This window comes from Amblyomma maculatum, chromosome 7 (assembly GCF_055883805.1).
Source record: "Amblyomma maculatum isolate TAMU_Amacu chromosome 7, ASM5588380v1, whole genome shotgun sequence".
Classification (NCBI taxonomy): Eukaryota; Metazoa; Arthropoda; class Arachnida; order Ixodida; family Ixodidae; genus Amblyomma; species Amblyomma maculatum.
The window spans coordinates 123,653,467-123,725,555 of NC_139350.1; the positions used below are offsets into that span (position 1 = coordinate 123,653,467).

General features: G+C 47.1%; 2 protein-coding genes and 2 pseudogenes across 2 annotated transcripts; 3 read left to right on the forward strand and 1 right to left on the reverse strand.

Annotated features, from left to right (window-relative positions):
• Positions 1-14,889: 14,889 nt before the first annotated feature.
• On the forward strand, positions 14,890-16,141 carry LOC146184618 (uncharacterized; annotated as a pseudogene).
• Positions 16,142-29,554: 13,413 nt separating this feature from the next.
• LOC146184619 (kelch domain-containing protein 3-like) lies at positions 29,555-30,622 on the forward strand. Its single transcript, XM_084608592.1, has one exon. The coding sequence runs from the start codon at positions 29,555-29,557 to the stop codon at positions 30,620-30,622; it is 1,068 nt and encodes a 355-aa protein (XP_084464718.1).
• Positions 30,623-45,437: 14,815 nt separating this feature from the next.
• Positions 45,438-53,532, reverse strand: LOC146184620 (O-acyltransferase like protein-like). The gene is made up of 4 exons (XM_084608821.1): positions 53,412-53,532; positions 50,426-50,615; positions 47,271-47,413; positions 45,438-45,666 (listed from the first exon to the last, which is right to left on the reverse strand). The coding sequence occupies exons 1-4, from the start codon at positions 53,499-53,501 to the stop codon at positions 45,550-45,552; spliced, it is 540 nt and encodes a 179-aa protein (XP_084464947.1). The 5' UTR covers positions 53,502-53,532; the 3' UTR covers positions 45,438-45,549.
• Positions 53,533-71,535: 18,003 nt separating this feature from the next.
• The window catches only part of LOC146184621 (uncharacterized), a 4,489-nt pseudogene continuing 3,935 nt past the window's right edge, over positions 71,536-72,089 (forward strand).

Consider the following 72,089-nt stretch of genomic DNA (forward strand, 5'->3'; position numbering starts at 1 on the left):
AAAAGAGATAGGGTACAAAAAATCCTCAGAATGCAAAGGCAATTCTTGGCGACGTTAAATAAGAAATTCTGGTCGTGTAATTGATCAATTAAATGTTTGAATTAATTGATAAATGAAACATTTTAAGAAGTTGGTTCGAAATCTTCATTTCCTCAGAATGGAAAGGGGATGTTTGCTGACGCTATCAGTGCATAAAATGCAAAAGCATTTTAAAAAGAGGAGGTAAGAAATAAAATTTTCAAAAACGAAAAACAATTTTGTTTTTGTGCGTGATACGCTATCGCCTCATACCCTTAACTTCAAAGCGTAAGTGCCCCCCTAATTATCAACGTTTATTGGAAGTTCTGGGGAATGGGGCATACTGGTGCGTTTGATTGTGGCCTTTACGCTATTCATGTTTCGCTCTATTACTTTCTCCAGCTTGTTGTTTCATTGGTTTTCGAAAGTAATCAACCCTTTCTCCATATTTTAAATCTTTCAAATATTTCAGGTTAATAATCGGTTAGGTAGTATAAATTTACTGAACATTTTCATGCATAGGATTTTCAATCTTAGTAATATGCAAGACCTAAACCCCTTTATCCAATTTTTCATTTTTTTTTCAATTATTCCAATTATGAACGATCAAACGCACACTCTAAATTTTCGTAATTAGCGTCATCAAGCACTGCCTTCCCATTCTGAGTATTTTGACAACCCTAAACCCCGTTTTTCTTTTATCTGTTTTAGTTTTCCCATTCCTTTAATTCATCAAATATTAAATTAGAATGATTTTATTAACCTTTAATCGCCTATCACGCACCTGTAAATCATCAATCCCTAGAACTGCAGGGGTGCAATTTTGTTACGCAGCCCCCGATTATTTCCGATATGCGGGGCTACTATTACTATTACTACTATTACTGCTAGGAACGAACTGTATCTGTCGCTTAAAACGGACGCCACGCCAACTTCCAGGTGCAGCTCTCACGTACTCACCTCTGATGGAACCGCTCTCACATTCTCACTGCTGATGAACAAGCATGGTTGCATGGTGTTATGCAACATAGAACCATGCATGTACAACCAACGTTTGAAAGAGCTATACAAACGTTTTTTGCCGGAAAAATCACGGCACTGCGCGCGAAACGGCGTGCGGCGGCCCGGCAATTTTCAAGGCGAATGCCTTTAATCGCTCATACTCCGCTGCCATAAGTCCTGTATTTATCCTTTCTTGTGTTCGTCTTGTTTGAGCCATAGTTCTTTCGTAACAACATAACCGTCTCCGTCCGGCCACGAGAAGTGTCACACTTCTTCCGGGGATTCCGCGTGATAGCGCAAGATGGTGACGTCATAACCGGGTGATGTCATCGGCCAGCCTTCCGTGCCGACAGTTCCGTTCAGTTGTTCAGTCGTGTCCGACTCTTCGTGACCTTATGGACCATATCACGCCGCGCGTTCCGGTCTCTCACTATCTTCCTAACATCACATAACTTCATCTGCAGCGCCTCGAGGATGCCATCTAACCATCGCGTTCGCTGCCTACCCCTTCTCCGGTAACCCTCAACGTTTCCCAACATCAAATCTTTCTCCAGCGACTCCTCTCTTCACATCAGATGACCAAAGTAGCTGAGCTTTAACTTCAGAATTTGACCCTCCAATGAGCAGTCGGTTTATAGCCGACAATATCGACTGATTTGATCTTCCAAAGATTTGCAGTCCAAAGAACTCTCAAGAGTGTCTGCCAGCACCAGAATTCAGACGCGTCAATTCTTTGGCGGTCAGCCTTCACAATCCAACTCTCGCATCCATACATCACAACTGGAAAGACCATAGCACCTCGACAACAGGCCTCCATTTTTCCGGCTATTGTCACGTGAGGATGACAAGGTGAACGACACAAATGAAGAGCCTTGAAGTGCAGTGCAGAAACTCTTTATTAAGCTGACTTGCGCCCGCAAAGCAACAAAGCAAACTAAGCAACTCGACGACGGCGATAGCAACAAACATGCTCGTCGATCGTCAAACTAAGAATGCCTGTCGCACAAATCAACGCTCAATTTAAAAGTGGCTCAGAACCATCTAGATAACGTCGCAAACTGTCACTAGTACAACTTGGAACATTGTAGAAAGATACGAGAGTGGCCGGAATTTTCTAGAGAGATCTCGGTGAATATTGCGGGACAAAGGAACTGATAAAAGTGCGTCTAGTGACATCGAGCATAAAAAAACAAATAATACAGAATTGATACGCGTGCCAAAATCAGAGTGATAACGCCGCATGCCGGCGACTGCTAAGAACAACAAATACAGTTTTAAAGGTTTCGAGGCATAACTCCACCCTTAAAAAAACATCGCATCGATGTTCCAAAATAAACAAAGCAACATAAACATAAACATTGCAAAGTTTAGGCACCACGGATTCTTTAACGCACGTAATAAGGCTTCAGACGAACAACATGAACGATTTCTGCTGGCGCGCGTCGCCGTTGTGATGCTGTCTTACCGTCGGGAATGACTTCATAGTCGAGTTGTCCGACGCGGCAAAGGATTTTGTATGGCACAAAGTATCGACGCAGTAACGTTTCACTTAGTCCACGGCGGCAAATTGGAGTCGAAACCCACACTTGGTCTACTGGATTGTACTCTGCAGGGCGTCGTCGAAAGTTGTATTGTCAGGTGCCGGTGCGCTCTTGGTCTTTAATACGCAGCCGTGCGAGTCTTCGGGCTTCCTCGGCACGCTGCAGGTAGGCGGCGACGTCACAGCTGTCTTAATTGGTTACGTGCGGTAGCATTGCGTCGAGCGTCGTCGTGGGCTCCCTGTCGTACAAAAGCTAGCACGGGGTCGCAATGGTAGTCTCCTGAACTGCCGTGGTATACGCGAAGATCATGTACGCCAAGATGGCCTCCCAGGTCTTGTGTTCACCGTCGACGTACATGGCGATCATGTCTGCGATCGTTTTATTCAGGCGCTCCGTGAGTCCATTGGTCTGGGGATGGTACGCAGTTGTTCGTGAATTGCTTGTATGACTGTATTCCAGGATGGCTTGTGTCAACTCTGCCATAAACGCCGTTCCCCTGTACGCGATGAGCACTGCTGGGGCGCTATGTCGCAACAGAATATGTTCGACAAAAACGTGGCGACTTCTACCGCGGTACCGTTTGGTAGTGCTTTTGCTTCGTCGTAACGGGTAAGGTAGTCAGTAGCCACAATTATCCACTTGCTACCCATAGATGAAGATGGAAAGGGGCCGAGGACATCGATCCTAATTTGTTGGAAGAGCAGGGTTGGGAGTGGAATGGGGTTCAGTAGTCCCGCTTGTCTGATCGGCGGCGTCTTGCGTCGTTGACACTCACGACACGTCTCACGTAATGGGCAACTTCGGCAGGCAATTGCGGTCAGTAGTACTTCTCCTGGATTCGACGTAACGTGCGCGCAAACCCGAGATGGCCTGCTGTGGGCTGATCGTGCAACGCCCGCAGAATTTCCTGTCGTAGGCTTTTAGGCACAGTGAGAAGCGGCGCGGTCCTGTTGGGTGCAAAGTTCTTCTTCACGAGCAGGTCATAAATGACGCCTGAACACAGCAGGAGGGGAAGCAGTCTTTTCTTCTCAGTAATCGGCCAGCACTTTCAGCTCAGAGTCTGATCGCTGTTGTTCGGCGAAACTGCTTACGCTTACCGGTCGCGTATTGCCAAACCATATCCCGTAGGCGCACTGGAGCAAACGATGCTCTCAGCGAGCAAAACGGCGATTGTTGCTGGAAAGTTTCTCTGAACGCCACCTAAAGGTAGTTATATACACTCACTGTAAACGCCGATTGTTGCTGAAAGATGTCTCTGAACGCAACATAAAGGTAACATGCATAGCCACCACAAACATGCACACATTGAAGGCAGGAAATAATTACGGTGAAGTAATTGCTAAGTGTAATCATTGTCATATTGATTGTTACTGAAAGGTAACATATACTCATTGAAGGCTGAAAATAATTACGGCGAAGGCAACTGAAAGAAAAAAAGTTAGAAAAAAAAATAACACCACAGGAGTCGAATCGATGTTTCAGTGGCATAAGTCCAGAGGTGGGTGGTGTTAATCCATTGCGCCACAACAACTTTTTTTTTCTTTATTGCCGGTCATCAACAACACAAAACAAAACCAACAAAAACGCGCTACAAACAGAATGCTCACAGCAGAGCGGTTACCACAAGCATGACACTGTTAATACAGAAGCCGGCAGGCTCATACTTGTTGCCTTTGTCAAGTTAAAATTCCTTCAGCTCGCATAGTGGTTCGACTCTTGAAATCCTGTCTGGCACGGTGCTCTTCAATTTGTGCATTTCAACCAACGTGTGCGTACTCTCGCGAAAGTAGAGCCTTGCAGGGTGGGCGTCAGGATCACAGTGAAAACCCGCCATTCTGGACCGCCATAGACTGTGCAGGCCTATTAGCATAACCGTATCAAATGGAATCCCATCATTATTTTCAGTTGGCAGGAATCTAATCCCGTATGAGTCTAATGGTAATTCTTTTTCAAAAGTTCGTTGCAGCACATCCCAAAAATAGACGCCCTCCCAACAGTGCAGAAATACATGGCCTCTGGCTGTTTACATTAAACAAAGTGAACCCAATGGCAGATAAAAGCCCTTGCTTTCAAAAAACGTTTGTACCGATTATGTTCCTGTATGTAACTTAAAGAAAAACGTCTTTACCCCAGGAGAAACTGGCATTCTTTTGACACGCTTCAGTACGTCTTGACCTAGACGGCCGCTATACAAGGCTCTGTACACAGGAACAGAGAAGCTTTATACAGCTTTATACAAACAGCTTTATACAGGTTCTTCTTGTTAGCTGCAGTTTTTAACGAAGGATATGAACTTGGTGCACTCCCTCCTTCGTTCGCATCCTCACACACAGTGATAATTCCTAAGTCAAACCAAACAGAGAAACTAAAATTTGTGACGTCATACAGGCCTATTTCTTTAACAAATGTGGATTACAAAATACTGATGAAAGTTCTGGCAGCCAGGCTACAGACAGTGAAAAAACATATCGTTGGCTCCCACCAGACGTGTGGTATAAAGGGCCGGTCCATTACAACAAATATTTATAAGGCGAGGTGCGTGTTGGAATGTTGTGACGTTGCTTGCGCGAGAGTAGCGCTCCTTCAGCTCGACCTAGAAAAGGCGTTTGACTGTGTTCCACATGATGCATTGTTTGCAATATGTTGGTTCCATTATCAGGGAGGGCGTAGCCCTGGCGTACCGAAACTGCACGACGCGATTGATTGTTAATAAAGTACTAGGGGAACCCATAAATGTGCGGCGTTCGGTACGTCAGGGTTGTCCCCTCAGCCCTCTTCTATTCTGCATTTATATAAAAACTTTATGCCTCTCTAATATGCAAAATCCATCTGTTCAGGGCTTTCAACTGTACATGTCTGAGGTCAAACGTTTGGCGTACGCTGATGATGTAGCAATGTTTTGTGCGAACAAAGAAAGTATTCGCGCCGCAGTTGAAGTTGTGAAAGATTTTAGTGCGACCACAGGAAGTCCAGTAAACTGGGGAAAGTGTCTTGGCTTCTGTCACGGGGCGTGGACATCAACGCCTGACTTTTTTGCCAACGTTACATGGGTTACAACACCTTTGGGCGTACCTCTAAAATTCTATGAAGAGAGCAAGCCATTTTAGCGCGCCCAAGTTCAGGAAATACGGGAGAAGGCTGGCAAGTGGAAAGGAGTGCCGCTGTCTATCTTTGCACGAGCCACTGTGCGTAATCTATTTTTTGTTGCCAAGGTGTGGTAGGTCATGCAAGCACTTCATTGTTCTAGGTTGAGTGTTCAAAAGCTACACCGAATCTTTGCTGTGTTTGTATGGGCATCAAGCTGGGAAAGATGTAGTCGGGATAACCTTTGCCGGCCAATCAAAGACGGAGGTCTCGGGCTTGCTCACTTATTCGTGCGCCAGCTTGTAAACAGATTTATTTTCTTTCGCGACGTTACCGGCCCCTTTTTGCGCACTGTGTGCCAAGTGAGGCTCGCGCGGGCGTTTCCCAATTTCGTTGTTGCCACAGAAAGCATGCCAGGGCGTATTTTTCTAGTTTGTTCAAAGAGGTTGTCAGCAGTGTTCGAATTCTGTCAGCTCGCTTCTCGACAGAATACTTAAGTTTGTTGCGCCACAACAACGACGGGAACAGTGGCCTTTAAATGCATTAATATTCGTTTAGACATAATATCCACAATTAGTCGCCAGGTGGCGTTGCTCAAGGGAATCGCGTCGTCTGCTCGAGTGCTCCTACGGGATATGGTTTGGTAATAAGCTTACCGGTCCCAAAAAGGCGTCTTCGTCGTCCTCTTTCGCCAGCGGCATCAACGGGGGCTCGTGACAAGCAGTCTGCATCGGAGAGCTTGCGACCTGACTTGTAGACGACTGTGATGTCGAATATTTGAAGACGTAAGCTCCATCGGGCAAGGCGGCCGGAAGGGTCCTTCAAATTTACCAGCCAGCACAGCGCGAGGTGATCGCGTATCACCTTGAATGGTCGGCCGTATAAGTACGGGCGGAACTTTGAAGTGGCCCAGATAATCGCGAGGCACTCCTTCTCGGTCGTCCAGTATTGGCTTCGGCTTTCGAGAGGGATCTACTAGCGTAGGCAATTAGTTTCTCCTGCCCGGAATTCTGAATGAGAACGGCGCCTAGGCCCAGACTGCTCGCGTCGGTATGCATCTCAGTCTCGGCGTTCTCATCAAAGTCGCCTAGCACAGGAGGGGACTGGAGGCGGCGGTTTAGCTCCTTGAAGGCTTCCGCTTGCGGTGCTTCCCATTGAAATGACACGTCTGCCTTTGTACGCTGCGTCAAAGGTTTGGCGAGGCGCGAAAAGTTATTGACAAATCGTCGGTAATGCGCGCACAGTCCGAGGAATCGGCGCACAGCTTTCGTGTCGCCCGGCTGTGCAAACTTTTTGATCGCAGCTGTTTTCTGTGGTGTCGGGACGAACTCTCTCCTTGCTGACAATATGACCCAGAAACAACATCTCTTCGTAGGCGAAGTGACACTTCTCTGCTCTCAACATTAAACCTGAGCACTTGATTGCGTCAGGTACTGTTCGAAGCCTTCTCAGATGGTCTTCAAAGTTCGATGAGAAGACGACAACGTCGTCTAAGCACACTAGACAAATTAGCCACTTCAAGCCAGTCAACACGGTATCAATTGCACATTGCAACATGGCTGGTGCAGAGCAGAGGCCGAATGGCATTACCTTGAACTCGAAAAGGCTGTATGGCGTGATAAACATGGTCTTCTCGCGGTCTCTTTCGTCGACCACAATTTGCCAGTACCCGCTCTTCAGTTCCATCGACGAGAAGTACTTAGCGTTACAGAGCCGGCCTCGTGTGTCGTCGATGCGAGGAAGCGGGTAGGCATCTTTCTTTGTTATGCTATTCAAACAGCACTAATCAACACAGAAATGAAGTTTGCCGTCTTTCTTTTTCGCCAGAATGACTGGTGCCGCCCAGGGGCTGTTCGATGGCTGGATCACGTCATCGCGCAGCATTTTGTCAACTTGATCGCGCATGGCCTGGCGTTCTCGCGGCGATACACGGTAGGAGCTTTGACGTAGCGGTCGAGTGTGTTCGTCCGTGATGATGCGATGCTTTGCCAACGGGGTTTGCCCTACCTTCGACGCTGAATAAAAGCCCTCGCTGTAGCTTTCAAGAAGAGTGATAATCCGGTCTTGTCTGTCTCGGGGGAGCGCTGGGTTGATGTCGAAATTGGGCTGCTTGGCTCGGTTGGGTGCATTGTCTTCAAGTTGGCTGGGGAGGGCGAAAACCTCTCGGGTGTCCGCTAGCTCGTCAAGGAAAGCAGTCGTCATGCCCTTGTTCATGTGCCGGTATTCTTCAGTGAAGCACTTGAGCGTGTCCCTGACGGAAACGGGCGATGCCTCTGTGACTCCTAGCCCGCACTCCGGAAGTAACTGGGTGTTTCCTTCGATGACACCTTCGGCAGTTTCGATGTCGCTGGCAACCACGGAGACGACGATGCTTGACCGGGACGGTATACTCACTACTTCGTCGAGACAATTTAGACCGAAGTGTTGCGTAGAAGTCGTCGTGGAAGGTATTGCCTTGTCCGTGGAGAACTTGATGAGCTTTGAGCAGAGATTGATGATTGCCCGATGCTCATTCAGCAACCCCATACCCAAAATCACGTTACGGGAGCACTGCTCCAAGACCGCGAAGCTCGTAGGGTAAATGCGTCCATTCACTGTCACTCTTCCGGTGCATCGCCCGGACGGCGTAATGAGGTTACCACCAGCGGTGGGGATTAGCGGTTCATCCCAAGCGGTCGTTACTTTCCAAAGCTGGAAGGCAAACGGTCCACTGATGACTGAATAGTCAGCTCCGGTGTTTACTAGGGCAGTGACTGTGAGACCGTCGACAGCAACCTCAAGATCGCTCGTTCGCGTTCTCGTATTGCACGTTAGCTTGTGTGTTTGATCTCTGCTTCGTCTCGTGCTTAGGTCGCAGCTGGGGCATACCGACGTCACTTCGCGGGGCAGCGATGTCAATTTGAAGTGCAATCGTGATCTCGTTGACATTGTCTTGTGGAGCGGCGGTTTAGTGGCTGCGTCATCGTCACTCGTCATCGTCGACGGAGGATCTTCGTGTTTTTGCTGTTTACCAACTTCACATCCAAATGTTGCAGCGTTTCATTTTCCCTACGGGGGCTTGGGGACCGTCCGCGCACACTGTCATCGTAGTTACTGACTGGCGACGCAAAGCGGGCCCTGTATGGTGAGGGGGACCTGAACCGACTGCTTGGTTGTGCAATTTCACAGCTACGCAGATAGTTGCCGATTTCTTGCGGTCGTTTGCCTGGGCGTGGTCGGGGAGCGTCGAGTGCAAATCCGCGGAGACCGATTAGTCGGTACGGGCAGGGGCGTAGAATGTGGCCGGCCTCACCGCAGAGGAAGAATAATAGCCGATTGTTCGTTGTCCTCCTGGCGTCGCACTTCCTGGGGCTTGGAGCTCGTAGGTCGGCTTAGTAGGCGGGGGCCAAGGGGTGGAACAGGACGGTAGCGGCGAGGGCTTGGAAAGTCATCACGTCGGGGCGCAGGGGAAGTATAATGCAGCTGCGTAGTTCATCGCTGTTGACTCTTGTGCTGGAACTGTCGCAGCCGTCGCTTGAGGAACACCTAGCGTTTGCTGGACTACTTCACGGACGACGTCCGCGAGCGTCGCACTTGGGGTGTTCGCGATGATGGCAGCAATTGGCGGAGCTCCTCTAGCATGTGGTCCCGAAGGTTCTCTCTGCTTGTTGATGCGCTGGGGTAGTGGTTTGAGTAGTCCGGCTGAAGTTGTCGCTCGTAGTGGCGCATTCGTGCGGGCAACATCTTCTCGATGGTAGACGCTTCTGTTTCAAATTCCACCACAGGTTTTGGAAGATTTCAGACAAGGCCTGCAAAAGGCGAGTCTTGACGCATCGCATTAAAAATTTTACCCTCTCACCTTCGGTCATGTTAGGGTCGGCGCGGCGAAAGAGGCGCTTCATCTCCTTAACGTACGCCAGGGCAGCCTCGTTAGAGAGCTGAAGACTTGATTGTAAGATGTCCTGGGTTCTTTCCTTTCGGACGACGCTTGAAAAGGTAAAAACTATTTTTGAAAACCTCCCAATACTTCAAAGCTGCTTTATGATTTTCGAACCATATTCGGGCAGATCCTTCAAGAGAAAAGTGGACTTGCCTGAGTTTCGTTTCATCGTTCCAGGCGTTGAAAGTTGCGACGCGTTCGAACAGGTCGAGCCAGTCTTCCGCATCCTCGTCCGGTCGTCCATGGAAGACGGGCGGCTCACGGGGTTGGACGAAAACAACCGGTGCTGTAAGCTTGGCAACTGTCAGCGTTGATGCCTTCCGAGAGAGAGCGGGGTCCGGCAGCAGACTGTGTTCCTGTTGGAGCCCTTGAAGACGGCGGCTGGTTCGCTGGCCGGCTGGCTCATCCCCCAGAGTGACAGGAACAGGGCTGGTCTCTTGGTTTGAAGGGGTAAACCGGGCCTCGAAGGACAGCACCTCCACCAGATGTCACGTGGTGGTGACAAGGTCGATGACACAAATGAAGAGTCTTGGAGTGCAGTGCAGAAACTCTTTAAAGGCTGACTTGCGCCCGCAAAAGAACTAAGCAAAATACGCAACTCGGCGGCGGCGCTAGCAACAAACGTGCTCGTCGATCGTTGAACTAAGAATTCCTGTCGCACACATCAACGCTCAATTTAAAGGCGACGCAGAACCGTCTAGATAATGTCTCGAACTTTCACTAATACAACCTGGAACATTGTAGAAAGATGCGCAAGTGGCCGGAATCTTCGAGACAGATCTCGGTGCTTCTTGCGCGAAAAGGAGGTGGTAAAAGTGCGTCTCGCGAGATCGAGAGTTAACAAAGAATACAGAATTGATAGGCGTGCCAGCATCAGAGTGATAACGCTGCATGCTGGCGGCTGCTAAAAACAACAAATAGAGTGCTGGAAGCCATCAAGTCATCGGGACTAACGCTAACAGCAGAGAAGTGTCACTACACCTACGAAGAACTGCGGTTACTAGGTCACTACGTTAGCAAGGATGGTATTCGCCCAGATCCGGAGAAAACAGCTGCAAGCGCACAATTCCCACCGCCTGCCGACAAGAAAGCTGTGCGCCAATTCCTTGGGCTGTGCGCTTATTATCGACGATTTGTCAGAAACCTTTCGCACATCGCCGAACCGTTGACGCAGCTTATAGGCTGACGTACCTTTAAATGGGAAGTTCCGCAAGGAGATGCCTTTGACGAACTCAAGCGCAGCCTTCGGTGCCTTCCTGTACTCGGTCACTTTGATGAAAACGCCGAGACCGAAATTCACACCGACGCAAGAAGTTTGGGCCTAGAAGCCGTTCTCGTCCAGAAGAGTGCCGGACTGGAGAAGGCAATCGCCTACGCTCGCAGGTCCCTCACTAAAGCCGACGTCAATTACTCGACGACCGAGAAGGAGTGCCTCGTGATCATCTGGGCCACTTCTAAGTTTCGTCCATACCTATACGGCCGACCATTCAAGTTGGTAAGCGACCATCACGCGCTCTGCTGGCTGGCTGATTTGAAAGATCTCTCCAGCCGCCTTGCCAGATGGAGTTTACGACTTCAAGAACTTGACTTGACTGTAGACTATATATAAGTCGTGTCGGAAGCATTCCGACGCTGACTGCTTATCACGCGCTCCCGTCGACGCTCCCCCGAAGGACGATGACGACGACGCCTCTTTGCGACCGGTAAGCATCAGCAGTTTCGCAGAACAGCGATCAGACCCTGAGCTGAAAGCGCTAGCCGATTACTTACAAGGAAAGACCACTTTCCCTCCTGGAGTGTTCTGGCGACATTTATCTTCGTTCACGTTAAGTAATGGTCTCCTCGTGAAGAACTTCGCACCAAACAGGACTGCACAACTTCTTGTAGTAGCTAAAAACCTCCGGCAGGAAATTCTGCAGGTGTAGCATGTTGAGCCCACAGCAGGCCATTTCGGATTTTCACGCACGTTGCGTCAAATCCAGGAGAAGTACTACTAACCGCGACTACCTGCCGAAGTTGCCCACTACGTGGGGACATGTCGACGCAAGACGCCGCCTATCAGACCAGCAGGACTACTAAACCCAATTCCGCCCCAAGACCTGCCCTTTCAACAAATTGGGATGGATCTCCTCGGCCCCTTTCCATCTTCGTCTATGGGTAACAAGTGGATCATCGTGGCCATTGACTACCTTACCCGTTACGAAGAAGCAAAAGCACTACCAAACGGTACCGCGGAAGAAATTGCCAAATGTTTTGTCGAACAAATTCTCTTGCGACACGGTGCCCCAGAAGTTCTCATCACGGACAGGGGAACGGCGTTTACGGTAGAGTTGACGCAAGCCATCCTGGAATACAGTCATACAAGCCATCGACGAACAACTGCGTACCATCCCCAGACCAAAGGCCTTACGGAGCACCTGAACAAAACGATCGCGGACATGATCGCCATGTACGTCGACGCTGAACACAAGACCTGGGACGCCATCTAGCCGTAGGTGATGTTTGCGTATAACACGGCAGTCCAGGAGACGACCAGAGCTACTCCGCTCAAACTTGTGTACGGTAGGGAGCCCACTACGATGCTTGACGCAATGCTGCCGCACACAACAAACGAGGACAACCTTGACGTCGCCGCCTACCTGCAGCGTGCAGAGGAAGCCCGACGACTAGCACGGTTGCGTATTAAAGACCAGCAGCGCACCGACAGCCGACGATACAGCTTACGACGACGCCACGCAGAGTACAACCCAGGAGGCCAAGTGTGGGTTTGGACACCAATTCGCCGTCGCGGAATAAGTGAAAAGTTGTTGCGTCGATACTTTGGGCCGTACAAAATCATTCGCCGCGTCAGACCACTGGACTATGAAGTCATTCCCGACGTAACGTCAGCATCACAACGGCGACGCGCACGCCCAGCAATTCTACATGTGGTACGACTGAAGCCATATTACGCGCGTTAAGGAATCTGTGCTGTTTAAACTTTGTATTGTTTATATTTACATTGCTTTGTTTTAGAACACCAAGGCGATGTTTTTTTAAGGGGGGAGTAATGCTGCCAAACCTTCAAAACTGTATTTGTTGTTTTTTAACAGCCGTCGGCATGCGGCGTTATCACCCCGATTCTGGAACACGTGTCAGTCCTGTATTCTTTGTTTGTTAATGCGCGATGTTGCGGGACGCACCTTTAACAGCTTCGTTGTAACGCAAGATGCACCGAGATCTGTCTCGAAGATACCGGCTACTCGTGTGTCTGTCTACAATGTTCCAGCTTGTGCTTGTAGCAGTTGCGACGTTATCTAGATTGTTCTGCGCAGCCTTTAAATTGAGCGTTGACGAGTGCGACGGCACTCCTTATTCGACGATCGACGAGCACGTTTGTTGCTATCGCCGCCGCCGAGTTGCTTAGTGCTTTTGCGGACGCAAGTCAGCCCAATAAAGAGTTATTTCAGTACCATCAAGCCTGTGTCTTCTTTTGGTGTGTACGGCCTTGTCACCACTACGTGACAATATATCATCAACGCTTGAAAGCTCTCGACTCTACAAAGACGTTGTTTTGCGCGATAAACGGAGTGGTTGTGCTTTTTCCTTATTGCGCACCACAAGATGGCGTCATGTGGCTTTGCTTCCACCGTATCGTCTCTACTTCAGCAGTATTTGTATATCCTCCTAGGTGCCCACTGACTACCTCCACAATCCCCTGATCTGATCTCCGACTATATCAGAACTCCCGATTCGCTGATCTTCCAGTTATATCTGAGGCATCGAAAGACCTTCAGACTATGTTATTGCCTGATCATGCATAATCAGCGATTGAGTGTCCCTCTAATTTTTCGCTTTTTTTTCCTTGCTCTTTCTTTCACCTCTTCTCTCAGCATCGCGATTGAGGCGTCCACAATGTTTTTGACAGTTAGCGTCCCTCTATTTTCTTTACAGACGACTTTTTTCGAAACGTGCATTTGGAACTCCTGCGGAGGCAAACTGAAGAAGAATGCAAAAAGGAACAAAGAAAAAAAAAATTGGACTGGTTTACGCATGGTTAAAACAATGCTTGCGCGGAAGCGGCACGACGATCCCGTTGAGCAGCGGGTTATGACACTTTTGATTGCGGTCAGCCTCCAGTCTCGCAGCCTGCTCTTCTGGCGTTTCAGCAGCTGCCAGCTTCCACAAACTTCAGCCTCTCTAATTTTCTCTGCAGTTCTCACCGCTTGGTCACATCTTCAATGGTCTAGAATCCACTTCAGGGTTTTGCTTAGTGGTTCAGCCCTGAGAGTCTGGCACAGAGTTTAGCAAAGTATGAAGCGTCTATATTACACGGCATTCGTTTGAGGTACATATGCCGTTCGTCATAGTTTTGACATGAGACAGAGGATATACGGGGCCACACGAGAACACGTCCACGCAAGCATACATTCACCTAGAATATATACAAACACTATTGGAGAATTATCTTTACGCAGTCTATTCAGAACGACACTGTTCAGTTTTGACAGTACACACACCTGTTCGACAGCCTCACATACGTAACCACCTGCCGCTGATCATAAGTGATGAATCACAGTTGTAGATGGGATGCGATATCTGGTTGCCTATTATTGGGTAGGGTTATTCATGCTCCCGTGTAGATCAGATTCATACACCTCGGCTTTTCTCGCGCGGCCAAGCGAAAGGAAAGCCATCTATCAGAGCTTACATATTTCAGCGAACCATCGGTATATATACATCAACTCCAGGTGAGGCAATCATGTATAGGACGATTAGTTATGTTGTGGTCTTTTAGCCGCCTCATCGTCACCATCACAAGGTAACGGTGTTATGACCGTGCATGGTCCGCACTTGCGCGCACTATTGTTCGCCTGTGGGCATGGATATGTGCTGTGGATATGTGCTGTTGGTGCAAGGGCTCTAAGTGAGCCTGTTTCCATGAATCTTTTTGTGTGAGTCTGTTTTGCTTTGTCGAGACCCTGCAAATGCCAAATTGGCCCTGTCAAGGGAACGTCAAGAAAAATACAAAGAAACGTCGCCCTGTGAGAAATAGCCGGATGTGCTTTTGTTCAATTGTTCACCCTTCCCGTCGAGAGGCGCTATTGTCAAGTGAGGAATGCCTATTGTCCAAAGGAGACGACAGAGTGGTTCACTTGAGAATTATATAAAGGAGGCGCATCCACCACTTTTAAGACTTTTGGTTCACGCTGTAATACTTCCGGAGCTATCAAACATGGTCTGCTTCCTGCACGTAATGTATGTAGTTGGTAATAGCGACAGTGAACTGGTGGTCAACTTTAGATCAAACCCTTGGTTCTCTTTTTGAGACAGTCTCTGGTGGATGGGACCATCAGCTTCGCTACGGACTGCCATGTCACCCTTGTTGGTGATATACCTGGCGTGCTCCCCTGGGCACCTGACGGCTTCCCACGTGCATGTCTACACCGTCCAATCACCATCGGCCCTTGGTCTACGTCAGCTCTTCCTCAGACTATAAATCGGACCGCACCGGCGTACCGCTTCAGTGGGCAGGACGGCAGCAGCCTTTACAAGATGCCTAATCGTTGCATGTTCTTCGTGCAGGTATGTTACCTAAAGAACGCTCACTGCGTTCGATCTGATGATCGTTGTTTGCTGCTGTTTTCCTGCCCACACAGTTTTGTTACCTTCTGTTCAAATGCTGTATTTTGCTTTTCTCGCCTTCTACAAAGCGGGGACGTTGAACAAAACCCAGGCCCCCCTAAACGATCAGTCTCAGCTAACTCGTCTAAACATCTTAGTGGGAAGCGGGCAACGCGTTCCAATACTGACTTGTCCTCCACTCCGGGGGTCGCAGACGTCCTTTCTCAGCTCTCGCAACTGATTGCTGGTCAAGAACGAATCGCTAGTGACATTACAGATATTAAGAAAACTTTTTCCGCTCGTCTTGATGTCCTCGAAGCTCGTGTTTCATCACTGGAATCATCTGCAACTCCTTCAGCCTCTGAGTCATTGAGCGCTAACCTCGGTTCGGACATTACCTCATTAAAAAAAAAAAACAATATCCAACTTGCTTGTAAAGAATGAAGACTTAGAAAACCGGTCAAGGCGGAACAATCTTGTTGTGCACGGTCTACATGAGAGTCCTGATGAAGATGGCGCCAGTTTATTGTCCAAAATCCGCAAAATATTTACTGAAAATCTTCGCATAGAATGTCCGCGCATTGAGCGTTGTCATCGCATCGGCAGACCCAGTGATGGACGTACACGACCTGTCATTCTAAGGATCCTCGACTTCAGTGAGAAGATTATTGTCATGAAAAACGTATCGAAACTCAAAGGGGAAGATTTTTACATCACTGAGGATTTCTCTGCGAGCGTCCGTGCCCTTCGTAAGAAAATATGGAATGCATCTTCCTCGCTTCGTGACGGTGGTTCAAAAGTGAAGCTTCGGTACAATCACGCTTTCATTGATGGTGTCAGGTACACATGGGATGAAGCTTCGAGTAGCTTGAAACGGGACCCCCATCACGATGCGACCGAATCTTCTGAGCTTCATTCGTTACCCTGTCGTGAAGCTACCGAATCTAGTGAGCTTCCTCCGTTACCCCGTTGACGTTCACCTAGCTCGCCACCAAGTCTCGTTGTCTTAAATCTTAATGCTAGAAGTATCTCTAACAAACTCCCTGATCTTCTCGCGCTTGTGTCCTCCCATGACCCTCACATTATTGGCATCACTGAAACCTGGCTTCACCCTGACATATATGACTCTGAATTTACCCCACCTGGTTACCTTGCTATCCGTGCTGACAGGCATGAGGGCAAAGGAGGTGGTGTTGCTTTACTTCTGCGTTCTTATCTTAGATTTTCTATTCTTCCTGCTCCTTGAAACACCGAGTCAATTTGGTGCAAGCTTTATTTAGAAAAACAGACTGTTATTATTGGCGTTTTTTACCGACCCCCCGGAACCTCTGCTGATGTTTTGCACTCTGTTGGTCAGTTCATACATAGCCTTTCAGTATCAAACATCATCTTCATGGGTGATTTCAACGTGCCTGGTATTCACTGGCCATCGATGTGTTATTCTCGCCATGACGCTTCTTTAGCAAAAGAGTTGATGGATCTCTCACTCTCTCTTGGAGTCACTCAAATAGTTACGCTTCCCACCAGGCTGAATTCATTGCTAGACTTAATCTTTCTAAGCCCCAACCTAATAGACACCGGGTTTCAGTGTACGGTTGTCGATGGTATTTCTGACCATGAAGCAGTTCTCCTTACCCTGTCCCGCTTCTCTAGTAACCCACAGTACTCCTTCACGTCATTTCCGGATTTCCATCACGCAGACGACAACTCCGTAATCGACAAACTAGCCGAGTGCTTCGACGCCTTCTGCGCGCTCAGCCGTGACGGCGACGTTGATGACCTTGTTGAATATTTCGAAAAAATTGTTAGACTGTGCATTAAACAGTTTGTTCCCGTCAAAACAAAGAAAAGAAATCCTACTCTTCCTTGCATTAATCGCGATGTTTTACAGATGTCACGTCGTGTAGCCCGGCTGAGACGCATGGCACGTAACAATAACCCTGATGTTGTTGCTCGATTTCAAGCTGCAAAAAATGAACTTCGAATTAAAATGCACTCTGCTAAAGATTTCTATTTCCGCGTTGAGCTCCAAGGGCTGCTAAGAGATAACCCTCGTAAATTTTGGCGCTCTTTCTACCCTCAAACACTTCCTCCACCTCATTTGTTATTAATGAAGAAATTGTGACTGACCCTGTTCAAATATCTGATGCATTTAATGCCTACTTTTATTCCGTCTTTGCACGTGATAATAACATGATTCCACCTTTCAGTCTTCCTAATCATGATCATTCTATCTCAGATATCATGGTTAGCACTCCGGGGATTTTAAATCTTATCTTGTGCCTTGACACAAAAAATTGCGCTGGACCGGACTGTATCCCAAACACCTTCCTAGCACGTTATTCCCTCTGGTCATCTCGATATCTCTCAATTATATTTCAAAAATCTCTTTCCACTGGCATTGTCCCTTCCTCATGAAAACTCGCCAATGTACTCCCTCTCTATAAATCCGGCAACAAACAACTGCTTTCTAACTATAGGCCGATCTCTTTAACTGCACATTCATGTAAGATCCTAGAGCACATTATTTATAAACACATTATGGAATTTCTTGAAGCAAATAATCGTCTGTCCAGAGCTCAACACGGGTTTCGTAAGGGGTTTAGTACAGTGACTCAGTTAACCGAATTTGCACATGACATTCTTCTCAGCATAGACGCCGGTAACCAAATCGATGCTATATTCATCGATTTCTCAAAAGCTTTCGACACGGTCCTTCACTCTAAATTGTTATGCAAACTAAAAGTAATTCTCAATAACTTTCAACTCGCTGATTGGATTGCCGATTTCCTGTCACACCGCTCCCAGTCTGTTCGCTTCAACTCCGTCGATTCTTCTTTAGCCGATGTTACCTCAGGTGTCCCCCAAGGCTCTGTCCTTGGCCCTTTGCTATTTTTGCTCTATATTAATGATTTACCTGACAGTATAACCTCTAAGATCCGTCTATACGCCGATGATTGCGTACTGTACCACACTATCAACTCTGTTAATGATCACCTCCTTCTGAATGAGTCTTTTGGTATGTTCTGTGACTGGTGCAATACGTGGCAGATGAACATCAATTTCAGCAAAACAGTTGTCATGTCTTTCACCAACCGCCTATCACCTTCTATTTACGACTATGCATCACTGCAAAGGGTTCATGAATATAAATATCTTGGCGTCGTTTTTTCTCACAATATGCAATGGTCAAAACACACCGATTACATCACAGCTAAAGCTCTTAAAAAGGTAGGTTACTTACGAGGCGCAGTACGGGATGCTCCTAAAGAAGCAAAATTGCTCATGTACATAACTCTAATTCGCCCTATTCTTGAATACGCTTCTAATGTCTGGAATCCATACAAGCAATGTGAAATCGATCAAATAGATCTGTGCAACGTAAAGCTGTAAGATTTATTTTTCGCCGCTACGACTTTCATTTTTCACCCTCATCTGCGATGTCTTCCCTAAACATAAGCCCGCTTGCATCCCGCCGAAAAACTGAGTCCTTAAAACTTCTTCACTCCATAGTTCATTCTGCTAATTGCCTTTCAGAGGGTAAGCATATCTCGTTTTCAAAACCATCTGCAACCAGGAGCCATCACGATCTTAATATCCAACCTTTTTTTGCCCGCACTAACGTTTTCAAATACAGTTTTTTTCCGCGCACTGTGGAGTGTTGGAATTCTTTGGATGGCAACATTCGTGCACTATCAATCTCTGATTTTGCGTCGGCAATTGAGTCGTAGCATTGTATGTTGTTTTTCTAGCGTTTATATTTGTAATGCTTGTATGTACTTTTGTATGCGTGGAATTGTTCCACATTTTTGTACCCACTCCTGCTATAGCCCCTTGAGGGGCTGCAGTATTTTCAAATAAAATAAAAGGGACCGGGAGCAGCCGTCTTGATCTTTCAAGCAAGCAACACCAGTCACTAGCTCTTCAGTATCTGTTCACTGGCTTACACCATGAGGAAATGAAAACGAAAAACAGATCTGTTCCGGCATCCAACAATGAACACGAAGCGTGGAAGCAACAAGAAGGGCGTTTATTCGAGATTGTTACTGGTATATATATATATATATATATATATATATATATATATAGTCTACAAGCGGCTGCATGATAACGACCAGAGCACATGCGCGACTCATACAATACACGATCTGCAGGTAGTTCTGCCGTGAATCGCCCGGCCATTTAGACAGAAAAAGTTAGGCAAAGCGCTTGAGATGTCACCGAAAGCCTACCGTGAAATATATTCCTACGTGGTAGATTCGAATCATATTGTATTCATCTCACGTGCAAGCTAAAGCACGGGTTTAAACGAGGATCGTACATTACAGATCGGACCTTTTTCCAGTAGCGCACCCCTCTTGAGGCCGCCCGGCGAAGAGCGTTTGAAGAGACGGGCTACTGAGAAATGCGTATTTTTCAAACAGCAGTGTAGTGCAGGGCTGGTTTCTTCTAGCCTGGACACGGACGCGTGAGTTGTCTCTGGACACACTGGGACACTCCCCCCACCCCCTCCCGTTTACCCATGACGACAGGAGGCTGGCGAACTCTGGCCCTGTGTTCTCGCTGGAGGTGAGCTAGGCGAGGCGGGGACAATACAGTGCTTGCAATCCGAAGACCTAGAAGATGCTAGCATTGCACGCAGTTATTGTGCAGCAGTTCGTGGCACCCATGAAGCGAGGGACTTCGTTGGATAGAAAAGGACGCACAGCGAACTCTTCTCCCCATTTTCGCATGGCATCCCGGCAAAAATGGTGGCCGAGATGGCTTTTCGCACGCGCAACAGCGGTACTTGAGATAAATTCATTGTATATAATATAGTTACGTATATATATATATATATATATATATATATATATATATATATATATATATATATATATATATATATATATTTACACCGCATGGCTTACTATTTGTAATTTACTTTCCTGGCGACGAAAGACGCGCGCACGAACACCAGGCAGGGAAAAATAGCGCGATGTTCTAGAAAATGTGCAGCGTTAAGTAGATTATATGAAAACAGTCTATGATTTTTCTGCCTATTTACTGCATTTTTCAGGTCTGTAGAGTTACTTCAATTAGGTGGGAATATATTCCCTAGGAGCTCGCAAGAGTTAAAATTAGATATACGCATATTTATGTCGAAAAGTTGGATCCCACAACGCAAATTTTTAAAATGGCGTTGCTTGCCTTTATAATGTAGCAAACGCGGAAGTCGTTTGTCTATTTTATACTCTAGAAGCAGTTATTTTGATTTACGCGGCATTACTACGCATAAAGACTCCGTTTTAAGTGCGTGCATCGCGAGAAAACAACTTTACGAGATGAAAAATGCATATTTCTGACGCTAAATATATCGAAATGTACTGCCCATGGAGAAAATTTTCAAAGTGGACTAAAATCCTGTGTTGACGGCCTGCAATTTCATAATACAATGTTGTACCTTCAAATCAAAAGTCAAAAAGTTAATTACCTGATTTTAGTTAATTAATCGTTTCACCACTGAGGTTGCAAAGTACAAAATGTCCGCCCTTGCTGTACAATCCATCTGCAGAGATCACACCGACGTATCCCTCGCAGGTATCGAAATAACGATCTACAAACAGTGAAAGAAAACACTCGGCATACCTTGCTGCCGTCGGCGTAGGTTCGTTGTGCAGAAAAGCGTACGTTATGTACGCTATAGAGTGTAATGATTAGATGTTTAATTAGCTAGCATTAACTAAGCAAGCTTGTTGTGTAAATAATAAAGGGCAATTTCAAACTCGGATATTGAAAACAGTGTACAGATATGGGTCGCCCGAGAAAAATAAATACTATGGTCCAGAAACGCCTATTTTGAACAGCTTCGCAGGGAAGGTGGTGCTCGCAAAATGAGCTGTGCGAATGATTTCGTTGCCATCGAGCCATCGAGCAACAGCGAGATAGCGGCGGCTTGCGATCCAATCCCGTGATCGAGCAGCCCCGAATGATATAGATTTGTGTTACTAGATCGTAGATGAAGTGACAGAGCTTCCTTCAGCTCCTGCAATCGCTGTTTAGTGCTTTGATCTCGTGCGAATTTAACCATATAAACGTGGAAGGTAATCGCAGAGTCCCGGGCTGACATTCACGCTTTCTGTTTGACACGACTTCTAGTAGGGACCACGCAAGCTGCGCTCTGGTTCTGGTCAGTGCATTGCCCAGTTACGATTGGCAATACTTAATAGGCGCCGTTTAATACATTGCAGCCTGCGTATTCCGAGCAACGTATCGGGATTGTTTGTGATAGCAGTGCACTTTACTGGGGGATCACTGATTTGCAGCGGTGCTAGGTTCGCCACCTGATGCTGGCCCCTTCACCAAGAAACGGGGCCAACTGTGCTGTCAGTGGCCGCATCAACTAGCGCTGCCAGCATGGCCGCCGTTAGCTGCCTTGATCCCGCCTGGGGGCGCCACCACGCCTCCTTAGCTGCCGCAGCGCTCGGCTGGGGTGCGCTCTCGTTTCCCGCCACTGCAATCGGTGCCACCGGCGCTGGGCGGCCACTTCGAGTTGCTCCCGGTAGGCACAGCTGTTTACCTTCATGCATGCATCTGCACATGAAGATCAAAGCGTGCGAGCGCACGCACGCACGCACGCACGCACGCACACACACACACACACACACACACATACATATATATATATATATATATATATATATATATATATATATCGGTCCTATAGCGCATAGCCTTATCTGGCAATTATAACGTGTGTCCTTAGCGGTACTATATAGCGCGTAGCTTTAACTATGCCCGAAAACACTTGCATTGCTGTCAGCAACACAGTGAGATTGAAGAAAGAAAAACTCCAACCATCCTCGATGATTACATAATCAGTATTTGTCAGGTCCTCTACATGTGCAGTTTGACGGAGCACTATTGTCAACGTATAAGTTACGTTCACTTTGGTTTGTACCGTTCATATAAGTCATGTGTAAACGAATTAACGCGTACTCGGCCCCTAAATAAGATATATATGCTTGCAGAAACGAAACGAAGATGGACGTTTAAAGTAGCCGTATACCAGAGATACCGTAAAGTACGCAGCCAACCATTAAAAAAACGCGGATTTGTATATTCAGTTGTATATTCTTCACCTTTCTATGTAATGTTTTTCGGACTTGAGCCCTGTTCACCAAAAACGTGTTCCATTCGGGGCAGTTTATCTGTCTGCACAAAATTTGAGTTTTGACATTTGAGAAAAGGAGAATTCTTATTCAAACAGGTAATTCCTAAATTTCTCTTTTTGCAAATTTACAAAGTTTTCAACTTCTGCGGGGAAAAGAAGGTGTATATACAAATGAAGAAGTTTCCGTTAAGTACATGGAGCGTCCCTTTACTGCATCTACATTTGTAAAAGTTGCAGTATGCACACATATTGATATTGGTCGTCCACATATTGTACAAAGAGGCTGAATGTTCATATTTGAACGTTTAATACACTGTTATTTGGTCTTCTGGGTGCAACTTCAATTTCGTTTGCGTTGGGGAGGTGGGAAACGTGTCTCACGAAGAGGAGTTCATATTTTTTTTATGCGTGAATGGCTTAATTTCGCTCTTGTTTGCTTCCTGTGGTGTGGAGCTTAAAAGCAAGTACTTCGCCAAACTGCGTCACGCTGCTTTATTCGGTCATCTGTATTTATTTATTTATTTATTTATTTATTTATTTATTTATTTATTTATTTATTTATTTATTTATTTATTTATTTATTTATTTATTTATTTATTTATTTATTTATTTATTTATTTATCATTCCTTCATAGCCCACGCAGAGTGCATCTGAGAGGGAGTGGGCGGCACAGATTTGTGCGCGGCTTAACAATGCACAAAAGGTCATTTAAGCCAATATAATAAATAACGAGAGTAAGAAAAATACTCTGCAACGTCATTGTAAAATATTAGCAGGCGTAAAAAAATGCAGAGTTCATGATGCTAAGAGACAGCAAGGACACAACAAACTAAGAGAAGAAGAAAGGCAGGGTTACCAAGCTGTGGTCGAAAAGAGTACAACTGAAAATCGCAAGAGCAGCTGTTATATCAATTAGAGAAACATCAAGGACATTGTAAAAGTAGTTTTAGCAATAGAAAAGTGCACAGAGGAAATCGGCGTCAGGAATGCGCAGCATCAGAAATGAAGAAAAATAAAAGATGGCTAATCTACTGCGAAGTGTTCCCGTAACCGCTTTTTGAGTTCTACAGTATTGCTAGTGGTGAGGAAAGCGGCTGGCAGGGGGTTCTGCGCCGATGACGTCCGGGGGATAAACTAAGCAAGCACTAGTGCGGCAAAGTGGGATGCCGAGTTTGTGCGGATGATCAATGCTGGATTAGATGTAGATGGGTGGAATGAACAGGGCTTTTTTCAGGTAATCATTTGTAAGATAAAGTTTGAAGAAAAGGCTTAGTCGTGACACCTTTCTGCGCACATGAAGGGGGTTAGTGATAATGCAGTCTCCATGAGCGTTACACTTTCTGTCCGATTATAGCTACAACAAATAAAATGGGCTGCAAAATTTTGCACCGCTTCAGTATAGGCTATTAGGGATTTAGTTTGGGAGTCCCAAATTAATCAGGCATTATCAAGTTTACTACGCACCAAATATTTAGGTAGCATTAGTTTAACAGAAGAAGAAGCTATAGAAAACCTTCGCTTTAAATGTCCAAGCATGCGATTAGGTTTGGCGATAATGTGGCTGACATGATCATTCCAAGTGAGATTCGGAGTTAGAAGAACGCCAAGATATTTGGTGGACAGGGATGGTTCTAAGATCGTTTTGTTAATATAATAGATTGAAAGATTTGTGGTTTTACGACGTGAGAAGCGCATTACTTAGCATTTAGGTGCATTTAGTGTCATTCGCCATTTAGTACGCCAGCTAGGCAATCTATGCCAGTACGTTAAGGTCAATATTAAGGTTTCGGAGGTTATACGGGATCAGGTTGTTGGGCATTTTGTCAAAAGCTTTAAAAAATCTAAGAAGACGCATTCCACTTCGGAACCATCACTAGAACAGAATTGATGTCGTTATAGTCATACAGAGAAGCTATATTTCACAAGAAAAAACTTTCTAAAGTCATGCGGCATGGGGTGGAAAATGAGTTGCTATTCAAGAAACTTTACCGGATGAAAATATATGACATGTTCCGCGATTTTGCAGCAAATACTAGTTAAAGATAGTGGACGAAATTGGCTGGCAAGTGCTTGTCGAAAGACTTATGGAGATGGACCACCTTAGCCATAATCCATTCCAGGCCAATTAAATACACATTCTAGTTCTAATTCAGCTATTGTGAACGGCAAAATCAGCAATTTAAAGAATGTGATTGTGCTGAAGTGCGTTTTAGCGACAGTGATCTAATAGCAATGGATGTTTGGATCACAATACTGGCTTGCTCTAAGCGAGAGCGGCCTCTGCTGACCATTGCTTAACGCGGCGTATAGCGCTGGTCCGCGCAGAGGTAGAGGATATATCAGATCATTAACGTAATCCAAATATCACAAACGATTTTTTAAAGGAAAGCGGTTGAAAATCAACAGCTGGTGACAACACAACATTTAAAATTCGAAATCGACAGGAAAAGCTGGCCTTAGGTCAAACTGAGCTAAGAGCCATTTCCAACCCAAGAAAACGATAGTACACGTTGGCGTCTTTGATCGTACAACACAATAACAGACAACTTTATCGTACCGTGTGCCATATTACCGTTTGCACTACCGGAGTACCCTGAGCCCGCCGGCCGCCAATTGGCGCAGCGTCGATTTGTATTGACAAGCGCCAGCTCGCCCTAAAGACGCGGTTATACTCAGACGTTTCTTGTGACTAAGCGCGTGCCGGATGAAAATGTACCACGGCAACCTCATGAAGCGCTATTGACAAAGGGAGGTGGTCGTCCAGCTAGCCCTGAATGCACCCGAAGAGGTAGAGACCGATTTGCATTTCCCGGTAGGGGTACAATCTCTTTCACTGGAGTTCTCGAGAGGATGCATGGCGATTCAGATCTCGGCGAGCGACAAAAGGATGACCTCCAGCGGCTACTTTCAGACTTCGAGGACATTTTCACGGATACGCCGGGTAAAACACCCTTAGTAGAGCTTGACATTCAGCTTACTTCTGAGGAGCCTATCCGCTCCAGACCGTATCGCGTCTCGCCGAGGCAGAAAGAAAATCTTAATAACGAGATTAAACGCATGCTTGATCTCGGTGTTATTGTACCGGCGGAAAACGAATACACCTCCCCCATCATGCTAGTAGAAGCGCCCGGAAAAGAGCCACGGCCCTGCATTGACTTCCGAAGGATAAATGCCGTCACTCGAGACCAGCTTTACCCCATTCCTCACCTGGAGTAGCAGGTGGAAACGGTCAGCAGGGCCCAGTAAGTATCGATTCTCGACTTGACCTGTGGCTATTGGGAGGTCCCCTTAAAGGGCCACTGTCCAGGGAAGGCCCTTTTAAGCAAAGGAGCCCAGTGTTTCGATCAGGTACCGGGGATAGTCTGTGCAAAATGCTACAGTGACACGCGCGCCGCAAAGCATCGAAAATACAATTCAAAGCTATCTCATGCTCTCCTCCGGGAAGCCAGATTCCCCGTTTCCTGCGCTGGCTCGACGGCCACGATAATGACGTACGTACCGGGAACGACGTCAATTGATCCGTCTCGCTGACTGACGGGAGAAGGATGGGTGTCTACCGCTCGCAGCGCGCTTTTCCCTCGCCACGGCCAGGCTGAATCCAGCGGCGCGCGCTCCCTCGACCGTTTCTTTTTTTTTTTTTTTTTCGCGCTCGCGGAGAGCCACGCCCCACCTCCCGCCAAACGCGGAGGAGGAAGGGGAATTTGTATTGCGGAGGCTAGACGACCTCGGCAGGAGAGTGAAAAACCTTTGCGCGGGAATGGAAGGAGAGAGGCATGACAGAATCGAGTGATTGCGGTGGCTGTAACTGCGTTATTAGTTACTCTTTTCAAAAACATTTTGCGGCCTTACGTTCTAGGGGCGAAGTCTCACAGTCACCGTGGAAGAAAATATTTTCGACCGGAGGGTGGACAGTGGGCTTTAACGGAAAGGGCAAATCGGTACGCGGCCTTTATCTCACCTGTCGGCACTTTACGACCGCTCGTAACGAGTTTCGGGCTCAAAATACGCGCCGCTTTGCTTCTCGCGGCTGTTGGATAGAGTGTTGTCAGCAACGGAATCATACGCGCTACCGTACGTCGACAGCATTGCCGTATTTTCCGATAGCTGGGAGGATCTCCTGCGTCACTTGCGTGATATTTTAACCCGGATACGAGAGACAGGGTTGACCATCCGTTCAGAGAAGTGTCAGAGGGGAAAGACCGAGGTTTAGTATCTTGGTCACGTTATCGGGAGGGGCTACCGCATAGGCCGCTGGACGCGAAGATCGCTGCCATACACGATTATCCCAGGCCCGCAACAAAGACCTACATGGAGTGGTAAATTGCAGTGGTAAATGTTTGCCTCTTTTCGTCTACCGGGCATCTTTACCGCATAGTTGGTTTCCGAAATTTTATCCACAACCTCTGCTGGTCCCTCTCATGGCACATCAAGCTTGTTTGCTCTGGATGCGGCCAGCAGCATTACCTTGTCTCCTGCCGAAAACGAACGCCGCCACGCGCCTCGGTCGTAGTAGAGTTTAGCTTTCTGCTGGGCCAATCACATGTCATCTTCGACAAGCTCTCTGCATGGCTGAAGCCGTTCTAGCAGCTGAAGTACATATTCGAGAACGGTGGGGCCGTCGCCCTGGCCTTCCAAGGTCTCGCGCAGCATGCGAAGGGGTGACCTGAGCGATCGGCCGTATACCATTTCAACTGAACTAAACCCGGTGACTTCATGAGGTACGGAGCGCAGTGCAAACATGGCAGCCGGCAAACACGCTCCCCAGACTCGGCGATGTTCGTAGCACAATGCCCTGAGGACCCTTTTGAGCACCGAATACCACGCCTCTACGCTGCTACTCTGAGGATGTCTTACAGAGCTGTGCTTGACGCCTGGTGCTTGCAAGGTCAGCCATGTGAATCGGCCTTAAAAGGACGCGTTATCGCTATCTTCATTGGGCATGAAAAGACCCCGGCCACAATTGCTGATTGCGCCCCACCCATCTAAGCGCGCCGGTCGCTTGAGAGGGGGCTTACCATACGCAACACAATTCCAGGACACTTCGCAAAGTATACTCGCGTTCGTCGAGACCATTAGCAGCAGAGCAGCCGATCGCCACACTAATAATTTGTGAATTGATAAGCTCCCTGGCGAGAGCGAGGGCGAAGTCTGTCAGGGCTCTCTCGCAGATAGCCCGCGGCACGAGATAACAGCGACGCGATGCAGCCTCGCAGCCGCTACTGCCGTCAAAGCCCCAGTCTCTCTACCTTTGCTCACGATTGTACACCCAGACATGTAAAGAATCCCCGTACGGAAGGGCCGCAAGAACCTCTGCAAAGTTTATATATGCGCCGTGTTAAGCAGAGGAAATGTTCAAATGGTTATAATATTGGTTTATTGCCATTTCCGGGGCTAGTTCCCCTAAGGTACACTGTTGTTACGCTAATTATAATGGAAGCTAGTTTTCCTGCGTGGTAGTACATTCTTTATGCATAAGGTAGCAGGAAAGGAAATGTATCTTTATATGTGTTGAAACAGCAAGCTTCAAGGGACAAAAAAATGACTTGGGACACTTAGAATTTAAGGGTATGACACGATAGCGTAGGTTACCAGCCCACATATAAAGCTCCACTTTAACAAAACCGCATTAACGCACCTGCGTGGCCTATAGGCGTAGCGTGCCTGACTCCGCATACATGAGCACTGGAAGGACGATTCTTATTCCACTTTCCAACGTTGAAAGGAGCAACCCGAGTAAGCGATTCCTCCCAACTTTCTGTTATCATGTGGTCTCACTAAGTAGGACAAACCACCGAAGAATCGATTAATAATTTCGTGCGGACTAATCAGTGGTTTATTGTGGTGTAGGCCGAAGACCTCAGGGGCGAAGGACGAGACAGCTGACACGGATCTAGGCCAGAACAGAACAGCCGCGGCTTCACGGCCACCTCCAGCTGCCGTCTTTTTTTCTTCCAGCGGCCGTGCATTGGCCGCTCTTTTGGCGCAGCCAGAGGAAGGTGCTGGAAGATGGTTTGGTTTATAGAGTTTAACATCCTAAAACGACTGAGGCTATAGACGCAGTAGTGGAGGGTTCCGGAAATTGCGGTCACCTGGAGTTCTTTAACGTGCACTGGCATCCCACAGCACACGGGCGTCTTACTTTTCACCTCAATCGAAAACCCGCCGCCGATGCCGGGATTCGATACCGTATCATTGGGCACAGTCGAGCGCCCTATCCACTGAGCCACCCCGGCGGGGCCGCTACAAAAGAAAGTGTCCTGTAGTCTATTTGCCTTCTCTTGTGTCCCCCGTTTCGTTTGCGCTGCCACTTTCTACAGTGAATATTCCGAAGAATCAGTGCTCAAGCATGTGAGCTGCCAGCTACCACCGGCCATTCCCATGCCCGTGCTTCTACGCTCACAGCGGCGACAACGACGCCGGAATTTCGGCATATCGTCCCATTTAACGCTGTCGTATTAAAACGGGCAGTCCGAAATGTTTTCCGCTAGCCACAGAATTGAAAGGAGCTGTGTTAGAATGGCGTGATTCCAGCTCGAAAATATTTTAGGTGCCCCGGGTGTTCTGGAACTTATATGCGAGAAACCTAAATGGAGGTATCATATTCCTGTCATTCAACTACCACTTTCTCTATCGAGGGGAGCTGAAACTAACCGTTTTCTGCTCTTGATGTGAATGGGCTGAAGCTCTAGCTCTGATAAACTGCACGGAACAACTGTTATACGAAGAGACCGCAGTGAATCCCGAAGGAAACTATGTAAATGTATTTTCTTCTGAATACGTCCTTCATAGATTATTGCAGTTATAACCTTCACATGCTTTTTAAGGCTCCCTAAAATTTAGCCTCCATATTATATCAATTCACTTTAACGAATAACATGAACAGATTTCGAACAGAAAAAAAAAAAGTTATGAGGCTCGTGGCGTTACGAAAGCCTCGGTTGATAAACAGATAGGCAAAAGATAAAGCACCCTATTTACAGCTTCTATGCCTGGGTTACGAATTTTTGACCTTGTCATGGGTGACAGCAGTTATAGATTTCTTTTTCCCGCTATTCCGCATCATAAATTAAAACATTTTCAGATATCTGCCGCACGTGATTATCCTTCTGTATCAGTTGGGTCTGCATGCGTGGCGGAGTCTGAGCACGGCTTTGCTCCTTCAGAATGAGACTGAGTGACGCCACCACACTAGCTTGAACGAGCGAGCCTCGAGAAGTGGCTGCCTATGCGACATGTGGGCAACGCGGCTGACCGGCGTTCCAGAGCGGGTTCATCACAATTCTGTCTGCATCAACGGCATGGTGTACTCCTTTCACTGCTACAACGCCCCCCTGGCTCCTTTTTCAAGCAATTTCGTCGAGGTAATCTTCTTCGATCCCGTCTCATGCCGCTGGAATGCGATCCGGACGACGCTGTCCCCGTGTGGTGGGCCGGAAAGCATTTTTCGTCGCACCATTGTCGGACACGGCCGCTTCGCGTACGTGTGGGGCGGCCCGCACGGGTGGCCATCGCAAGCCACCCTTTATCGCTTCGACAGCGACGCCATGGAATGGAGCCGTCCGCGAGTGTTCGGTCAGGCGCCGACATCGCTTAACGGCAACTCGGCTTGCGTGGTGGGTCCCCGCTTGCATATATTTGGTGTCTTCAATGGTCCGCAAGATGTTCACGTCTTAGACATGGAAACAATGCACTGGCATCTGCTCGCCACTAGTGGAGAGGCCCCGGTTAAGCGCTCCTTCCACACCGTGTCTGTAATCGGAACCCGAGCGTACCTGTGGGGTGGTTGCCGAGCAGATCCTTCTTTCCGTTATCGTTTCGTCTGCGACAACTCATTATACTACCTGGAAACGACCACCTCGACCTGGGTGCGCCCTCAAGTACAAGGCGTACCTCCGGAGGCTCGACAAGGGCATTCAGCCTTCGTGTACAAAGGAGAGCTTTACATTTTTGGAGGGTACAACCCACTGCGCGACGCTTACTTCGCAGACATGCACAAGTACAACCCCGAAGTTTCGCGCTGGACCGAAGTGAGACCACATGGCTCGGGCCCGTCTGCCAGGCACTCGCATGGCTGCTTCAACGTAGGTGAAAGAGTGTTTATCTTCGGTGGCTTAGGTCGGGCAGACAACCTCGACGACGAGGAGGAAGTACTGACGGATATGAACGTGCTGCGTTTCTTGGTGCCTACACTTCAGAACTTGTGTTTACTTGCAGTGATCGATGCACAGCAGGAAGCAAGACACCCATTGCCGCACCTCGTTACAAAGATGATCAGCGATATCACCTCACCCTATCCGTAGCCAATGGACAGATTCTTTCTACCCCTTTACCGAATGAAGCACTTTTAGCGAATACAGATTAAAATGCGGTGATTACAATTTGCACTTCACCACTTACCTAGGCAATAAAGTATTCTGTTCCTCGTTGGGAAACAGTTTCTAAAGTTAAATGTTCCAAAAAAGTAGATGTCGCTAGTGTTTTATTTGTGTTCAGGATAGCAACGAGAACTAATTACAACGAGAATGAACTCTTTCCTTGGGGTTTCTTCAAATCCTTCTATCTGCTCGATCGCAGTCGATTACATCTCTTCGTTGCACAATCTAGTCATCCTTTCTACAGCAAATCGGCACGCGACTTCCCCGATTTGACGGTTGAGTATTTAGCTCTAGGCCGGGACGAATGTTTCTTCATTCAATTTTACTTGCTTTGGCATAATCGACTAAAGGTTGACACCAGTGGAAGCATTCCATCATTTCGTAACCAGACTGCCATACTGAAACCAAACCAATAATTATCCAGGACCGGAGCTTAACTGCACCCGCGTTCTTTACGGCATCTTGCTACAGAACCATAACTCATAATAACCAAAATAAACTCCGGACCAGGTTTAACACATTTTAAGATATAGAATTTTATTGTTTTTTCCCACAAAATGAAATGTTCGGTTTCGTTTGTTTTGTGGGGTGTAACGTCCCAGAGCGGCTCAGGGAACACTAGTCAAGCGCCCTAACCACTGCCCCACCCCGGCGGTACAGAAGATTTACTACCCCGGTATATTTACCCGCCGAACTGATCTAGACAATGCAAATAACTCTGGTTTATATAGAAAACATGTGCCTAGGTAAGGAACTGAGTCGATCGTTCTGTATTAGGCTTTTGGCAGTTTCAAATCATTCTTTCATCATATTCACCGCATTTGACTCAACACGCACGCACGCACACGCACACGACGGAAAGAAAAGAATACACAAAGTTTTCTGTTCTTTCCTCTTATGCGTGTTCGAGTTAAATGAAGATAAGGGCTGAAGACCAACTAGCCCATCGGTAACTCTTTTAAAGCATTCTACGTCTGGTCAAAGTAGAAACGTTGCCATAGAGTCTCTCCTGTTTATATATGTGCACAAAATGTTTTGTGCATCGTTAGCACTACTAGGACTCACCAAGCGCCGATTAAGAAATGATTTCCCGTCTCTGTGTTACGCATCAGTGACATGTGTGAAACGAGTGCAATGATCTAGCCACGTTGTGCAAGTTAACTTCCGAAGGGATTCGTTTTTCCAGAGGTCAGCTGTAAAAAAAAAATACCTGCCTGAATAGGTAATTGCCTGTGGCGATTGACTGCATGCTCACTCAAAGTTCACGAGAAATCACCGCCGTTCGAGATGGCCGCCGCGGTCACAGTTCGATGGTGGCAAAATCGAAAATAAAAATTTCTCGATAAAAATTTAGCTCCTACTTTAAGTAAATTACGCTACAGCATTAATTCATTTGCTTTATTTATTCATTTCACGCGCTTTCTGAGGCCGAAGGCATTAAAGAAAAGAGTAGTAAAAAAAAGCAATGTATAGTCATACCATATGTTTAAAATATGGCGGAAAATACAGTTGTCTTGAATGTTTCACAATTATAGAATTGCAGTGATGGAAGGGTGAAGGTCGTTCCAGTCAACGCTGCTTTTCAGGAATGAAATAATCGTGACACATTTCTTTCTGTAGAATATTTAACGGAAACTTTATATATGTAATCAAAACGGGTTATAATGTGTGAAGGGCTGAAAAAGAAAGATGATTCTTTATTTGAGGGGTATTGTGATGCAGTGTGTGGAAAGGACATAGCTGAAAACGCCTTAGGCGAAAAGAAAGGCGCGGCGATTGCAAGTGTGTTTATGGCAGTAATGCAGGCGTAACGCAAGCTGTTTGATAAGATGAAACGCTCTGCGCAATTTTGAGTGGATTGTAGTGTGTTTATCAGTGTGATTTGCTTAGGATTTGATACTGCGCATACATGTTCTAGCTGGCCGGGCTAAGGCACCTCGGCTTTATCGGCAGAGGTGCAGCAGAAAAGTTACCATTCGCCTATCGAAGAACCCGAATAATGTTGTCAGACACGTGATCGACGTGCCTATGCTGTGATAAATTACGTGAGATATGACCACGAAGGATTCAAGGGAAATGTGAAGAAGCAAATAAGCTTGTTGTCAGTGGTGCTAGTGCGACTTCATACATGGCAACCGTCTTCGGTTCCAGTCGGCGATCCTCTTCTTTGTACAAGCGCCTTGCCACTCGTTTATTGGTTTGGTTTGGTTTCTGGAGTTTAATGTCCCAAAGCGACTCAGGCTATGAGAGACGCCGTAGTGGAGGACTCCGGAAATTTCGACCGTCTGAGGTTTTTTTACATGCTCTGACATCACACAGTACACGGGCGCCTTGCTTTTCGCCTCCATCGAAAAGCAGCCGCCGAGGACGGGATTCGATCCTACACCCTTAGGAACAGTAGCCGAACGCCGTATCCACTGCGCCACTCCGGCGGGGCACTCGCTTATTGATTAAAGACAATGAAGTTGTGAAGAGCGACAAAGAGGACGAAGCTCGAGCTGTCGCTGTGAACGCTGGCCTTGGTAGCTGTTACCTAACATACATATATTATTGTGCGAACCTTGGTGGAGGAGTCGCCTGTTCCCAATCTGGAGCTCCGCAGTCGCACCTTGCCCGGCTCTACCATCATGACAGATGCCACGACCCAGTTTGGCCCGCTTGTTCCCAGCGCTATCATCTGTTCGGGACCAGCGCGGCAGCACGACCCACCTATCTTCACCGACACGGACGACCGCGACGTAAAGGACTGGCTGACTACATACGAGCGTGTGAGTGCTTACAATAAGTGGGATGACCACGTTAAGCTCACCAACGTCATCATCTATTTATGTGATGTCGCCAGCTTGTGGTTCCGAAACCACGAAGCTGATATTTCAACCTGGGCAGCACTCAGAACTGGCCTCACAGAGGTTTTCGGCCGCTTCGCTGTTCGGAAACTTCGCGTCGAACAACGGTTGGGTTCTCACATTCAACAGCCAGGTGACAATTTCACAAGCTATATTGAGGATATTGTCGGCCTGTGTAAACGTCTTGATCTATCTATGACTGAAGCACAGAAGATCAATCATGTCCTCAAAGGAATTGAATTGGACGCATTCACCATGCTCGTCGCCAAAACTCCCCAAACAGTTTCTGACGTCATTTCTTTGTGCCAGAGTTATGACGAGCTCCGCAAAACAGCGTCTCATGACGTGCAGTAACATTTCCTCGTATGAAGCACTATCGACACTGGATCTTCCCGGTGCTCCTCAGGATCACCCAACGCTTCTCCAGCAAATAAAACAGTTTGTGCGGGAAGAGGTGGCTCAACAGTTGTCCTTGGTCACCTGGCGGCCTGATTCTTCGTCTCTGTCGCCTCCTCTACAGCGTGTCATCCAGGAGCAGGTTGCCGAGATCCTGCCAAGTACCAACCCACCCCCTATGGTGGCCGCTCCGCTGACCTACGCCGAAATCACAAGCCGCCCACCGCTTTCCCCCGAACCGCCGACGTACTCGCCCCCAAACCACGTATTCAATCGCCGGCCGCCCGTGCCTCAAGTGCCACCTACGCAGGCTGGACGGCCTCGCGCCGGTTCCCGCAATCCGAATCCATGGCTTACACAAGATTACCGTCCGATATGCTTCGTCTGCGGTGTAGCTGGCCATGTGGCACGGTGGCGCCGTGCACGCGGATCCAGTTTGTATGAGTACTGGCACGCTCCAGCGTACGGCGTACCTTTTTCCGAACCTGAGCCCGGTCGTCCGACTTCGCATCACTCTCCGACACGTTCCGATTCATATGCCCACCGGTCGCCATCTCTCCGCCGTCGGTCTCGCTCTCCTATGGCCCGCCGATCACCACCCCTTCAGCCGGAAAACTAGGCGCCGCAGTTCCGCAGGCAAGAACTGCGCCCTTAGTAACTGTGTCAAGCCCTGTAAACATTATTTGAGGTTTTCGTCGAAGGCGTTGCGGTTGATGCGCTTGTTTACACTGGTGCTGTGGTGTCCGTGATTAGTTCCAACCTGTGCCGCAAACTTAGAAAAGTGACGACGCCGATCTCCGATATTTCACTACGAACCGCGAGTGCCGAAAGATTCGACCTCTGACTGCATGCATCTCACGGTTCATCATACAAAGCATCTCCTACGTTATGGAGTTGATCGTTCTCGCTGACTCTTCTCATGAAATCAATCTCGGATGGGACTTTTTGTTCAAACATCATACCATCATCGACTGCGCACGTGCTCACATTGATTTGTTGCCGCTTTGTGACACTCTCGCAGACGCAACCCCTGCTTCAGAGGCGCCCATCTTCGCTGCCGACCACATTACTGTCCCTGCTTCCTATTCTGTTCTTGTGCCTGTGAAATGTGACGCCATCAATGACGCTACAGTAATGTACACACCGTCCGTCCGTTGGGCTCATCGCTGATATGTGCTGCTCCCGCATGCCGTGCTAACAATTTCTGCTGATATTAGCGCTCTGTAAGTCGCCAACCCGTTGCCTTTTCCAACGACTTTACTTCGAGGAGAATCACTTGGCACTGTCGATATCATTGATCCCGCCGACGCCTCTAGTGTAGTTGCAGACCCTATAATGCATCACATTACCGCCCTCACTCCTCCCACTGGACTCATCGACTCTACCACATTTGACATTTTCGAACTTTCTGTCGACGGCTCTTTACCGCCTACCCAACGCGAGAAGCTTGTCGCCTTGCTTCAACGATTCAGCGCCTTCTTCGACTCTTACTAAACTTCGTTGGGACGTGCAACTGCGGTTCGCCATCATTACGACACCGGTCTCCACGCACCACTGCGCCAGCGCTCCTACCCAGTCTCAGCCGCAGAACGCCACGTCATCGATGACCAAGTGCGTGACATGCTCTAGCGCGAAGTGATCCAGCCTTCTCACAGACCGTGGGCTTCACCCGTCGTGCATGTAAAGAAAAAGGATGGCTCCATTCGGTTCTGTGTCGACTACCGTCGGCTCTTCAAGATTATTCGGAAGGACGTTTATCCCCTCCCACGCATCGACGACGCCCTTGACTGTTTGCAGGGAGCTGAATAATTTTCTTCGCTGGACCTCCGCTCTGGCTATTGGCAGGTGCATGCCAATAGCTGAAGCCGACTGCCAGAAAACTGCATTCATAACACCAGACGGTCTATATCAATTTAGTGTCATGCCTTTCGGTTTGTGCACCGTTCCAGCCACATTTGAGCGCATGATGGACAACATCATCCGCTGGCTGAAATGGCAGATATATATTTGCTACCTAGATAATGTTGTCATCTTCTCGAAGGACTTTCCATCTCATCTTCTTCGCCTCGAGAGTGTTTTTCGTTGTCTGAGCGACGCAGGCTTGCAGCTAAACTTGAAGAAGTGGCGGTTTGGTGCTCGATAGCTGGTGATACTCGGCCATGTCGTGTCCATGGACGGAGTCCAACTTGACCCTGCCAAACTTCGTGCAGTGGCGGAATTTCCCAAGCCCACCTCACTGAAAGAACTGCGCAGCTTTATAGGGCTTTGCTTGTATTTCCGCCGCTTCGTCAAACATTTCGCCGAAATTATTGCCCCCTTGACCCAGCTTCTTGCGGAAAGCGCCAACTTGTCGGCATGGTCACCTGAATATGATGCAGCTTTTGCTACGCTCCTCTGACTTCTGACGTCCGCACCGCTACTACGTCACTTCGACCCGTGCGCTCCTGCCCAGCTCCGCACGGACGCCAGTGGCACCGGTATCAGTGCTGTCCTCGCTCCTGGTTTCCCTGAATACGTCGTAGCTTACGCCAGTCGTACCCTGGCCAAAGCAGAGACCAACTACACAGTAACAAAAAAAAGAATGTCTGGCGATTGTTTGGGCCGTCACTAAATTTCGTCCTTACTTTTTGGTCGGCCATTCGATGTCATCACCGATCACCATGCTGTGTAGTGGCTGTCGTCTCTCAAAGATCTTTCCAGCGGCCTCGCCCACTGGGCTCCCCGTTTACAAGACTATGATATTCGTGTCCTTTATCACTCGGGTCGCAAGCACTCCGACGCAGACGCCCTTTCACGCTCTCCTGTGACCTCTGACCCTGAACCACACGTTGTCGCCGGCCTCACGCCTTTCTCCCTTGAAACCATGGATATGGCATCCGAGCAGCGCAAAGATCCCCGGATTGTTTTACTCATGAACGTTCTGGCCAACCAATCACAGTGCCACCCTTCTAGAGCTCTCCGATGTCAATCCCATCACTTTACTATCAGTGACAACCTCCTTTACCGCAGAAACTACCTCACTGATGGCCGAAAATGGCTGCTTGTTATTTCCCGACATCTTCGATGAGTCAATTGCGCAAGATTTCACGATGACCCACAGTGCGCCCATGCTGGTTTCCTGAAAACATATACCTGCCTACGTCATCGCTACTACTGGCTCTTGTATAAACTGTCAGCGTCGCAAGAACCCACAACATCCTTCAGCTCCCCTGCAGCCTCTACCGTGTCCACTTCAGCCATTTGCACGTGTTGGAATCGATCTTTACGAACCTCTTTCCTGCTCTTCAGCCGGCAACAGGTGGATCACTGTTGCTATCGACCACCTGATCAGATATGCTGAAACTGCTGCTCTACCAGCTGCAACTGCTCGTGGCGTAGCTGGTTTCATCCTTGAGAACGTTATCCTGCGTCACGGTGCGCCACAGGAATTACTCAGTGACCGTGTTGCGTGTTTTTGTCTGATTATCGTAGAAGCCCTTCTTTAGGCGTGCAGTGTTGTTTATCGTACGACGTCTGCATACCATCCCCAGAGAAATGGAATTTTCGAGCGATTTAATCGGACCCTCGGAGACATGATGGGTATGTTTCATCTAGCCACTCATATTGTGACCGTGTGTTACCATTCATAACCTACGCCTACAATTCTGCTACGCAAGCGACCACCGGTTTCTCGCCTTACTTCCTTATGTACGGCCGGGAACCTTCTTGCACAATGGACACAATCCTACCCTACCGTCCCGACGTCTCTGAATTGACGCCCATTTCTCAAGCCGCTGCCTATGCCGAAGAGTGCTGTCAGATCGCACGTCAAATCACAGCTCGAAACCAGTTCCACCAGAAAAACAACCACGCCGGTTCCTGATGTCTACCGCCTGCTTATCGTCCAGACTCATTGGTGTGGCTATGGGTGCCTTCTACTTCAGGCCGGTGGCCCAAGTTTCAGAGTCGATACCAGGGACCCTATCGTGTGCTTAAGCAAACGTCCCCGGTTAATTACCTTATCGATCCCCTCACACCGTTAAAAGACCACCGCCGACGAGTACGTGAAATTGTCCACCTTGACCGCCTTAAACCGTACTATGATCCTGGCATCGTGGCCTCCGCTTAATCCGCCAGGATGGCGTCCTTTCACAGGGGGAGTGTTTTAAGAAGGGTGCCTGACCAGCGAAAAAGCAGAAAGAGGAGGAAAACGGAGACGTCGCGCGCCGAAGACAATGAAGTTGTGAAGACGACAAAGAGGACGAAGCTCGAGCTATCGCTACGAACGCTGGCCTTCGTAGCTGGGTCCCTGGCCACTGTGGTATTACATATAATGAAAGAGCAGATTTTTGAGCAAAATCCGCTCTTAGTGGACCTCTTGTTATATTCATACCTAATACCGTTTACTTAACTTTAGCACAATTTCAAAATTTCCAACGTCTCATTCACCTCAGTAACGAGCCTCTCCTTTCTGCACCAGATTACCAACACCTCAGACGGCCTTGGCGTGGCCTCATGTGTGTTTCAAGGCTATGTGAAGTGTCTATGACTCTCTTGCGCTGCAGATTATCGAAACTAAATCGGTATTTATGTCGTTCGGGGCTATCCGCTACTAACCTCTGTAAGTCTTGCCGAGAAATTGAATACATAGATCCTTTTTTTTTCTATTCTGCTGGAGGTTCGCATCTCTCCACAAAATTTACTTAGCAACTCTCCTTTCCAGATTAGGCCTTCCACTAACCATTCCAGTTCTCCTCTCCTTCGGGGCAAGCGTCAAGGGATATGCCTTAAACCAGTGTACGATTCTATTCATAATTAGATAATTTCAACAGGCAGATTCCTATGCTAGGTACGATTTCATTACCTTTTCTTTTCATTTTTATTTTTGCCAAATTCTAGGTAAACATCCATATATATTTGAATACTCCAGTCCTTGAGCATCTATATTTACAATCTACAATGCACCCTGGCCAATCCCCCGCCGTGGGTATGTGCCATTTTGTCTGAGGTCATCATCATCCATATCATCGTAGCTGCTACGTAAGATAAATATATTGCTGTGCGAACCATCTAAACCGCTTCATTACAATTTATTTATTTATTTGTTCTCTTGTTGTGTCCAATGCTTGGCCGTAGTTCACCTTATATACAGAGAAAGCCCATGACATGCTTTGTAGAGCCTCATATTTTGATGTGTCAAGCCATCTAAGTGCGGAGAGGGCCCCGAAGCCAGCACATGTACTAGTGGGAGTGAGGGAGGCTCGTACCTCTTAAATTCCCCTAGACCGTGTGAACGTACCCAGTGATCTTGTGGTTTACGCGGTAAATGCTTCTGAACTGTTATGAATAGCACGGAGGTAACTACAATCATGGAGAATTAACAGTGCAGTGTTGTCTTCCTTGTCCCTGTCTTGTGTACGTGCGCTGTTAATTTTCCAAGATGCTTAACGAACTAGCTCGATAGCAAGTTTTACTACAGGTAACTACAATCTCGGAATCTAGGATAAGAGTACATCCCTCTTTCAGAGCAAGCGCATTACCACCTGCCGAAGTAATTGATAATCTGAAATCTATGCTGGGCGTAAACTCGCAGGCGATAAATACTATCATGCGCAGCTTAAAATACCCTTTAGCTTTCTAAATTTTCTGAAGGACTTATCTTTCTAAGGTCCATAAAGGGTTTATCTCTCCTTGGCGTTTTGCCTGCCGAGAATAGGTGCTAATGATTTCACCCTGTTTACGCGCAACAGACAGCAAAGTGCAACGGATTCTCCACTTATGATAGGCCGCTTTCGTTTTACTGAGATAGCTTCTTCGACAGGCCTCTGCGACTCAGTGCTTCCGGTGCCAGGGACCAGGAGTGACAGATGTACGAGTATTTACTGCAGAGCGACAACCTCAAGCACAAAATGTCAGTCGTCAGGAGGAGTCATTGGCAAAAGGCGACCTAAGAAAGTTTTACGGGCACTCGTTTGGACCGAAAGCTATATACCTGCTTGACTGCAAGGCAAGTTGCTTCGGAACTTATAGGAAATAGCGTCCGTGGGTGCTGATCCATATAACCAGGCGTTCGACAATCTCGCACTAATTAGGCGGCACAGCATGCCCAAGTGATCTACCCAAAACAGCATTTTGCGAAGCCAGTCCTTTTTCCGTAACTAGAGAGACAACAGTATCGTTGTCGAGGAATTTCGTACAATGACGCACCCCGACCCTTGTTCTAGCTTGTTCGAGCGGCTGTCGTCTTACTTCTCCGTGGACCGGTGAGCGTGAACCCATAGGCGACGAGGTGTACGCCATGACGGAGACACCATACATGTGAAGTGTTCCCTCGAAGCGGTGGAGGTGGAGAACCTCAAGGAATTGGTGGCCGTGCAAACCGCAACAGGACACGTGGTCCCGGCCGACGGCGCCGCGTACAACTTTGTACGCAGATGGAGGCGTCCCCAGCGTTCATCTTGATCACACGGAATCCTCTTGGCACTGATGGTGGTGCGAGCTCTGCGGACTACGTGGCAGTTCTGAACAACATACCGCTGCATTCCCGAGTAGTGGCGCCTTGAGTTTACAGCTTCGCTTTGACAGAAATTGGTGATGGTGCTGGAAGAGCCTTAGCTTCTCTGCGTACTGTCAATGCTTAAGGCCAAAAGTTTCGACTGTTAGACTTACATGGACGACTGTTAGACGTACATGGACGCCCTTAAATTTGATTTAAAAAAAGTTTGTTTTTAATCTCAAAATCAAAAAGTGGCGACTATTCATCCTGGAGTGACCGAAAGCGCTGCCTTTTTCACATTCAATAACATTAGAGAATACGAAATTGTAGTAGACCTCAAATGTACTGACGGTCACAGCATTATATAGACAAACGTCAAGCTGTGACGTAACTGGAGATGCGGAGGCGCTGGCGACCGCGGTGACTTTTGGGGGTGTAGGCAAAAGTCCGCGCTGTCTGCATTGGATGCGCGGCGCTTGCTGTGTTTTCGAGCATACTTCCCGATATTCCTGCAAGCTGTGGTGCAGTTGGTCGCACCACAAGGCACGAAAAAGAAAATAGCGCCTGTATTGACATGTTTCTTGCGGTCGGATAATAATGAGAGCGATGGGCAGCGGCCTTGAGCGCAACAAGTAGACCCTTCGTCGACGGATTGCCTTCGCGGCTAACGTGCGTTGCACTTCTGCACTGATCTTGATCACTTTGTTTGCAACTGTTAATTGTCGTGACTGCTTTTCGGCCGCACTACGAATAGCGCAATAACGCCTGCAGCTCGTGCATGTTCTGTTGTATATGCTATATCAAGCCGTAACAAGAAGCCTCGCTGTGAGTTCCGTTCACCTGTGCCCGTGCGTATGTTCATGCAGAAAAGGACACAAAAGCTGCTGCGAAAGTAACTGCTATTACTTATAGCGGTCACTCCAGCGCGATATTGCCGAAACAGGTTTGAACTTGTAAAGTAGCCTTTCATTATCACTTTCGCGAGTTTCAACGAGTGACTCTTCATCACCGACCCAAGAAAGTTAGTAAACATCGTTAGGATCCGGGCAAAGCCACGCCGCGTCATTTCTCAGATTATTAAACTTTCGTTTTGAAGGTTATTAAGATTTTGACGAACGAATTAAGTATCCATGTACGCGTAGCTCTAATCAAGCAGGATATATATAGGTATGGTATATATGCATGGTACATGGAGTTTAATGTCCCAAAGTGGAATTCGCTATGAGGGGAGCAAAATACGCAGAATAAGATGATGCGCTTTTGAATAAAAAGTTTCCAAGTGTATTAAGAAAGCTTAGCAGATCGCGCGAATTTCGCTGCAAGCGATCATGGAGGACGTTGCATTTGCGCTCATGCACTTCTCTTAAATAGTAAAAATAACAAAATGAAGGCATTCTTACGGGCCTTCATGTAAATATATACAGCTGTGACTGACCTTGTCTACGTATGTACGATGAAACAGACGTCAAACGTCTCTTTATCGAGCAGGATAGGACAAGTTCGCAGCGCGCTCTAGGCAAATATGCTTCAAAGAACTTAGAAGATTGAGTTCTTATTCAGTGAAATTCTGACTTAGGTTGCCTGTACACTGAGCTAGGATTATGATTTCTAGTTTACTTATTTAGCAGTAATATTGTTCTTCAGAGAGAAAGTGCTCGGAACAGCAGAAAAGTCGTGATATGAAAAACACACTTTCAGTAATTTATTCGTCCACCTCCTTGTATGCGCTACCAATAGGCTCGGTAATTTAACAATGTTGGCTATTAGTTTTTCATGAACATTGCGCTTTCTCATTTTCATTTAGCTTAATCAGTCATACAGCCGCCCATTGTATACCCGCGCGCTGTTGAGGGCACGACGAAGGAAGCCAGCGCAGCTCTTCGCCGGGTAATTCCAGCAAAAGTGCTGAACTACTCTACAGGCATAACTCAAACAATTTCTACGCACAAGCGAAGCATACACTTCAGAATATTCGCACACGCGAACTGATTTCGAAGGCAGCGTCGCTTGGCGCTGTGTAGGCACGCTGCGTTTTTGCCTATGCCCCATGTCGCTGCCGATCACAGCGCCAGCTTTGTTCACAAACATGACGCTTGTTTATAGGCTTTCTACTTGCCATGAAAAAAACCTTCCCCGCCCCCCCCCCCCCTTCTCGGGCGAGAGCGCTACTTGCGCCGTTTTGTGCAACGCTTTTGAACCTGGGGCCTAATGAGCGCATCTCTGAGTGGCCACAGCGCTTGGCAAAGAAAACGCTGCGCAGTTGAATTGAGACGGTAAACATACCAGTTCGTGTGCTTGAATGGCTCCCATCCGAAATACTTCGTCTCACAAGGTATCTGCAGCAATGGGAAAGGCAAAGGAGCCCTTGCAATTGCGCTCATAAGTGCCTCTCTCATCTACGCACTATAATAGAGAATTGTGCTCCTACTGTCACCCCCTCGAATTTGGGAGGTGAGATGCGGTTAGGAGCACAATTGCCTATTGTAGTGCGCGTGATCCTGATTATACCGGGGTGCTTCTACCTTTCCCAGTGCTGCAAACATCTTGTGAGACGAAGAATAGTGTTCGTATCCCGTCCCGGGGCCGATGAAGAAGACGAAGGGGTCATCCTCATTTGGAGTTGGAGTTGGCGTTTATTTCTTTCTTTCTTTCTTTCTAAAAGAAAGGGAAAGCTAAGGCAAAAGGCGGCAAGCCCGACTGGGCCTTGGCTCCAAAAATTCGACAACAGCAGACAGCTGCACAGACCTCTTGTGTGCATGGCATATAAAGCAAGCATAATTAAACACTTACATAAAATATGCAGAAATGTGGCGCAACAAGCACAATCACATGAGAAGAAAACACAACATAGGCGCACATTACCAACTGTAACATGGAAGTGAATACACACTTCCTCTTCCCCACTCAGCTACAGCTACCTCTTCTACGCCCAAAAACATCTTCACATTCATCTTCTTTGCCACGCAGATTAGCACACTCATCCCAGCAGAATACAAACATTGTCCAAGCATGACAGTACCACTCCACACACCTCTTCTTTGCCAAGAGACACTGGAAGATGTCTTAATGATAGAATAAGGGAACATGGGAAGTCCATAGATAATGGGAAGGGGTCAAATTTACTCCTGCAGTGTCAGAAGTGCATGTGTGAGCCATTGTTTAGAAGGCTCACCAACACTACGCAAAGTGAGGAAGGACTTGGTAGGAAGAACAGTGAGGCAGAACCAGGAAAAGAAAAGTGACAACCATGTCCATTCCCAAAATCCAAGATATTCAGCAATTCAGGGGCATTTATCGTGGTAGATATCGTGCTGGTTGAAGATGCGTTCATGGCTGGTAACCGAGGCAATGAGCCACTTCACATTGGCAACCTGTTCTGTACCCGCGCTGCATGCACTCTTACAATATCTGCGTGGTGCCCAGATAAACATTCTCATTTAGATTTGCTTGTTGTTGCCTATAGAGCAGAGTGCCTAACTGACTATAGGCTTTCCAAAAACCTTGTTAAGGCGTTTAATTCGGAAATTATGATACAACAGTAGGCTAGGGCTGCCATGAAGACGAGTAATTGAATGCAGACATTGGAGCGCTCGAAAATATAGCGATAAAAGTTTGACACTCCATCTCGGCAACTGCTGGCGTCTGCGGGTGACCGCAATGAGACAACCCGTCTAGTGAGAAGGTCGCTGGTGCAGAACAATACAGCGAAGCATCGCTTCGCCGTATCTAAAGATGTTAGAGCTTTGTGTAGCAAAAGGCATACTACTTCAACCTAATTTAGGTCAGTGTTAGCCCAAATAGACGAAGCTATAAGCAGTATGCCGCAAAAGGGTGTGAGAATCTCGGTGCACGCTGCGGAAAGAATGGTGCTTCCTAACCTCGGATACTCCACACCTCGCGAGGCCGTGCCTGCTGTTGCTGCTCCCCTCGCTGCATCGTGAATCAGCATGTATTAGCCTCCCTGCGATAACGGGCACTTAAGCGCATGTGAACTGCTGCAAAAGTGTTCTACAAGTTGCACACATCAGCGCTTCCAGTAAAGACATGACGTCCTTCATTGTAAGGAGAGCTCTTTGTGTCATGGGAGGTGAATTGTTGCCTGTGGAACACGCGAAAGTATTGATTATTACTTTATTTTATGCCATGATATGCTCTTTTAGGACATATTACGCTTAATAAGGGCATTGAAATCACAGCATACAGATTCTGACATTGGCTAGCGCTCAAGGAAAGAAGGTATAGGGTACAGGACACACGTGTGTCCTATCCCCTATACCTTATTTGTGCGTCTTCCTTGAGCGCTAGCCACAATGTCTGAATCTGTACACCACGGAGAAGGAAGAGGAAGATGAGGAGGAAAGGCAGGGAGGTTAACCCGCAAAAGAAACCGGTTTGCTACCCTGCACTGCGGAAAGGGGTGAGTGGATATAAAAGTTGTAAGAGAAGGATGGGGGAAGTTAGTACAGTCACATCACATCACGTCACAGTCATATCACGTAGCGTAAAAGCAAAATCATAGCCTTTCGATTATTCCTGTGCTTTTCATAAAGCGGAGCAGTGCCTGGAGGCCTTCACCGCAGACGATCGCCGTGGTCAGCGACCGAAAATCTTAATCTCAGTCACCAACTGTACACCAACTATCCCAATTAAGAGTATTGGAACCCCGTACAGTATTCGCTTTTTGCCTGCTGAGAAAAACTGTGATATGCCTTGTCTTTTGTTCATGTTGATAGGAAGAGCAGTTTGTGGAAGAGCAGTATGATAAACCACCATGTGGAATCTCCACGATCATCGAAATCTTGATTCCGCTTTCGGTAAATCCCTATCTAAAGCGACTAAATCATCCATGGCTGAAGTTTGCTAGAATATCTGACACATCCCACTTTCGCTGTTTGAAAAGCTTATATTTAGCGGCGCGAAAACTGAATGCACCTCCGCTGCGTATTACCAGCACAAGGACGTCATTTATTCACAAACAACGACGGTGAAGCAAAAAACATGTGTTGCTCACTGACGAGGTAAATCAGAGCTCCGCACTGACTCCTGAAGAACAACGCCGTACATAGTGTACACTTGGCGGATCTGTCTCACGATGCAGCAGTAACGACGGGCAGTTCTGGGATAGTTTAGCGGGCTCACATCCATCCGGCGAGCACGAGTTTCTCGAGGCTGAAGATTGGTGCTTCGAACAGCAGGCACATAACGATGCCAAAAAGGTATGCGAATGCCACGTTCGCCGGGTAGATGTAAAGCTGCGAGTATATGAATACAACAAATTATATAATGAGCCGCCAAACTATATCATTCTTAAACCTGATGCCTGTCACTACAAAGCTCGTGTCAAATGTCGCCTGCAGTGTCACATCAGCAGTGTATCCAAAAATTTTTATTTGCTAAATTCCTAGCCATTGTGAGCCTGCAGACACGCTTTTATGACAGGCATAGTTAAGTAACGGGAAAAAATGTTAGAAACTAGAACAAAAAAACATGCCACGGGTGGGAAGAACTACGTCCGTTAGAAGGGAAAACAGTGGCACAGGTGAACATACTAAAGGTTGCGTAACAACTAGCATAAATGCCCCTGAAAGCAGAACATTGCACACCCGCCGCCGCCGCCGCACAGCTCAGTAATTGGTAGAGCACCGTGACTGAAATCCACGCCGCGTGGGGTTCGGGCAACTGTAGCTGGTGACCAATTTTCGCTTTCCCCTGCGATGTTATTTAATTTATTCGTGCACCGCGCAAACTCCAAGACACGCACCGTTGCGTTGTTTGAGGGAGGTTACATTCTTGGGCGAAGTTTTACGAGCATGAGGAACATGATTAAAGAACGGTTGCGGACTGTTAGCACCAACCGCGGACAAGTGAGAACACCGTTACATAATAAAACGTCCGTTGTTTCAATTACTAAATTTACCCGAATCACGTAAAGTTCCAGTGGCCACAAGCTGTAGACTCACTGGTTGCATCGTTATTACTGCGCCTAGACGCGTGATCCGTAGATTCGCTGCAGAACAGTGGCGAAATGAACCTCTTTAGATATTGTTTGCCTGCTAGCAAATCGGACAATTAGAAGGGAGGGAGACCTTCCACCTCCTTTTTAAGTTTCAAATGTCGCTACGGCGTAACCATTGCCGGCCATGTGACGCGAGGCTAATCCCACCTGTAGCAAAGAACAACCCTACCTCAGTGTTTTTCTGCCGCATGCAAGTAGTCCAGCTCGACGCCCACACAATACGCTTACGCTGACTACACTGTCTGCAGCAATTCCCTTCGCCTTAACCGCTTAATCTCAAGCGGTAACGTCCGCCTCTCAATTAGGCTGCTAGTATCGGAAATTCCCTCACGCTTATAGGAGGCATCTTCAGCGTTATCATCCAACTAACTCCCGCTCCCGAACGTTTTGAAAATCAGCGCCACATGTATAGGATGCTCCACATACCTACTGTGCTGCTTGGGAAGCGGAAAGCGCTGATCAGAGGAAATCATACTCTATTTCAAGAAGCTTGGATAACGCCTATAGGCAACCTTCAGGAAAGAATTGAGACGCATGCTCTACCTGCGGCTGTATTTCACCCATGCTGTCGATAGAGCCCTCACGTTAAATTAGGTGCGTCTAATCTGAAGAACGGCTGCAACCCATTTGAGCCACATATTGGGCTGGCTGTCTCTACAAGAGGCGTCACTGATACGTATCTTGTGTGTCCGCTTCGCTAATTGAGGAGGCTTGTGTACGTGCAAACACTGCGCATGACATTTGTGGGAATGTGTGCGGACCGGATGAATTGCTCTGCGCTACGAGCTACAACTGGCGCTTGTGCATGAGACGCATGTGTGCGCCTGCTTGTGTGCTCACCAGGAAGGTGCGGGAGAAGTCGAGGCTCTGCTGGCGTGTGTCGATGAAGAGGTATATGGGCATGGTGTGCACGACGTAGGCGGCGAACGTGAGCCGGCTGAAGGGCACCAGTGTCTTGCTCGACAGGAGGGCGTTGACTGGCCCTGCGCACCTCTCGCTCATGGTCACAATCACCGCAACACGCATACCGGGCACAGAACTAAACCGCGCAGAAGAACCGGAGCATGAAAGTAACTGCGTTGCAGGCGAGGGCCGCCACTTTAAAGGGGTAATGAGATGGCTCTCGATGTATTGCAGATTTGCTCTTCTGTGTTTAAGGTAGACGCCTGTGATCCTACCGCAAAAGTTTCTTTGCTTGGGGCGCGCTGCATATTCAAGAACACACAGAAGAAATCGGCATCTGGAAACTCCTCCACCGACAATGACCCCACCATAATGGAATTCTCGCGTGACGTCAAAGAAGCATAGACGCCAAAGCATCGTCTGCAATTTAGGCTTCAATGTTGAAAGATATATGTCTCATTTCCTTCCGTGCGCGATTGATGTGGCGGTTGTCCTTCATTGGGCAGTAATTCGATCGTGAACATGTTACTTCCACATACGCTGACCGGTGCACCAAGAACGAAGCCAGCACGACGAACGATCGCCTATAGTTGCAATAGTTGCAAAGAAAGAAAGAAAGAAAGAAAGAAAGAAAGAAAGAAAGAAAGAAAGAAAGAAAGAAAGAAAGAAAGAAAGAAAGAAAGAAAGAAAGAAAGAAAGAAAGAAAGAAAGAAAGAAAGAAAGAAAGAAAGAAAGAAAGAAGCAGAACTGGTCAACAACTCGTTTGTGGACGGAGTGTAACTTCATTTTTAATGGTTTGCTGGAGTTTAATGGCATTGAGGTCGTTTTCAATCACCGATGTCATTGGTAGGGTACATCAAATATAGAGCGGAAGGGAAATCAGTGATTACGGCGTCGTTGCCTATGGCGCAAACAGTTGCAGGAAAGTTTCGAAACTTTGTACGCAGTTAGCCCATTGCAATGCGGCGTCAGCGTTGTAGTGCGCGCATCCGTGTTACAAATAGGAAAGACGGGCATAAAAGGGAAATGGGGCGATGGCGGGGCGTCGTGGATGAGCCTTTTGCCTTTGAAATTTTTGTCGGTTTTGAACGCTAATTTCTTCTTTTTTTTTTTTATTGCGATAGCAATACTGCGCCAAGTTTCGAGCCGTCGCGTGGTCCCGGCAGGCCACGCTTGACCTTGAACAGCCGAGGAGGAGGAGGAGGAGGAGGAGGAGGAGAAGAAAATGAAGACGGCTGCTAACATACGCTCTCACGTCATACTCTTAAAGGATGAGCTTAAGTGTCCCCAATAATGTAGCATCTTACGCTGATAGGGCGTGATAGGGGAACAATGTAGCAGGCAAAAGAAGCTTCCGCCGTTGCAATTCAACTAGTGTTAACCAGAGCTAAACCACAACTAATGTTTTTTTTTTTTTAGTTTCAACCATGCCTACCTATAATTTTGAACGCGCTTGACATCTATAGCTCAATTTAAGCCTCTTGCGGCGTGCTCATCCTTATTGTTCTAATAATATGTTGTGTTCTTTTAAAGAACGTTTTTTATAATATCCTCCCTGCCTGAAAAAAAAAAAAAAACGTAAGACGTCCTGAACTTTATGCATCCATTTCCCCGAGGCTAAAGCGCAGCTTCTGAAGTACATTGATTTAGATGCCTGGCACTCGATGCATATCAGCTTCGGCGCACTGTGTCGAATAGCTTCTAAAGAGTATCTAATGCAACCGAATAGAAAGTTGTGCGAAGTTGATTCCGTTCATGGTGAATTAGTAGGCGCGAACTTTACGAAGAACCACAAAGAAGAGACAGCGCGGATCTTGTTGTACGTGGTTACTTTATTATATATCCAAAAGGATGGAAAACATATTTGCCAGCCCCGGTATCTGCTATCAGAAGCGCCTGAACTGCGGCGGCGGAAAAAAAAAGGTATAGTGAGGAAGCGGTAGACGAAATCAAAGAGGTGAGTGACAGGGAAAAAGAACAGAGTAGATAAAAATAAAAATAAACTGAAATATATATACACTATGGCACAACGTATCCGTATCCTGTTTCTCCGTTTTTCAGTCTCTGTAAAGGTTGCACTCACCAAGCCTCTGAAAGCTCCGTCCGGTGCTCTTTTTTTCCCCCGAGAGGACTTCTAAGTCGACTGGCGGCATTTTATTGCACCAGAATTACTGCATTGCAGTATAAACGGCACGTAGAATCAATTTGTCATCTCGCAAGCGCAGAAAAAAAATCATGCTTTAAAAATGAGATGTAAGTTAAAGAATTTCCGCTTTCCTTTAAGCAGAATATCAACTTTCTACGTTGAGCAGCACACTCTTCTGGAAGACTGAGAGGCTGGACTGTGTACTTATCACAATAGAAGCTTTGCGCACCCGCGTGCGCTCGTGAGATCTCGTGAGGCTTACTCAGCTTGATAGCACAATGTTTAGCTCGATGCGGGATGCGAATTCTCGCCGGTCAGAGACGAGGCCCCTTCTGGCGTCTTTGCGAAGCAATACAGCGTCTCCGGAACACGAATAAATCCACGGTTACGGAAGAAAATGGCGGCTACAGTCGTGGCCTGCTATGTGGATCGCCCCAACGATGACTTATAGTCAATTGTCGACTCGATGGAAAAGCGTGGAATTTCGAGTCAGCCGCGCGCTCTCTGAAATGCATTGCACGGCATCCGCGCGTTTTTCTCTACACCATTTAGAGGAGTGTAATTGTCGACAAATTAATAAGCTTTCATAAATTGCTTTTCTGGCGCAAACGAACTGCAGTTGGACTGCAGCAGTATTATAATCGGGATAACAATAGGGATTGGCAGTGAAACTGTGTATAGGACAAGTTCAGGTGAAAAGGAAAAGGAAAGGCTCTATTTTCCACTTTCGGTTAACCTGACAAAAGTTGAAAAATACAAGAAGCGTTGACTTGACACATACTTATTCGCATTCTAAACTCTGAATGTCACATTTTGTTTGCAGTGTTCTCATTTGGATTGCTTCGAGGCTGGTTTTATCGATTTCATACAAGTTTTGGACGGAACGCAGAAAGCGAGAAGAAGCTCCCTCGACCGGAGGACACAGCCGTCAGCTCTTATTGCTTACCTCCGTAACCTTCAAGGCAGCTGATCAGAATCCAGGCAACGCAGACTGCCCAGAGGGAGCGCGATAAACCGCCGTACAGAGCTGCCATGTACGGTTCAGGCTGTCGGTTTTGGGCGTCCGCTGGCCACACGGCGAGAACCAGAGCGATTGTTAGGAGCGTGCACGCGGCCCAGCCTGCGCACACGTAAGGCTGAAACAGAGGAGCAAAATAGTAATGAAAACTACAGCCGTCTTTAGATGCGTCAGTCATGCAAGGGTGTGTCATTTAAAGAGTCATACCGTCTACAATGAAGCATTTCACTAAATAACCATATATTCTAATACAGAACAAATATTTTATTAGATATTTCAGAAATTTATTTGGATTTACGCTAGCCATCATTACAGTACCGTAAAAAAAAATTCAACTTACATTGCGCTATGCGTGAAACATCCTTTGTCAAAAGTAACCAGGCTGTGGGTTTCGCTTCTAGGTCAGGTAGTGAAGAATTCGTACCACTTCTGAAGCTGTAAATCTGTGCAAAGTAAAGGGGAGCTCCTGCCCTCACTTATCAACAAGTTGTGATCCTCTGGGAAGCCATGTTGGCTTTAGAATACAAGCGAGAAGCAAAACATGCAGCCTGGTTACTTTTGGCAAAGTACATCCTTTTCGTTCAGGTCAAAATAGGCATGCTGCGAACTTTTTATATATAGGGGGATTGTCGTTGTCAAATGTGTCTGCCACGTGCGCATGTGAAACGTCTGCTCGTCACATTTTCTTTTTCGTTTTCGTGCAAGATAACGCGTCATTTTGTTTCAACGATAGATTTTCTTATTTCTCTCTCAGTTGCGGCTCCGCACAAGAAGCTATTAACGAGGGTATGCAGCTTGGTAGATGCTTCTTGCTTAAAACCGCTCAAGTGACGTGGATATACACAAAAGAGGGCACACCCAGCGCAGTATCCTACCCCGTCCACGTCCCTTTTTCAGCAAGCAAGAAACTGCTGTCGGTTTCCAGCATGTCTGTCGTTCGTATACCTGCGAGTAGAGGACTGCTTACGGTATGGCTCGATGCTTTCTCTGCGTGAAGGAAAAGCTGCTGCAACGTTATGTTTCGGCATTTGAGGAGTAAAAGCTTCGCATGTATTCGTGTAATATATAGCCCGTATTGCAGACAGCACAGGAGGAATAAAAAAGGAGGACGTTTTTCGAAAAGTATCTATTGCGATGTCGTCCAGACATTACCTTTAGCTTTTATTTTTTAATAACACTTCTGTACAGCAAAGCAACCAACTGACATTAAGAAATGAGACCCCTAAACCTAAGCAAGGTTCTCCTAGTCTTTCAGTGATGTTATATTTACTCATGCTGCAATCATTCGACGTAAGAGAAACTTCACCGCGCTTCGTTATGTGGTCAGAACACTGGGCTGCAGACAGGGCAGGACAAGGCGAACTGCAAATCTGGACTGAGGACGGTCGGCTGCACTATTTTTATTTAGAACGCATTGTCAGTGCTTCTTGCCTCTCTTACAGTTTATGACGATGCCAGAAGTTCAACTGGGTCTGCGTTTTGTGAACCCTTCTCTTGCTTAAATTATTCTCACTTTTTCCAGGAGGCAAGCGAATCGAGCGTAATTCGGCCCTGCGGATAAATTACACCCTTGTGGCCTTGCTTATGTAACAGAAAAAAAAAGAAAAAAAAAACCTAGGTTTCCTTGCTGTTTCCTTGCAGGGAAGAAAAGAAAAGCAGGGGGGAGGGGGGGTGTTATTGTTCGGTATTCCTGCCCATAAGAGGAAAAGAAACTAAAACTGCCGGTGTGAAACTTCAATTTCTCAGATATGTTTTCAAACACTTATAAAATATCCTCCTCCTGCGGTTTCTGTTCACCAATGCGCACCCATTACATTCAAGTCCAGCCCAGTCAAATTACTTTTTTTATATATATGGCGGGAATGACTTATTTTTTATGGTTGCTGCTTGTCTTTGTCGTAAGGGTATACGTGTGTACCTGTATTCTTTGGTTCAAATTCAGAATAGCCGCATTTTTAGTTTAGTGACATGATTACGCGTCTGCGAATACATCTCTGACATAGTAATGCATGGTAATGGTATTCGGCAATGCTACGCTAAATCTTTCATACCTACCTTCGCCAGAGAAGACTGAACTGGGAATTAGCGAGCCCCCACTCTCGGCTTCTTGCGACCAACGTGCAGTGAGATGCCGTCGATGAGGTCGCATACGCAGTCGACGTCGCAGCCTCTAAAAGCCTAGGGACTTCACCAGGGCATTTTCATTAACGTATACAAGCCTACATTATAGAGCCGACGAATTTTAACTGGTCTTTCATTCGTTTTATTCAGGTAATTGTCCCAGAAGGCATCATGAATCATTTGAATAGTTTTCAAAGACTGAAGTATCCGGATTGCAGTGCTTTCATTCAGTCAGATAGGTTTTTGGAAAACTTTGATAGAGCGCAAACACACACGACCACTAAGGACAAGAGACGAGACACAAGCACGGCGCTTGTGTCTCGTCTCTTGTCCTTAGTGGTCGTGTGTGTTTGCGCTCTATCAAAGTTTTCCAAAAATGAACCAACTCGCCCAGAAAGAAGTGTTAATCAGATAGGTTTTATGCGCGCAAAAAGACGACACAAAAGACAAGGGAGACAGGACGGAGCGCACCGTCCTGTCTCCCTTGTCTTTTGTGTCGTCTTTTTGTGCGCATAAAACCTATCTGAGTATGAACCAACTAGCCCCACAACGCATATTACTGGAATTCATTCAGTCGCTCAGGGCATATGACACGACGCACCGGCTGATTCAAAGTATCTCATTGCCCAACAAAGCACTACAACCTTCACACATTCACGCAAAATAAATTGAGCGGATTGTTCAAATACCGAAGCAGGCAATGCTTCCGGTTTTATCAAAGTCAATGTTTTTAACTATGCATCAGCAGTGGTAACAGCTTTGAGTAGACAGTGTACAAGTATACTGAACTCACTTTTTTAATGATGATGAGTCCACGCCTAGTATGCAAAATGTATCCACAAATCATGCCGATGAGGTAGGGACCAATGCGGCAATGCGGCATTAAGTACACGTTCAGACCGAAATCCAGCACTTTAGACCTGAAGAAAATAATGAAAAAAAAAGAAACAAAGAGAAATCGGAATTACTGTCGATCTATTTAGGTTTTCCAAGGGTTTTCACACTCAAGGCTATGATTGTCATATACACTAGCAATAGTTTACAAGGAAGGAATTTGCTTTAGAGTTCCATCCAAACGATAAAGTTTTGCTTAGTTTTGCTTTGTTTAAAATTATTTCTCTTATGACCCTTTTTTTAAATTTACTCGATTGAGAGTCTTGCAAATCTTTGTGCGAGTACGGGGGGTCACGCTGCACCACTACTGGCATTGTGCGCTTGAAGCGACTAGTACATTTATACTTTTTTTTTTCTCGGTGCTACAGAACTACCCCGAACGAAAGTTTCCCTTAGTCATAAAAACACAAACTGACTTTTTTTTTTTTTAGTCGATACTTATTGCCTCAGGGCATCAGTAGGTTATGAGATGAAGGATGAATAAATGATTAAATGAATGGAAAAAGGTTGGCTGATTTTATGAAGTCCAGAAGTGAGCGATGATGAGGTCCCTGCGTCCAAGTGACGTATGAGGCAGGATTGGTTGCTGAAAGGCCAGCTATGCTCAGGTGCCGGATTCGTGTTGACTTGAGTGCTGGGCAGTCCCACAGCAAGTGGTGGATGTCGGCCTCGACATCTTCGTTGTTACAGATCGGGCATCCTGGGCGAGGATATAAGTGTTGGAAGTATGACCACGTCCTAGTTACTGCTGGTGTAAGGGTAACACCGACCCGGATCCTCCTAAGCGCAACCTCCTCTGCACGGGTGAGACCGCGGGGAAGGGATATCGCACACGGAGGGATAAGTGCACGCGTGCGGCGCCGGAGGTGCTGCTTTCTTGACAAAAGGAGGGTAGCGTCGTCGACTTCGAGAAGCCGTGGGATTGATGCGTCTTGGTTCACGAGGCTTATAGGCGGCTGCTTCTCGTTCACATTCATTCAAATAAATGGGAAATTTTGTTTACTTACATATTATATTTCTTGGCAAAACGGCACTTAAACCTAAAAAAAATGCCGTTTCAAAAATGAATTATATGAAATATCACAAGGATTTAAATTGTTTGTTTTTTTTTTTTTTTTTAAGAAACCAAAGTCTAACTCCACCGTGAGCACCCGATACCGGCACAATATACGTTTGCACGCATTCTGCATTGGTGCCGGTTAGAGCAATTAAAAAAAACGTAGGAAATAAATTACTGTTTCAGGGTTAGTGATATTGCCAAGAAAAAGAGTAACTCTGCTTCCTTGAAAACATATTATTGCGACAAGTTTCGCTATAATCCCTGTTCCTATGCGCATCTAAAAGTGGCAACTATAAGAGCATATTCAGCGTCGTAAATCAATGTCTCCTCAGCATATGAGTATTCAATTGTGCGACTAATACAGTGTCTTACTGGTAATTATACCGATGACTTAATCGAATGAAGAAAGAAAGCTTTAGTCATGTTTCCTGCGATTTCTTTCACAATCAGTTCATTCGCTTTGTCGTCCTTGGACAAAGCCGCGTTTGACAGCAGAGCAGGAACGTCTTTGATGGTGATCAACAATACATCACAGCGTTTGTCCTACGTCATAACGAAAAGGCGATGCAAAGAGTCCAGAACACTTTGTTTAGTACAGCGTCCCAGCTTTCAAGAAAAAGGTCCAGAAATTGTGTTTCTTGTAACAGCAATACGATCATGCTAAAAAAAAAAAAAAAAAAAAAGAAAACGTCTTTATTTTTAGGACATTGATTTGGCTCCTGCACCTTGAAAAAAATCACCTTTTTAAAACCCATTACCTTTCTAGCATACAAAATTTCTTTTTTTTTTCTTTTTCAGCAGCAGTAACTCACTCTGCATGATGGCTTGGTGGAATAGCAAAACGTTCGGAGGAGCGTTCGTATGGCCAGGCGGCTATATTGGGTGGTCGTCCTTTGTTGCTAGGGGCAGCTCGGGATTGAAAACACGAAAGGCACCTTGATGTACCATATGACACAAAGACAAATAAGTTAGTATATATGCATGCCTACACTCGACCGTGCATGATTTCACATATTTATTCAGTAATGTTTCCTTTTGTCTTGTGGCAAAAGTCTGATCTGGTGCGGTCTGCTACCGAGCTGGAAATGCAAGTTAGTCACAAACACAACGGCTGTACATACAGCAAATAAATATGTTCTAAAAAGCGGGCATTGCTGAGTCCATTCAATCAGTTTTAGTTAGTGCTAAAAGTAATTTAGCCCGGAAGTGACGCCTCATCACTGCCCAGGACTTAAGTCTTATAACCATCTAACGTAGATACTTTCATTTGGTAGTACATCCGAGGGCCACCGAAGTTATCAGTCTGAACTGAACTCGAACGGGCGCGCCTCTGCTGCATGGCAAACTCGGTCGCTGTTGAGAAATTTCATTACCTCACGCCAAGCTCTTGCGGCACCACCGTGGCTGCTGCTAATAATTTGCAGGCTTTCAAAAAATCTTCCCGCAAGGTTCGTCGTTATAACGTTGAAATCGAAAAGTTTATTCGCAATAAGGCGTGTACTTCTGAGCCCACCGCTATCCTGTTTTTCTGTAGACTAGCAACTATGGCATCCTCGCGATTTTCTTGGGCGGTGTTTTCTTTTTTTTCTGCAAAACAAGTTATATATTTCAAAGCGCAGTAATTTTGTAGCAGTTGTGCTGTGCTCATTTCACGCTTAGATACGACGCGCAAAAAAAAAATTTAACTGTTCCAAAGTGGACTCCTGGCAAAAGTCGTAGTCGGACTTTCGTCCGAAGTGAGATGACCCGACCCGCGTTCACGCGAAATGCTTGCCGAAGACAAGTGTCACCAGGACAGGCTACGCCGTGAAGATTATCATGAGCACCATCCCTCTTTTTGCGCTTTAAAATCAGTACCCACGCTTGCACTGTGTTTGGAGAAAATGTGCAGTTAGTTTTCCTGGAGTGCAACATGGTGCTGTTACGCTGCGCGCCAGTTCAAGCGGCCGTTGAGAGGTGAGCGTAACAGGCGCTTCGGCGGCATCCTTGTGTACAGGAAAACGTGCTAGGCTAATCAGAGGTAATTATTGCCCCATCTGTATTGATTTCTACATGATTGTAATGCGTCGTGGAAATAGCAACAGCGCACTGTTTGTAGCTCATTTGAGGACCATTTTAAATAGCACTTGTATTTGTTGCGACTGCCTGCCCGCATCCTGACCCCTGTCGAGCTCTGTTAGAAAGTGCAGTGGAGAGCTCCTCATAACTCGACCGCCCCCATGGCGGATAAAAACCGCACACGACAACACGATTGTGGAGTTATCCATTATTGTTTTGAATGTAAGCTTAAGAAGTGAGTGAAGCAACCCCGGCTGCTCAGAGGTGCCCTCTTACGTTCTCATACATGTCCTATCGCCCAAAGCTAGCTGTTTACCCCGATATTTCAAGATGCTTAAGCAATTACCTTGTACATACCGCTAGTGACGCTTGGTATGAAACAAGAAGACAGCTTTACCGCATTCAGAAATTGTTTGATCTCTTCAACTTGCACGCTAAAGTTTGCATTTCAAAAGCACGTTTTATTCTTGAAAGGCTGAGACCACAGTATTAAGGCGAAAACCTTTAATGGCCCATCGTTGTCGTCAGCAAAAGTGTCATTGCCATTGCTTTTGCCATTGAATCAGCCTGCCATGACCTTTCAATTGACGTTACCCCTATGCCACGGGCAGAAGCTGCAACTGGGTCGCTCCTTTCATTGGGAGGGTGATACCAGAATCAGCCTGCCAGAGCAATCCGCCTTTTGCGCGAGGATGTGGCGCCATCATGCGGGAGCGGGCGGGAAACACATTGAGCGCAGTGTTGCCAATGCAGCTACTTTGTAGCTAGATTTAGCTACTTTTGGACTCAACTAGCTACCAAGAAAGGTAGTTTAGCTACGAGTAGCTGTTTTAGCTCTTTTCTTCAAAATCTAGCTATTTTGGTGAAATCTAACTTGAATCTGGCTACATTTCGAAAAATTACTATTCTGGCGTGAAAAATCTTCCCACAGACACTACACATCATGCTACACATGATGAAACTGACGTCAGGCACAAAGCGTCATCTGGTAGTTTTTAAACAAGACGCAAACCAGACAAAGATATCTTGCAAGAAAGAAGGAAACACTTGAAAAGAGAGAGGAGGATGCAATACAAGGCGCCACTTAAAGGGTGTTGGTATGCCTCGCCGCCTCTGCCTCCACGAGCTTCCTTCATGTCTGCCTCAATGGGAAAAAGAAAAACATAGCTCACAAAGTAAAGAGGCGTGGCGATGCGGCTGATGCGGCGGCGCAGCTTCTGACGGGTGTCGCCTATCGCGCAGCGCTGGGGCTCCGATGAGCGTCGAAGTCGTGCCCGCGGTACACTATTGTGCATGTGTGTACGCATTCCTATCATTTAAACTCTTAACGTTCTTTGCACGGCTACCATAAGGCGCCTGGAATCGACTGTCTGATTCGACTCTCTCTGCGGATCATGCGCGGTCAGCACCGAGCGGATAAAAGAGGCCAAGAGGCCCACCGGTCCGAGTTACGCCGAGTCGCGGACGGAAGGTATCGCCTAGACAGTCATTAAACCTTTCATAGCTCTCCGTTCATAGGCTTCTGTGTACGTGCAAAAAGTAGATAAAAGTCCATTCTTTACATGTTTACAGAGCAGTGATGCATTCGCACCTCGTCTTTTCTTAGCGCGCAAGCCTTAACGCTTTGCGAAATCGTCTGCCTAAATTATCGGAATCGAAACCTGAGCACATTCATCATTCGTTAGTTAGCACTTGTCATGCGTAGTCGCCTGCAGGAAACCATATCTTGATAGCTGTGTTTAATTTTTGCAATAATAGAGCTGCCTATAAATGCGTTATATATGCAAAATATAAAATAAAATTTCTTAAAAAAAATCTAGCTACTTTTAGCTCCTTGCTTGATTTTTTAGCTACTTTTAGCTACTTTCACGCTGCCATCTAGCCACTTTTGTTCGTCGACATTTGGCAACACTGATTGAGCGGCAGTGTAGCAGACGACGCGAAAGCGCACCATACGAAATGGCCACGCCAACGCTGGTAGAAAGCGAAAGCTTCCCCCCTTTTTTGGCCTCGGAGCGGAAAGTAGTGACAGTGATTGCAGCATATCATGTTCACGCAGTATGGGGGAAGGTAGAGCGTTTTCACAATCCACTCATAACGCACGTAAGCATATACTATATTCGTATTGTAAGAGCGTGTAGCGCGGGCCGTGTTCGACGGGACAGAATGAGACGCTCTCAGCGTGCAGGTTTTCGGCAGACAGGAGAGCGTGGGGGCAGAGAGAGAGAGAGAGGGATCTCAAAGGGCAAAGCAGCCAGGGGTTTGTTGATGCTGCAGAGCTAGGTGGAATCGTCTCCTGTGACTTTGAGCGGCGCATATGCGCGGGGTGTCTTGAGTTACCGAGCACAATGCGGTCACCGCGGCGCCGGCATGGTGCAATGGGCGTCGCTTCCTCCTCGCGTCATCTACAACCGTGCAGCTATAGGATTTCATCCACGAAGATCGGCAGAGAGTCACATATACACGCCCCGTGAAAAGGGCATTGTCCCGGCCGGAATGCACACCTGCAGGAAACGCGCTGCATTTTTTGGCAATGGATGATTCAGAGCTGTAGCCGGTTTCTGTCCTCAGGAGTCAGAACGGATGTGGTCGCAGTGGTGAAAAGGTTCTCGGTGCGCAGAGAATGGTCATTCTGTTGTGAAAGGATCTCCAACGTTCATTTCTGCCTCCGCCGCGATTTCTGCGGAATCAACAACTTGGTGACACATGTGAATCTCCTATACATATCGGATGCGCATCTCGGTCAGGAACCAACCCTGTTCTACGTTCAGAGCGATCCACTCTGCAAGTGAACGAGCATGAACCCTCCAGGAGACTCATTTATTGTGCCGGGCGGTTTCCTTGCCGTTGCAAACGCTTGGACGAAGACGACGATTATCAAGCTCCCTAACGAAGTGCATCTGATTGCGTACATTAAAGGAACAAAGTCCGGATGCTTTGGCGTGCACGAAGGCGAGCCTTTAATTAAAAAAAAATACTGTGCGTCGTGCAAGTGTCAAGTGCGTCATATGCTCCGAGCGGCAAGAACACAGATACTACAGGTATGTATGCATCTAAGAAAATAGGCATGATGAAAAGTACCTACTGGAGTTTTCACCCAGGCTGTAGCGCACCAGTGATAGCTGCAATGAGGATTTCTTCGGTGCGTGATTGCTTCAGTTGCACCGGGACCTGAAGGCGATGTATTTTGTCCCTTCTTATATTTATGTGCGAAAGGGCTAGGTAGCTTAGATATCACAGGCGGCTGTGTGCGCTAGGCCGCAATATTTATCATGTTTTATCGTGACTGCCACCTCACTAACAAGAAAAAAAAATACGGCGTTTTAATGCACTGCCGTTCGCGAGCCTCATGACCAGCTCAACCACTCGGCTCGCTAACGGCGGTGCATCACAACAAACACCCTTTTTTTCTTCTTTTTAGTCAGGCGGCAGTCGCGATAAAACATGCTAAATATTACGGTCTAGCGCACACAGCCACCTGTGATATCTGCGCTACCCGGCCCCTTCGCACATAAATAAAACAAACGACAAAATACATCGCCATCAGACGCCCCGAACAAATTCTCATTGGGGCTGTCACTGATGGGTTACAGGCTTGGTGCAAACTCCGGTAGATACTTTTCATCATGCACATTTCCTTTAGATGCATACATACCTGTAACGAAGTGTTTTTCGCACAGTCGAGAGCACGCAGTCGGCTGCCAAGGTCGCCCATTCACGTCTTGACGCTTGGTTGCCCTAATCCAAGCTTCACGCCGTTGCAGGTCGCGGCTCGCCGAAGGAAACCTAACAAAACGCGTCTTGCATCCCGGCACGCCTCGAGAGTGGCAGCCGTAAGCGGCACAGGTGGTTGGCATCGTTTTACCGAGGCTCTGATCTGAACGTGACCGCGCCTCCAGCCCCCGTGCGTTGGCTATGAGTGCGGCGACGAGAAGCGCCGTCGATGCCGCTCAGTGTGTTTTCATCAGTCGCCGCTGCCCAGTCGGAAAAAACTACAGAAAATTTTCTGATGTTACGACAGAATTTCTGTGCGGTTTTTGACGGGAAACCTGTTGTGACAATAGAACATTCTGTCGTACCATCAGAAATTTCTGTAGTTACAACAGGAAAGTGCTACAGAACTACAGGCAACAGAAATATACTACAGAAAAACTACAGAACTACAGAAAAGTACTACTGACGGAAAGAAAAATCTGACGGTTATGACAAAACTACAGGATATTTTGTCGTATTTTTGACACAGTTCTGTAGTTTTTTTCGACTGGGTGGGGCTTCGCGCATGCGCAGAAAACTCGCGCAAAAGGCGGATTTGCATTCTCGTTACCCCTACGACACGCAGGCGCGTTCATATGGTTTGGTTGAAGCTGACTTTATATGTGGGCTGGTTGCTTCTGCTCTCGCGTCATACCCTTAAAGGATGAGTTTAAGTGTCCCCAATAATGTAGCGCCTTACATTTATAGGAGACGTTAGTGCAGCAGACGTACCATGCAGTAAATAATGGAGGAATGTGAAACAGTAGTCACCCTCTTTACTCGAACCATCATTCACCGCCACATTCGCAACAAATGCGTAGCAGAGTTCAGCACAAAGGCTTTCGCCTTTCACCACTTTAGTCGCCAAAGTATCTGGTAACTTTTTTTTTTACCTGATCTGCAACAAGTGAAAAGGCTCGTTTAAAAAATTCTTTGCCATGCAGTTACCTAACTTGCATTATCCAGGTTGAAATGAAAACCTGGAAAAGCAGCAAAAATAAATTTACTCTTGTTTTTTCTGAGATGTTCCTCCTGTAGGCCATCTGTAGGCTGTTGAAATTTGTGGTTAGGTAAGCTGGGTGTTTCTGATCTTTTCACAAGTTGTCATTAACGAAATGCTGGCTGCAGACTGCTTTGATGGCTCCAATGAACTCCCATCTTTACTAAATTTGAAAGCAAAGCAAACGTGAGTTCAGCAAGCTGCAAGAGCTTTTAGTTACGAAATGAGTCCACGCGAATGAAATATCCCAACTGCCAAATAATTTTCCAGCCAAACGCTTCCTATTTATATACAATATGAAGGGTTAATAAAGGTGAACCTAAGTGAAATACCAGTCGGCCAGAGAGTTAGCACACAACCATCGGAAAGGTGCTACATGTAAGGCAATGTTCCAACGTCATGCCTGTTAGAAACAGCCCTTTTGCACAAATAAGAGCGTTGCAGCATTCTTATTCGGCAAGTGCACGATTTTAATGATACTCAATAACGAAAAACTTGAGACTTAGTTGTGCAAAATCACGAATGAGTAGCATACACACACAAGCAATGCTTCACGGCTCGCGCGTCGTCGTCAGTGTAAACACAGATGTGCACAGAGTCCACAAACCATCCAATACTATGATTGAAATGGGTGCGATCTACGTTGCGATTCATATTGCCACTAATAATTAATTGAATTATCTTTCATACCTCTCAGATGCCTCTGGATTCGAGCATCTGTAAACTGTCGGAAATACTTCAGTTACAGTGGGCGGCTCGGGTCATTCGATTTTTCGCAATTCACAAAAAACTTACTGCAGATTCCGCGGTTTTTTGTAGGCTCCCAGGGGCTCCCATGTTTACTACATTCTCAAGAAAGCAAGTAAGCGTAAAGAAATAGTCGACATATTCTGTTTGGATTGAATAAGAACTCTGTTGAACGTGCACGAATGTGCCGTTTAACGTTTAAATTTCAAACGCAAGGCCTGCATAAACTGCGTACAAGAATTCGCGTTAATCTCGGCTTTACACTTGAATTAGCGTCTGTTCAGGCGTCACCGATGATTACTGGAAGACACTTAAAGAAACTACGAAATGCCTAAAGTGAAGTCAAGCAAAGCGGTCTTGACATAGGTGCTCCCTCACGAGTAAATTCATAAAGAATTTTTGAACTAGCCTCATTAACATCGAAGATATCGGTGTTTAAAAATTGCGCTCCTCTCTCCCCCCTCAACTCAACAGTTCGAGACACAAAAAAAAAAAACAAAGAAAAAAGCTAGGGGGCTCCGCCCAGGCCCCTCCCATGAACACATCATCGGGTGACGCTCTGTTCGCAGTCTTTCCGGTTGTCGTGCCCATTTTGGTCTCAGGCTTTTCCTTCCCGTCTGCGCTTGCATAGCTTTCAACCTTGACTCGTGTCTTCCTCACCCGTCAGCTTCTGCAGTTCCTTAACTCTCGAAATTGCGTGCGACAGCAGCCTGAAATACCCGGGTCGTTCGCGACCGCAAACATGCAGGTGGGCAGGCTGCTGTCGACACCAGCGGCCGCTAAGGAGAAGCACTTCCCTTCATATTCCGGTCCCATTCAGCGCAAATTAGCGTGCGCTCCTGTCCAGTACGGCTTTCTACAAGACTGCTTTCTTCTCTCCTACTTCCTGCCAGTCTCCCGTGTCTGTAGCTTTAATACCGTCCTCAGTGGTTCGACTAACGGCGGCCGCTGTTCTCGCGAAGACGATGGATGTCGTAAGACGAGCGTGCGAGTTGCGCGCATGCAAACACATGCAAGCCAGAACCAGCGCTTTCACGATGGTCGGCGAGAGCCTTCTCATAACGAATGGAATGTAATCGATATCATTGGCATGAACATGGATTTATTATTTCAAGAGATCCCTACAATGTGTTTGGATATCGGATTACAGGTGAGCACAAATTACTGGTCTGCGAGTTTTAAGAATTGAGAGATTAACAAAAACTATCATAGAGAGAGATTTTCTTTTTCATTCTTTCGCATACTGCATGCACCGTTTAGGAAGTGCTAAGCCGTAAAGTACGTGCGCGCGTGTTTTATCTCATGTGTTGCATCGTTCTAGTAAATTATTGCGACATTGCAAATAGCGTGAAAAAAGACAAAGGACAGCGACAATAAGGTACCGGCGGGACAGCACGCTAGTCTCGTCGGTACCTTAGTCGCTGTACCTTGTCTTTTTTTTTTTTTTACGCTAGTTGCAATGTCGAAGTCATATTTGCTAAAACGCACCAACTAGCCCAACTGTCTTCTTTGATGCATCGTCCGAGCCAAAATCGATGGCTCAAAACATCAGCAAAGAGCTCGGCACATGCAATTCGGCAGCGTACGATGTCGCCGATTTCCGCGGCTACATGCAAAAATCGCGCACAGAGGAGAGCACGCGAGCGGCTACGCGAGAAGCCGCGGGAGAGCTTTGCCGAAATGCTTTTTCGGTGTAGCAAAGAGTTCGCCAACTGTTCGCGCAGAAGCTTGTATATGGAACGTAATTCCGGACGAAAGAGAAGTGTTTCCAGGGAGCTCGTTTCGTTGCGATGGGATAGGGCCGCCAAAACTACGTGAACACGCTACTGATAGAGAGCTGACCAGCTGTTTTCGCAGTGACGCGGCCATCGACATAGATCTATGTCAAAATATTTAATTGCAGTACAGTATTTGGATACAGTTACTCCAAACATTAACCCTGTTTGGTATTACTGACACCGAGTTGCAAGTAGAAGTGATAGCTGTGATACAAAGAAGTTTTTACAGACATGCAGTGGCATATCAGCGCGCCGGTGCGGGTTGGCTCACACGGTCGGCTGGTACTCTAGCCCCGCTGCTGCAGCGTCGCTGAACTTAATTGTCTCTTTATATTTCTATGAAAATATTGTTACGTGGTGACAAGCAAAGAGACGGCACAATATGGCGACAGGATGAACGATAATTTAATGTCTGGCCTAGCGCGAGGGTCCTCTCGTGCTGCCGAGCTTCTTCGCAACACTTCCCGGGGCCACCGAGCGATCGTCCCGATCGTTTCGTTGAAGTCGATGGTGGCGTGAGGGTGTAGATGTTCAAGAACAAAATGGAAAAGAATAATGCGCTTGACACCACGATGGCGATAAACGCGATGATGCTTGGGTGATCCGCCTCCCCTGGAGCTGTTCAACCATCCGTCACCAGAGTCGATGGAACCGATGGCTCGAGGTCGCGACGAGCTGCTGGGCGGGGGTTGCGTGCACATGTCCGGTTCTTCTGGATCTTTCGGGTCTTTCGGGTCCTTCGTCTCGGGTCTGGTTGGTCTGTCTGTTCTCCTTGTCTTCAGATCCGGGCTGGGCGGTGGTAGTTGTTCGGGTCTGGGCAGGAAGGGCTGGGGCGAAGCTGCTCGACGATGTCCCAGGGCTCTCGGTTAATGGTCCCGGCTTACAGATGGCGTCACCGCTCTAAGGCGAGGATGGGAATGACGCACCCCGCACCTCCACCAAAATGTTACGTGGTGACAAGCAAAGAGATGGCACAATATGGCGACAGGATGAACGATGATTTAATGTCTGGCCTAAGCGCGTGGGCTCCTCTCTAACTGCCGAGCTTCTTCTTCGCTCAAGAAGAGTTGAAAGTTGGCGCCTGTCCTGTTATTTTGGTGTTCCTTCCTTGTCCTCGTCCCTTTCGCGCCGTCTTCATAATCCACTTCTTCTTCGCAACAATATTATTGACAATAAGGCAGTCTCATGCGTAAAATATCTGCTATTGCACTGGCCGAACCCAGAACGCCGTCCGCCATGGCCAACGATCTTGGATGGCTGTGGCTACGATGCCAAACAAGGCCTATAGCGACGACCAGGCAGCCGCGCACTGCCAGAGTGCCGTACGGTGCCCGCAGCGCTCGCGGATGGCACCTCTACAGTAACCTCGCTACGTCCGTTGCTTTACGTAACCGGTGAGAATACGTGTACTTTCCTGATGAAGTGGACGGCAGACCTTAATTTTTTACCGCACGTTGTACTTAATTTAACAAGACACCGCACAAACGGTCGATGCAGCAAAGACTGGCCGGGACTATACAGTACGATACTGCTGCGCCGTCGGTCGGTACTCGAAGGTTGACGCCGCCTATTTTACGTGTTGCCCCTGGAACACGAACTAAAGCAGAAGTGCACGGTCGATGCAATGTTGAATCGTACCAGATCGTGCGTTTTTCACACTACAGACGCGCGCCTTCATTCGATACACGCCCCTCCACGAAGTGCCAAGCGGGGTTCACGCATGCAGCTCTCAAGCAGGAGACTTTCAGATACCGGAAGTGTGTCTATGACGTCGTAGCCGTCATGGCTGCAGCGAATATGGCAGCCTCTAGCGGCCGGCCTGTCACTCTGTAGTTGTGACGTATGATCTCACGGAGAATTATTTCCAAATCTCACCGCCACGCGCACACCAATAGGCCCGCGAATTTCACAAAACACTGTTTTTAAAATGAATAATAAATCACTGGATTCGTTCCAAGCAGTTATACTTTGGTCTATACATTAAAAACGTTTATCAGTGGCCTTTCCAGCCATTTCATAGTCCCTTTAACTCTAGCAGCAGCACCTGTCATTTAAAGGTGCTGTAACGGAAAGCAGACGTACGGGTCTTGTGCGGTATGCGGATACAGTGGCAACTCCTTCAGGCCTATGTAGGCAGCAGTGTATACTGTGCTCAGGATGAAAAGGACACCAATGATTCCGAAACCAAGGCGAGGCTTTCTGAAAAGAGAATAGAAAAGATTTCGTCATGTGCAGGTACTATGCTTCAAGACCAGATGCACTGATGGTGTAAAGGTGCATGCATATGGTATATAAACTTCACCGTCGTGAGCTGTATACGGGGAATCTGGATCGCATTCTAGAAGATGCTCACGTTTTAACGCCCGACCGAGACGAAATTTGCGACAACTTTGCAGATTATAACTTTCATTGATTGAATTCATTCGTTTTTGAACCGACTAGGACCACTACGATATTGATAAAGCCACGCGTCGCCTGTAGTCGCAACTACCCCCACCCCCTCTTAGAAGCAATAAGGCAGCTCAGGAGCAAAGTAATAATGAATAGACTAAAATTTTCCTGTGTTGCATGCACCAGATCAGGAACAGAAGCATGATCATACTTGTACAGTAACAGTGACCTGAATAGTTTTAATAGCTGTATTATGTGCGACGGTAACGTACCTTCTCCTGGGTAACAAGTTACAGTTCACCATGATATTGCGCAGCCTAAATGAAAGTGAGTCCGTAGCATCTGAGCATGACAACCGAGTCATAGAATTTCTAAGAAAAATTCTTGCTTTAGGGAATACGTAAAGCGAGGAAAAAAAAACTCTGGTCCCAATAGCAATGCACTAAAAGGAGGGTCGCTTTCCTCGGCTCTACAACGCAAGCTATCAGGGTTCGCCGAAAATTCATGGGCAAAACGCAGTCGCCTTTGTGACTATCGAGCATCTGCGGTAACGTGACCACCCCGTGCATGGTTCCTGTGCCTGGCGCTAACGCTGTCATTATGTTTTTAGCGAAAGCTACACTAGGCTAGCAGAAGCGCATTTCGCGGTGCCCAGCCGGAGCCACAACTGCGCATGCGCCGTTACCATGACAACCGGTTGCGCCGAGCCGCAGGAAGAAGATGAAGAGGCGGACGGTGAGCGCACATACTGTGAAGAGCATCGATGCTGCAAAGACTGGCCGGGACTATAGTACGATACTGCTGCGCCGTCGGAGGGTACTCGAAGGTTGACGCCGCCTATTTTATGTGTTGCCCCTGGAACACGAACTGAAGCACAAGTGCATGGTCGCGAAAAAGCGTCGACGGACCCAGCAGTTATCGCATGGCGAAAGGCCACCCGACAACGTGCAAAAGGAGCAAGGAAGGCTAAACGAGTGTCCGAGACTCCTGAAGAGCGGGAAGAACGTCTCACTAAGCAGCAGCGCCAAGTCTCGGATTGGCAAAGACGCCAAGTCGTTGCCGAACTACAAGGAGAAGATCGTCCAACAGTGTAGTCGAAGCGACGAAGTCACGTCGGATGACTGACTATACCATTCGTCTGACGGCCACTGCTACGGAAGCTATAGGACCTTCGAGGCTGACTTTGTAAACAATCAATTTGACTATAAGTGCAATGAGTGTGATAGAATATGGCATAACAAGGACTTGTCGACCATGCACGCAACTCTGCAGTTAGCTTTACCCGAATGGTCTGCCTAAAGAGTCAGCGTAGGGAGTGTTTGTCACGTGTAAGAAGCTTCTTTAGCTAAGGAGCGGGTCTCGACCTACAGCGTTAGCCACGGATATCGATACACGCGGTTGCCGCCAGGCTTACCAGTGCTTAAAGATGTCCCTGAACGCTTGATTTCTCTACGCTTTCGCTGCGTATATCCTGGCCTAGCTGAGCTAAACTACTGCATTGTTTTTCTCAGGGTCGACAAAGGACTGCGCCAAATGCCCTGCAGCGCCTCTCCTGAAAGCACTCTGCGATTACTGGATGCGATGATGCGGCATCTCGCGCGCCAGCCGCCGCAGTGATGAAAGTAGCTAGCCACCAGCGGCGACGTGGAACATCAGTTTCGTTCTGGAAGGGCCATGTGTGTAGCCGCAGCGGGAGCGTCTTGTCTGAACTAAGGTAGATGTACAGAACACTGGTAGCGAAGGCTCCATAGACGCCTATACGTTCAAACCATGAGGGTTCGTAGGCACTCCAGTGGCCTCTGAAACTGGGGGTCAACTATTGTTTATGACTTTGAATGATGCCAGAACTACGTATAATAGTGGCGCGAATTATGAAGTAGCAGTTTTCTGGAGGCTTAGTGCCGTCTTTTTGAGGCTGACATTTTGAAGGGGGACTTACAGCCGCGCACCGGCAAACCTTCGTTGATAACAACGCAGAGTGATATGGAGAAGAGGGTAAATGTAACGTTAAGGAATAGGAAGCGTGCTGTGTCAGAGAAATAACTCGAGTTAATGATATTCTAGCAGACGTCAAGAAGAAGACATGGGCATGGTCAGGGGATGTATAGTGCGAAGAAAGGATAACAGATGGTCGCTAAGGATAACAAATTGGATTCGAAGGGATAAAATAATAGCAAAGGGTGGCAGAAACTTAGGTGGGCGGGTGTGATTAAGAAGTTCGCAGGAGACAAGTGGATTCAGCTAGCATGGAACCGGGTTAATTGGAATAATACAGGCGAGGCCTTCGCCCTTCAGTGGTTATAGCCCGGCTCATGATGATGAACCTGTGTTATTCAATTTTGTTTGAATCCTTCTTTTTGAGCGCAGTGGCAATCAAACCTGGATAAGAAGACGGCACAGGAAGGGAGCAAACTGGCACCTCGTCATAAATTACAGGCTCAATATATGCATTACTCTGACCTGTAAAGCGCTGGCGTAACCGCGCAATTAGCAATATAGTGCCGAACAAGTATCACCCGTGTATATTTGTGCTGCATTATATCCACCACACAAATACAATCATCAAGCACACCAAAAAAATTTGCATTCATGAGCAAAATTTTGCGAGATGCCAGAGCACCGCCCTAAGACTGCTTTTGGCATCACTAGGCGGTGATATGATAGCGTGAATGCTGCGCTGGGCACATGCGCGTCCTGTATTCGCATGAATGCCTACCTGATAGCTTGTTTTGTAGGAGGTGAGGACTTTTCCGAACTTCGGGACTAGTAGCCATTTTTGGCTGATCGCACTCGCCGACAGCTATCCGGCCCTTTTAGACGATGCGCGGCCAATCTGCTGCACTGACGGCACACATGCATGTCGTCTTTTATCGCATCTTTAGAAAATATGTTGCAGTTTCGCTTTTTTAGTTTGTCTCTTTTAGTGATTGTGTATTGTGTGCTTGCCATTTGGAAAGCGTGATAGATACTAACGGTGGTTTCTCGATGTAGCATTGTCCTTTGAGAGTTACCGCTTTTTTTATCCCGCGCTATTTGTATGATGTCAATAAACCCGTTGCCCGTGTCTCCGTTGTGACGTTTTCCACTGGCACAATAAATATGAATTAAGTCGCAAGGCACCGGTAATAGATGAGACAAACAAGCACAATGGCTTCCTGTATATTCTCTTCATTTGCTGCGAGAATTTAGCAAACCACGCAGTCCTTCCCCTCAGACAATATTTTCACAGCTCATCACCGAAAGAGACAGGATAAACAAGCGAGACAGCAACATTTCTTTTCTTAATAATGTGATGAAGGATGATGTGCCCCGTGAATGTGTGCCATCGGTGCAGTACATTGGCCGCGTATCGAGCAAGAGGGCAGAATGACTACCGGCGAGCGCGAGCGACTGAAAGCGACCACTAGCCCCGAAGTCCGGAAAAGGTCTCACCTCACACGAAGCAAGCGCTCAGGAGATCATCAGACAAATTCAAAATACGCATGCGCGTAGTCAGCACCCAACTTAGCCTCGACGCTCATATCGCGAATTGTGATGCCAAGAAGTTTTAAAAATGTGCTCTGGCATCTCGCTTTTTTTTTCTGTGACTATAACAACGACAGCACCGACCAACATAAGTGACCAATGCGCATACGTAAAGTAGACTCTACACATGCAGACGGGAGCTCACGTGTTAAAGTTCCGCGGGAAATAAGGTAGTGTGACGTCGACAGTGGAAGCTTCGATGTTGCACCGTGCATTAGTCCTTTGCATGGCGCGAACTCAGTTTAGAAGCGCCAAGCACTTTGAAAGTATCGAAAGAGGCATCATAACGACGCAATAATACTTAGCGCTGGCTGCACGTAGAACGAGAAAGAGATGGGCTTAAAAAGCTGGAAGGCATCCTACCAAATAGCAACGACTAAGAAGCCACTTGCATGTAAGGCGATCACTTGGCAACCGGCACAGTTTTAGACAACGAGCTAACTTCGTACAATTCCCGGTTGCACTATAGCGCAGACTGCGTGATGGCAGCGATAAGAAACTACTTCTTTGCCTCCTTCGCAAGCACGTAAATACCGTGATCACCTCATACCTAGTGCGGATGTATTCAAGATGCACTTTGGCCCGGAGGCCGGAACAAGTGGGCCAGCTTTAGAGCGTCGCCGAGGTGATGCCATCTGTGGCCATGTGGCCTACATGGGCCAGGGGAAGCAGGCGCTCTGTGAAATGCTTCGGGAGGGTGAAATGATCGAACATGTTTTGGCTACATCCGTTGTATGTTAGCGCAAAAAAACGCCCTTTGTCATCTTGCAGGAGTGGGACGCAGCTTTCACGAGCGCGCCGTCAATATCCCCGACTTCCAATAGTTAATTTTATTCCCATGAAAATAAGTTGCCCTTTCCGATGTCTTTCTCGTAGCGAACCACACGCGTGGCTATCCGAAATTAGAAAAGCTGTTGTTGGTAAGACAGTGAAAATCGTGCAGCTTACCTGTACAAAGCATAAATAATCAGCGGGCTGATTAGGTAGTACTGAAAGTCCACCGCCACGTACCACGTGTGGCCAAGGCACTGTAAAAAAAAATTAGTATCAGCTTAGGCGATATTAAGGAGTTGTCATCTGGAGGAGGTACTCGTTTGTCAGCACTCGATTAAAACCGCTAAAAAGTCATGGTTTAAAAATAATTGAAAAAATAAAGCAAAATATATGGAAAGTCACTTAAGCCACGGCTTTAAGAGCACACGAAGCGACGGCGGTAATGGCTTACGTCTAGGGCTCTCCTTGAGAATCATACTTCACGAACATGCAATTTTCTAATAGCTTAATCACTGACCGCTTTATTTGGGTCTCTGTTATCTCAAACATACTCATCAGCATAGAGTCGCAAGCTATCACATCATATGAAAGGCTACCCTGCGTAAGTATGGATCACCTGCTTTACCAAGCTGCACGAACGTATAGACATTTGCATCCGCAAACTCGAACCAGGGAGTAAGAAAACTCGATTTTGCCGCCTGGTATCGAGAGTAGCGGATGCCACAGGGTTACCCGTTGCCGCTGGACTGTTGCATGTGAGGAGCCTCCCGGTTGTTAATCATGGCGTGTGATCGCTCTCCTAGCCCCTGTCCGTGTTTACGTTACATTTGAGATGGCGTACAGCCACCAGTTCTCAACTGGCCAGCACTACGCCATGTTCGGTTGTACGTACAACCAGAAGCAAAAAATTTCTGCGAGAAAATAAGTGTGCGGGACCATGGCGTGCTGCAAGGTGAATGCGGTTGCAACGTGCTTCTCTTGCATAGAGTTCCGTCAGATCCAGTACTAAGAAATAGGTGAATTAACGCTATTAACCGCAAGAATTTCGTTCCCAGCGAGTCATCGCGAGTGTGTTCGAAGCACTTAGTAGACGGCAAGAGGACTGAGTTGAACCCCGTGTCAATTCTAAGCCTCGGGTATGCGAGAAAGGTAAGGTGTGCGGGATGTTAAGATTTTTATTGTAACTAACGCCAGAAATACGTTCGTTTCACGGACTGAAAGGGCGGAGACTCATAGTTAAGCACGACTGCGGGCCGCCAAGCGAAAATGTTTGTGAGAAAGTGCTTTGATCGGCTACAGTGGTTGTTTACGTTTTGGGTTTTCAGAAAAAAAAAAAAACTTGGCAGCAGCGTCCAGATCAGTTAGCGTTCGTACGAGTGCAGATCATGGCAGTGACCCCGTTTGCGGGGAAGACTCCAGCGCAATTGGTAAATACTTCTGCCGTTCGGTTTAACTCGCCAAAGAAACGAGCTCACGTTTTCTCGAGTATTC

Coding starts and splice junctions, on each gene's coding strand:
- LOC146184619 (XM_084608592.1), top strand. CDS start 29,555: ATGTGGGCAACGCGGCTGACCGGCGTTCCAGAGCGGGTTCATCACAAT.
- LOC146184620 (XM_084608821.1), bottom strand. CDS start 53,501: ATGCCGCATTGCCGCATTGGTCCCTACCTCATCGGCATGATTTGTGGA. Junction 50,616..53,411: donor GACTCATCATCATTAAAAAA/GTGAGTTCAGTA, acceptor CCTCTGTTTCAG/CCTTACGTGTGCGCAGGCTG. Junction 45,667..47,270: donor ACTTCTCCCGCACCTTCCTG/GTGAGCACACAA, acceptor ATATACTCGCAG/CTTTACATCTACCCGGCGAA.